General features: G+C 33.5%; 2 protein-coding genes, 1 long non-coding RNA gene and 1 pseudogene across 3 annotated transcripts; 3 read left to right on the top strand and 1 right to left on the bottom strand.

Moving 5' to 3' along the window:
* Positions 1-17,830: 17,830 nt before the first annotated feature.
* Positions 17,831-19,139, top strand: LOC139849915 (uncharacterized). The gene is made up of 4 exons (XM_071839527.1): positions 17,831-18,076; positions 18,347-18,577; positions 18,728-18,955; positions 19,086-19,139. The coding sequence occupies exons 1-4, from the start codon at positions 17,831-17,833 to the stop codon at positions 19,137-19,139; spliced, it is 759 nt and encodes a 252-aa protein (XP_071695628.1).
* A 325-nt stretch (positions 19,140-19,464) lies between these two features.
* On the top strand, positions 19,465-21,947 carry LOC139850396 (11-beta-hydroxysteroid dehydrogenase-like 4A). Its single transcript, XM_071839975.1, has 6 exons — positions 19,465-19,789; positions 19,922-20,120; positions 20,571-20,650; positions 20,748-20,879; positions 21,280-21,432; positions 21,504-21,947. The coding sequence occupies exons 1-6, from the start codon at positions 19,508-19,510 to the stop codon at positions 21,717-21,719; spliced, it is 1,062 nt and encodes a 353-aa protein (XP_071696076.1). The 5' UTR covers positions 19,465-19,507; the 3' UTR covers positions 21,720-21,947.
* A 2,769-nt stretch (positions 21,948-24,716) lies between these two features.
* LOC139849914 (11-beta-hydroxysteroid dehydrogenase-like 4A) lies at positions 24,717-69,227 on the top strand (annotated as a pseudogene).
* Positions 57,599-59,505, bottom strand: LOC139848127 (uncharacterized). The gene is made up of 3 exons (XR_011759842.1): positions 59,222-59,505; positions 58,487-58,560; positions 57,599-57,982 (listed from the first exon to the last, which is right to left on the bottom strand). It is a non-coding gene; the product is annotated as an uncharacterized lncRNA (long non-coding RNA).
* Positions 69,228-72,089: the final 2,862 nt, after the last annotated feature.

Here is a 72,089-nt window from a genome sequence, read left to right as displayed (position 1 = left end):
GATTATGAAATGTGTCACTACGGCTTCTTTTTCGATAAATGTTAATGGTGAGCTTCATGGGTACTTCAAAGGTAAACGTGGGCTTCACCAAGGTGATCCGATGTCCCTTTATCTTTTTACTCTCGTAATGGAGGTTCTTACTCTGATTCTTAAACGTAATGCCAATGAAGGAGATTTTCGCTATCATCCTAAATGTGAAGAACAAGAGATAATTAATCTTTGTTTTGCAGATGATCTTTTTATTTTTTCTCATGTAGATAGTCAATCGGCCCAATTAATTAACTCAGCGCTGAATGAGTTTAAACTGTGGTCAAGCCTCGTGCCTAGTATGACGAAGAGTTCGGGGTTTTTTGCTAGTGTGAACCATCTTGTTAAACAGCAGATTCATGATTTGTTACCATTTGAGGAGGGTTCATTGCCTATTTACTACTTGGGTGTGTGATAATGCCAAAAATGAACACATATTTTATAGCATTATTCCCCAAGAAAGACAAGATTTTAGTTGGTATTGTTCGATTTACAAGCAATATTCGTTTAAATATTAAAAAGTGAAGACAAAAGGCAGATTCGACAAATTGAAGACAAAAAGGTCCAAAGAGCTAAAAAGTACAAGATACAACTAAAAAGGTTCAAAATATTGATGAGGAACGTCTCAAAATGACAAGAGTACAAGTTACAAGACGCAAAGTACGCGATTTAAAATAATACGCGAAGACGTCCGAAAATCCGAAACCGGGACCTGAGCCTAGAAGAAACGCCCGACGTAACGGACCAAAAATATCTACTCAACTATGCATATAAATATAATATAATATATAAATAATTATTAAAATTATTTATATATTTATATTATTTATTTATTATGTCGGCAAGCTAGAAAACAAATGATCCTGAGCTGGAAATCACGGCCATGCGAGTCGCATGGCCTAATGCCCAAACTCATGCGACTCGCATGAGTACCTTTTCCAGGCCACCTTCTATTTAAAGCGACTTCGTGATCCGTTTTTACTTACACAAAAATATATCCATCAATCTCTCTTCTCTCATATATACGTAAAATATATATATATAATTTATATTTTAATTTTAATTTTAATTATAATTCTAATAATAAGGGTATGTTAGCGAATGTTGTAAGGGTGTAAGTCGAAATTCTGTCCGTGTAACGCTACGCTATTTTTAATCATTGTAAGTTATGTTCAACCTTTTTACATTAATGTCTCGTAGCTAAGTTATTATTATGCTTATTTAAAACGAAGTAATCATGATGTTGGGCTAATTACTAAAATTGGGTAATTGGGCTTTGTACCATAATTGGGGTTTGGACAAAAGAACGACACTTGTGGAAATTAGACTATGGGCTATTAATGGGCTTTATATTTGTTTAACTAAATGAAAGTTTGTTAATGTTAATATAAAGATTTACAATTGGGCGTCCCTATAAATTACCATATACACTCGATCGGACACGATGGGCGGGGTATTTATATGTACGAATAATCGTTCATTTAACCGGACACGGGAATGGATTAATAGCCACTAGAATAATTAAAACAGGGGTGAAATTACATTCAAGGGTAATTGGTGTAATTGTTAACAAAGTAGTAAAACCTTAGTTTACACGCAGTCGATAACCTGGTGTATTCATTAAACAAAGTATTAAAACCTTGTTACAATTCGAATCCCCAATTAGTTGGAATATTTAACTTCGGGTATAATAATAATTTAATGAGGACACTCGCACTTTATATTTATGACTGATGGACTGTTATGGACAAAAACCAGACGGACATATTAAATAATCCAGGACAAAGGACAATTAACCCATGGGCATAAAACTAAAATCAACACGTCAAACATCATGATTACGGAAGTTTAAATAAGCATAATTCTTTTATTTCATATTTAATTCCCTTTATTTTATATTTAATTGCACTTCTAATTATCGCATTTTTTATTGTTATTATATTTAATTGCACTTTTAATTATCGTACTTTTTAATTATCGCAATTTTATTTTATCGCACTTTTATTATTCGCAATTTCATTATCGTTATTTACTTTACGCTTTAATTTAAGTCTTGTATTTATTTTATATTTTACATTAGGTTTTAACTGCGACTAAAGTCTTAAAATCGACAAACCGGTCATTAAACGGTAAAAACCCCCCTTTATAATAATAATATTACTTATATATATGTTTGTATTTTTATAAAAGTAAACTAATATAGCGTTGAGCTTTGTTTAAAGATTTCCCTGTGGAACGAACCGGACTTACTAAAAACTACACTACTGTACGATTAGGTACACTGCCTATAAGTGTTGTAGCAAGCTTTAAGTATATCCATTCTATAAATAAATAAATATCTTGTGTAAAATTGTATCGTATTTAATAGTGTTTTCTGCTAAAATTAATAACTATTTTATATACACCTCGCAAAAACATCAAGTATTTTTGGCGCCGCTGCCGGGGATCACCGAAGCGAAACGTCAATATAAAAAAAATATTTTTAAGTTTTAATTAGTTTTTGTTATATATTTTTGTTTAAAAATTATAAAAATTTAAAAAGATATAAAAAAATTAAAAAATCTTTTAAAACCGAAAAAAAAAAGTATTTTAAATATATTTTTAAGTTTTTCTTTTATTTTTACAAAATTATAAAGTATTTTAAGTTTATTTTTAGTTTTTAAAATTAAGTTTTATTTTAATTATATATATATTTATCTTTTAAATATAAAACAGAAAAATATAAATAAATAATAAATATTACGTTTGAACCTGTCATTGAACCCCCTGGTTTGAACCTGCAAGGCAGGTCATTCGAGTCGCATGACCCGTACCTTTGAACCATGCGAGTCGCATGGTGAGGTTTGACCAGGCCACATCCAAACCCTAATCACGCATTAATTACGGATTTTATTTTATTATTATTATCTAACCCTAATCTATTATCTATTATTATTATATTTAAGTTTTTAGTTTATTTTAATTAACTTAAAAACTAGTTTTATTATATATAATATTTAATACAAAAATATATAAAATATAAAAATAATATTTTTATAAAATCTAATATTTTTATAACTTTTTATTTACTTTTATATTTTGTATCTTTTTGTTGTTTTAGCGTAATTTTTTTTTTTTTTTTTTTTTTGTATTTTCTTCGTTCGTACTTAGTTTTTAGTCTAGTTTCTTGCCGTAGTTTTTATTTTTACTTCTAGAATTTTTAGGATTGCCGTAAAATCCCTTAAGTGCTTATTCCTTTGACTAAGTTTTAGGTGTTTTAGAATTTTGCGACGCCATTTTTCGTGCTATTTTCTTATTTTTCGACGCCGTTTACCTATGTATCAATTACAATTCCAAGTAGTGATCTCCATTTGCAATTTTAATTTTAAGATACTAATCGTTATAAGGATCGATTAGTTGTGTGTCTTAAGCCGCTCTTCGCCTTTTTATTTTTCGACACTTTTCGACGCGCAATCTATTTCTTCCTTATTTCTCGTCACTCTAGTTATAGGACATAGTATTTTATCTACTTCTTATCTAATATTTCTTAAACGGAAAGAAAAATTATCTAAGTGGTTAAATTAATAGACGTTGACATTTTTCTGGTTCGTAGTAATAGTTGGATTTGTACGTGGACCGGGTTATTGGAGCCAAACAGTCCTCAATTATATTGAGACCAAACGAATCCTGCCCCTCTGCTGCATCTTTTGGCTATTCGAAACGTGGGCAAAAATCAGAAAAGTCTATTAATTGGATAGCTTATATAAGTTTTTCTTATTATTTTTAAAACTAATAGGATATTCAGTGAATGCACCGAGCAAGACGTTCATCACCTTTTGTACGTTCACCACCTGTAACTAGATCAAGACATTTAGCAAATATAACCGCCGTTGATTTTTCTTTAGAATCGTCATCCAGTCGACCAAGAACTTCAGTTCAAATCTCCGATAATTCATTTTTTGAACCCAACCTCACAATTGAGAATCCAGAGAATATTCAGGAACGGTTCGTAGATCCTGAACCATTAAACTTTCCTCCGGAGCCACCAATCATTCAAACAGAGATTGTTGAGGAACGAACCATTAAATCAGAATCATCTAGTGATACCGATTCAACAAATTCAATTATGGAGAATCTGGAACCTTTAAGTATGGAAGACCGAATGAGAGCTAAACGCACTGGCCAAGGTCACGCAATTACTCATCCAGACATTAATGCGCCAGATTATGAAATCAAAGGACAAATTCTACACATGGTGACTAATCAATGCCAATTTAGTGGTGCGCCGAAGGAAGATCCAAATGAACATCTACGTACCTTTAATAGGATCTGCACACTATTTAAAATCCGAGAAGTGGAGGATGAACAGATATATCTCATGTTATTTCCCTGGACTTTAAAGGGAGAAGCCAAAGATTGGTTGGAATCGTTACCTGAAGGGGCGATCGATACATGGGATGTTTTAGTTGACAAATTTCTTAAACAATTCTTTCCTGCATCTAAAGCCGTAAGACTTCAAGCAGAAATTGTTACGTTTACACAGAAACCAAATGAAACTCTATATGAGGCGTGGACAAGATATGGAAAGTTATTAAGAGGATGTCCGCAACATGGTTTAGACACCTGTCAAATAGTACAAATATTCTACCAAGGATGCGACATCACTACAAGAAAAGACATAGATATAGCAGCTGGTGGTTCTATTATGAAGAAAACCGAAACTGATGCTTACAAAATTATTGATAACACTGCTTCCCACTCACATGAGTGGCACCAAGAAAAAGATATCATTAGATCATCTAAAGCAGCTAGAGCCGATTCTAGCCATGACTTAGATTCCATTTCCGCAAAGATAGATGCTGTGGAGAGACGAATGGAAAAGATGACTAAAGATATTCACTCAATACGAATTAGTTGTGAGCAGTGTGGAGGACCACATTTGACAAAAGATTGTCTCAGTATTGAATTAACAATGGAACAAAGAGAGAATATTTCATACATAAACCAAAGGCCTGGAAATAATTATCAGAATAATTATCAACCGCCAAGACCGATTTACAATCAAAACCAGAATTATAACCGAAATATTCCATACAACAACCAACAAGGTCCTAGCAATCAACAAGTATCCAATAATACTTACAATCAGCAAAGACCTAATTTTCAAAACAAACCACCACAACAAACCGATGATAAAAAGCCAAATTTAGAAGATATGATGACGAAGCTAGTTGAAACTCAAACGCAGTTTTTCACATCTCAAAAACAAACTAATGAACAAAATGCTCAAGCATTTAGAAATCAACAAGCTTCTATTCAAAATCTGGAACAAGAAGTGAGTAACCTAGCAAGGTTAATAGGTGAAAGAAAACCGGGAAGTCTACCTAGTGATACAAATGCTAACCCCAGGAATGAAACAGCTAAAGCTATTACCACAAGAAGTGGTACAACACTTAAACCACCTGAAATACCTGTAACTTCTGATGAAACCATTCCTACTCCACAAGAACCACAACCTGATAAAGATAAGGAAAAAGAACCGGTAATTGAAAAGGTTAATGAAGATAACACAGTTAAGGATAAACCTTATGTTAAACCATACCAACCACCACTTCCTTACCCGAGTAAAATGAAGAAAGAAAAACTTGAAGCCGAGCAATCCAAATTCTTGGATATGTTTAAACAGATAAATGTAAATCTTCCTTTCATTGATGTGATTTCAGGAATGCCAAGATATGCTAAATTCTTGAAAGATCTAATCTCAAATAGAAAGAAAATGGAAGAACTCTCGGCTGTTACTATGAATGCTAATTGTTCAGCAGTGCTGTTAAATAAGATACCAGAAAAACTATCTGATCCAGGAAGTTTCACAATTCCATGTTTTCTGGGTAGTCTTAGTTCAATAGAAGCATTGGCAGACTTAGGTGCTAGTATAAATCTAATGCCGTATTCACTATACGCTAAACTAGACCTTGGAGAATTGAAACCAACCAGAATAAGCATACAACTAGCCGATAGATCAATAAAATATCCTAGAGGGATAATGGAGAACATGCTAGTTAAAGTTGGTAATTTAGTATTTCCAGTAGATTTTGTTGTTTTGGACATGGAAGAAGATTCTCAAGTTCCTCTCATATTAGGAAGACCATTCTTAAACACGGCTAAAGCAATGATAGACGTGTTCGGTAAGAAACTGACCCTAAGTATAGAGGATGAGAGTGTTACCTTTTCAGTTGATAGAGCAATGCAACAACCACAATCTGCAGATGATACATGTTATTATATTCAAACTATAGATGCACATGCAGAATTATTAGAAGAATTTCCAGAATTACAAGGAACAGGAGAATGTTCTTTAGGAGAAGGTAATGAACCAATTGATGAAGCTGAAATGTTAGCTACACTTATAGCTAATGGATATGAACCAACAACAGAAGAAATTCAAATGCTAAAAGAAGAAGACAGATATCGATATAAATCATCGATAGAAGAACCTCCGAAATTAGAGTTAAAACCACTTCCAAACCATTTGGAATACGCTTATTTACATGGTGAATCTGAATTACCTGTAATAATATCGTCTTCTCTTACTGAAAATGAGAAATCACAACTCATTTCTGTGTTGAAAGCTCATAAACCAGCCATTGCATGGAAGATTCATGATATTAAAGGAATAAGTCCTTCGTATTGCACACATAAAATCCTTATGGAAGAAGGTCATAAAACGTATGTGCAACGCCAACGAAGACTAAATCCTAATATGCAAGATGTAGTTAAGAAAGAGATTATTAAACTGCTAGATGCAGGTTTGATATATCCAATTTCTGATAGTCCATGGGTAAGCCCAGTTCAATGCGTACCTAAGAAGGGTGGCATGACTGTCATTACAAATGAGAAAAATGAGCTTATTCCTACTAGGACTGTAACAGGATGGCGTGTATGTATTGATTATAGAAAATTAAATGACGCCACCAGAAAAGATCACTTTCCCTTACCTTTTATAGATCAAATGTTGGAAAGATTAGCCGGAAATAGTTACTATTGTTTTCTAGATGGATTTTCCGGATATTTTCAAATTCCAATAGCACCCGAAGATCAAGAGAAAACCACATTCACGTGCCCTTATGGTACTTTTGCTTACAAACGCATGCCATTTGGACTTTGTAACGCCCCTACAACCTTTCAAAGGTGTATGATGGCGATTTTTCACGACATGATAGAAGAATGCATGGAAGTATTCATGGATGACTTTTCAGTCTTCGGTGATACATTTAAATCATGTCTAGTTAATCTGGAATGAATGCTAATTAGATGCGAAAAATCAAATCTAGTACTTAATTGGGAGAAATGTCATTTCATGGTTAAAGAAGGCATCGTTCTTGGACATAAAATTTCAAAAGAAGGAATCGAAGTGGATAGAGCTAAAGTAGATGTAATTGCTAAACTTCCACATCCCACCAATGTTAGAGGAGTTAGGAGTTTTCTAGGGCATGCCGGTTTTTACCGACGTTTCATAAAAGATTTTTCTAAAATTGCCACTCCTATGAATAAACTTCTAGAAAAGGATGCGCCATTCATCTTTTCAGATGAATGTATCAAATCTTTTAATATTCTTAAAGAAAAACTCACTAATGCGCCGATCATGATAACACCAAATTGGAATCTACCATTTGAACTAATGTGCGATGCAAGTGATTTTGCAATGGGAGCCGTTTTAGGACAAAGGATTGAAAAACGATTTCAACCTATATATTATGCTAGTAAGACATTACAAGGAGCACAAACAAACTATACAACTACTGAAAAAGAACTCCTTGCTATTGTCTTTGCTTTTGACAAATTCTGAGCATATCTCGTTCTAGCAAAAACGGTGGTCTATACCGACCATTCTGCTCTTAGATACCTATTTTCAAAACAAGATGCTAAACCAAGATTAATCCGTTGGATCTTACTCTTACAAGAGTTTGATATTGAAATCCGAGATAAAAGAGGAGCAGAAAATCTCGCCGCTGATCATCTTTCTCGTCTTGAAAATCCTGAATTAGAAGTTCTAAATGAATCAGCCATACAAGACAACTTTCCTGATGAATATCTATTGAAGATAGATTATAATGAAATCCCATGGTTTGCAGACTATGCAAACTACTTAGTTTGTGGATTCCTTGAAAAAGGATTATCGTACCAAAGACGAAAGAAATTCTTCAGTGATATAAAACACTATTTCTGGGAAGATCCACATCTGTTTAAAAGTTGTCCCGATGGAATAATACGCCGATGTGTATTTGGAGATGAAGCTAGTAAAATTTTAAACCATTGTCACACAGGACCAACAGGAGGGCATTATGGGCCTCAACTAACAGCAAGAAAAGTTTATGAAGCTGGATTCTATTGGCCTACAATTTACAAAGACGCACACCTTCTTTGCAAATCCTGTGATGCATGTCAAAGGGCCGGAAAAATAAGTCAACGTGATGAAATGCCACAAAATGTCATCCAAGTATGTGAAGTATTTGACATTTGGGGTATTGACTTTATGGGTCCATTTCCAAAATCTAATAATAATCTATATATACTCGTAGCCATTGATTATGTATCTAAATGGGCGGAAGCACAAGCTCTCCCAACTAACGATGCACGAGTCGTAGTCAACTTTTTAAAACGTCTTTTTGCAAGGTTTGGAACACCGAAAGCTTTAATAAGTGATCGGGGTACTCATTTCTGTAATAATCAACTTGAGAAAGTTCTTAAAAGATATGGAGTAACTCATAAAATCTCCACCGCATATCATCCACAAACAAGTGGACAAGTTGAAAATACAAACCGAGCTTTAAAACGTATTCTAGAGAAAACCGTAGGATCAAATCCTAAGGAATGGTTCATTAAATTGGAGGATGCACTCTGGGCTTTTAGAACAGCCTACAAAACTCCAATTGGAACCACACCTTTTAGACTTGTTTATGGAAAAGCATGTCATCTTCCAGTAGAAATTGAACACAAAGCATTTTGGGCTTTGAAGACATGTAATCTTGATTTACATGAAGCCGGACGTCTACGATTTAGTCAACTAAATGAATTAGAAGAATTAAGACATGAAGCATACGAAAATTCGTTAATCTATAAAGAAAGAACGAAGAAATGGCATGATAAAAGAATCAGAAGTTCAAAAGAACTTAAAGAAGGAGACAGAGTTCTTCTTTTCAATTCACGATTCAAGCTATTTCCTGGAAAATTGAAATCAAGATGGTCTGGACCATTCATAGTCAAAAGAGTTTTCCTATACGGAACGATAGAATTAATAAATTCAAATGGGATTGAATTTAAAGTTAATGGTCACAGAGTTAAACATTACATACATGGTCCGATGGAAGTCGACAACGAAGTTAATCACAATTTCGACACCACAGCTAACTAAGTGTGGGGAGAATCAAGTCTTTAAAGGATAATATGTATTTCTGTTAGAGTTAGATTGTCTGTTTTCGTGTAGTTCTCGAAAATGGAACCCGAATGGTCTTTCCCTAGCAGACCCTAAAGAACTAGTCTTCTCCCCCCATTCTGAATTTTTATTTTTTTTAGGTTTTTACGAAATGAAGACTGCCTGTGAACTAAACCATGGTCTAATGCTACACGCTTTGATCACTAAACGTAATAATGACATACTACCGAGTGAAATAGTATCAGTAATCAGAGAAAGAATGGACGGAGTTAGAAAAGAATCCAGATGCGAAGATAATAAGTTAAAATTTGGTAAAGGAAAATCAAAATCCGCAGCGAAAAGAAGAGCACGACACTTAGAACGATGTCACAAATGCGGAAAATGGTCACATGGAGGTAAATGTTCAAATAATCAAACCTATTCAAATACCGAATTTGTTACTTTATGCAGAGACGGACCGTTCATATGTTTAGAAGAAAAGACACTGAATGCTCGAGGTTACGCCTATGTAGCCATGGAAAATCAATTAAACCGACTATCTTATGAATGGGATAGATCATATAACTAAGAAATCTATTTCACAGGTATGTCTGTACAGTTTTTATTTTTATTTTTATTTTTAACCTTTTGAAGCTAAAACGCTAAATCGTTCGCTATAGAGTATTAAATTGGTATTCAATAAAATTAGGCATAAGCCGAAATTATTGATATCGTACAAAAATTTATTACATCACTGCGAAGCTTACCGTTTATTCATAAGGTATAAATATCTTTAATCAATCAAACCAAAATATTTCAAAAATACGTCATGAGTAAAATTAGGCTAGAAAACTAAATTACTTTACCCAAAAAGAGGGGCGTATATTTTTGATAATATTTGATTGATTAAAGTGGGATAAAAGACCAAAAAGATTTTTAATTTTATTTTTACTTTGTTTTAAAACTAATATATATATATATCTTATGATATAATATCTTTAAGTTTTTAAATATTTTAAATCAATATTCAATATAAGTTTATAAAAATTAATATAAGTTTAAAAATATCAACAATATATTGAATTTTTAATTTTTAATATGAATTTTTAATTTTATGCATTTCAAATTAAGTTGTGTGAATTTTTAAAAAAAAAAAAAAAAATTTACTTTATCTCATTAAGTTAAAAATATGATTTTTAAAATTCGTCGTGAGTTGAAAACTAGACCGTTGAGTTGAAATTGCTTTACCCGAGGGCGGGACGAGAATTTTTATTATCATTATTTTTAAGCTTCTTGATTTAAAGTATGCCAAAAAAATTGAAAAATCCAAAAATCTAAGCTTTTAAAACAATCGCTTGAAAATGACAAAATTTTAAAATTTTGTCGAGGGACAGACTAGGGCATCGTCCCGAAACAACCTCGTCTTAAAAAGAAACAAAATTTTTAAAATTTTATTAATTTTATGTTTTAAAAGTATAAGGTTTTTATAAAAAAAAAAAAAAAAAAAAAAATTACCTGGATTTGGCCCCCATGCGACTCGCATGGGGGAAAGGCAATTATCATGCGACTCGCATGATTAAAAAATACGGGCCAGATACAAAATGCAATCCAGTCGCTGTGTTCTTCACAAATACACACACATACACGAACTCAACCTCAAACTCTCTCAAAAATCCGCCATTTTTCATCAAATTTCTTGCAAAACTTCACAACGATCATGCCTAGATTCAGTAGTCTCAACCCCTTCAGGCACATGGTAAAGATTTCACCCCTAATCTCTTTAAATTCAAATTTTTGTGTTCTTGAGCTTTAAATTTTATAATTTGATTTTGTTAATTTCTAGTGCAATTAGAGCTAAATTGTTGTTATATTATGCATGTATATCCTAGATTGAAGCCATTTAACATGAATTGAAGCTAAAAACTTCAAATTTTTAGGAATCTAGGGTTTGTGTTCTTGAGCAATTTGGGGCTTTTTGATATAAACAGGTTATGGCCGATTTTTGTCATGAATTGTTGCTAAATTAAGTAGTGTAACATGTTTAGGTAGTTAATTGATCCAAACTTTGAGCCTAAACATGTTTTTGAGAATTAAAGTGGACTTTTTAAGTGTAAAAATTCATGAACTAGGTTAAATTGATATAAAGGCCATTTTAAACTTGTTTAATTGCTAGTAGTGATTAGTTTGGCATGTTATTTAAGATGAATGTTTAAAAACTTGATGAATATTTTCATATGTACTTATTTGAAAAAATGTAGGATTGACAAAAATATGAAAATGAGCACTAGTTTGATATGAATGCCATGTAACAAGTGTTTAATTGTTATAATAATTATTGTTGACATGTTTAAGAGTTTAAATGTGATAAAACATTGTACACATTTTCGTATGTAAAAGTATAGAATTGTTATTTTTAGGAAAATATGTATAAAATGTGTTATGAATTGAACATGTCATCATAATTGTTTCAAGTTATTATTTTGCTAACACTAATGCATATTTGGATGCACAATTTTTGTGTTTAATGTGTTTTGCAGAGAAATACAGATACGGACGGTGCATCATCGTCCAGACAACCAGAGCCCGAACCGGAAATGTTTAATGAACAAGAACAACAAGTGCAAGAAGAAGAAGAACAACATGAGGATCAACATATTCCATATCACGATCAAGATCAATTATTCATGAATCAGTTTCGTCAATTCGCTCCACATCAAATGATTCTGAGCTTAGACATTAATGAAGATCAGTTACACCCAAATCTGAGATTTGATCGATGTTGGATAGAGTATCCAGATTATCAAAAGAACATGCACATTCTCTACTTTAAGGTTGTTGAAATGCCAAGGGCAATTGACTGGGTACCTTTGGAAACAGTTGACCTTGCCAAACCGATTCGGGAATTATTGGTGCAAAGGTATGGTAATTCTCAGTTTAATGATTGGATGCGCCTATTTTCCATTCGTAGAACCATATATAGGGAATGGTGTATAGAATTACTTAGTACTATTAAGTTAAACAGCGATGTTAGGAGGATAGATGATAGAAGCTTTATTAGATTTCTGTTAGGTGGACGCATGTACAGAATGTCCATGATAGATTTAGCCAGGGCCTTACAGATTTACACCCCTGCTGAACTTTTGAGCCCCGACTGTAATAGCCTGATTGCCCAAGGAGAAAGGGTAGATAGGGAATTTAATGTTAACGCCGTCTGGAGGCGTATGTCCCATTTTAATGAGTTTCAAGCTGGTGGGGGGCATACATACTTAGATATTGATAGAGCTGAACTCCGGGTGATACATCGATTCTTAGCAAACACAATTACACAAAGGGGTAAAAATAAGGAGAAATTGACTTTAAATGATTTATTCTACCTTAAGTGTATTAGAGACCCGAGGAGTTTCGTTAACATTCCCTATTGTGTAGGTTATTATCTATCTAATGTAGTTGGGGGGATGAAATCGGGGAGTATTATAGGTGGTGGTATTTTCATTACTCTCATTGGAGAGTATTTAGGTGTTGACAAGAACCGAGGGGGTCCAATGGTAGAAATAGAGGACGAAGGTGAAACTATAAGTTCACACGTCTATCAGGGTGCAAAGGTTTTATTGATGAGACGTAATCGGGTATATCGATACGAGGGACCTCAGCGACAGGTAGAAAGAGGTTCGGATGACGAAATGGAGGAGGCGAACAACATTATGGAAGTTGTTCGGGAGACTGCTCTTGATTTAGGCGTTCGTATGGAGGAAGAATACATGACGAACGATGATAGGCATATGCAGTACGAGGCGTGGCAACGCCGGAATGATTACGAGCATTCCCGGCAACGAGAGCATCACCGATGGGATTATCATCAGCGCCAAATCATAAGCCGGCTGCAGCCTAATGAGATTTATTATCCGACCCGACCCGCATTCTATCCTGCACACCAGCCAGAAATGAGACCGCCCTATGACATATATGATTATGACGCAACATACCAGTTCACCTATCAACAGCCATGGAACCCTGATCCGAACATGAATTGGGATCCCTATCCTAATTATCCTCCTAACCCACCTCCTGATCAGTAGAGATAAGTTGGTAATTTATATTTTTATTATTTTAAACACTTAACATTTTAATTACATTTATGTAATGTTTGATATTTCTATTATTATTATGTACTAATATTTTTCTTATAATTTGAAAGTGGGATGTCAAAGTTCCATTTCAAATTGCATGTATGATTATATTTGTATTGTATGTATTTTATGTTATGCACAAAACAGGATAAAACAACGCGTTTTCAAAGACTGGCATTAAGTTCAGCAAAAGCAAGTAATTTTGACGACAAGATGCAAAATATATGTGAAATAACAACAAGACGGAATGAACAAATGACGTGCACCATTTATCATTCAACAATCAAACGACAATATGTTTGAAACTTTGGTAAAATTTAATCATTTTTCTACGCTAATAACCCTCAATAATTTAAATTGTTTCTGATTTCTTGCAAATGAGGGCATTGCAAGATCTTAAGTGTGGGAAGGGGTTAAATTCTTTCGGATTTTTAAAAAAAAATTTTTTGATTTAAACACTTGGTTACCATTAAAAATGCTAGTAACGCAGTAGTTGTGTTAGAATCTAGTGCTCTCCGATAACAAGGAACAGCCCTAGTCTTATATACTAACTACCCAATTCTAGTAAAATTTTTCAAAATTTTCAATTAAATGAATTCAAATCATGTTTATACATATTTATGAACGATAAAACTAGGTTTTAACACCGAAATTATTGTTACCTCGGAAAGGACATAAATTGAGAAACAAACTAAAATGTTAAAATTCATTTAAAATGGAATAGAGGACGATAAAAAGGAAAATAAAAGCCAAGTGTGGGAAAATTTACCAAGTTATTTTAAACATATGTCACATATATCTGTAACAAATAACTGAAAATACTTTTGCTTTGGACTAAACTAAACTGTTTTACCCGCTAAAAGAAAAGAAGAGATGGATCTACACGATGAATCAATTCCATCATTAAAAGGAAGTAAAGTCTTCCGAAAAAGACACGCGCTTCTTGATTTAGGTCATGAAGTTGTCGTCCAGACCAGCTGTAGGTTGACGAAAAATCTAGAAAAGTCATCACTAAAATCGGCTGGAAATCCACGGACCTCAGCATCAAACAGGGTCGCCAAGTGGTCAGATTTATCCTAACCATGAGAAGGATTTATCTCGTACAATGGGGAGGCACCGTGCAAATTAGCTTGATAAGACTAATGAATCAGATCCCCAGAAAGGATAATCTCCTTAAAAGATTAAAAATCAGCTTTTAAGACTGATATTACTCAATCCTTGAGATTGACCTTAAAGATTGAGAATTCAAACTCATGGAATTCAATGATATCTAAACTCGAGCTTGAACGAGAAAATATTTTGATAAAAAAATTACAAACCAATTTGTTTTCTGAAAATCCATTTTCAATGCGTTCATTACCATTGAACGTAAAATCCTAGGAATTCACCTAGAATTCATTAGGTCACCTGAACCAAATCGGGTGTCAACCGTAAGAACGGTGGTTGCATAGCATGGTCGGAGACAGGACCTTGTGCCAGACCGAAAAATTAAAGGATGATCTTTACTATTGCTCCTACCAAGGATAGTTCTAGCATCTGACACGTTAAAAAGACCATAATCATCTGCATGTCACTGGACATTGCCTTAACAGTTTCTTGTTCATCGCTTTCCTTTACAACCGGACGGTAGTTTACTGAAAGGTAATATACGAAACAAGTAAACTGGATGTGTGCTTTCCGATACCGGGATAGCAGTGGATTACACGAACCTAAAAAGTTTTAGCCAAAATATTGATCCACAAACATATTTTTCAACACCGATGATGGATCAAATCAGAAAACTTGTCTAGGGTAAAATCTAGCTTGAATTTTCAAAAGATCAAATGTTTTCATAAAGATCCAATTTCCTAAAGGATCTAAATTTTTATAGTCATGTGGGACTGTAAACCGCCTTTCAAATGTGCACTTTGCTTTGGAAACCGAAAGTAAATCGGCTATTTGATTGCCAGTGTCGTTGACCTAAACCCGAGGCAACCATAAAAAGACACACCCACCTTTAACCACATCGTTACTACCATTGTTTATACCGCTGTATTGAAGTCACTGATGTACAAAGTGTGAAGAATAAAGAAGTGATTCAAGTGTTTCAAGACTATATTGCTTGAGGACAAGCAACGCTTAAGTGTGGGAATATTGATAATGCCAAAAATGAACACATATTTTATAGCATTATTCCCCAAGAAAGACAAGATTTTAGTTGGTATTGTTCGATTTACAAGCAATATTCGTTTAAATATTAAAAAGTGAAGACAAAAGGCAGATTCGACAAATTGAAGACAAAAAGGTCCAAAGAGCTAAAAAGTACAAGATACAACTAAAAAGGTTCAAAATATTGATGAGGAACGTCTCAAAATGACAAGAGTACAAGTTACAAGACGCAAAGTACGCGATTTAAAATAATACGCGAAGACGTCCGAAAATCCGGAACCGGGACCTGAGCCTAGAAGAAACGCCCGACGTAACGGACCAAAAATATCTACTCAACTATGCATATAAATATAATATAATATATAAATAATTATTAAAATTATTTATATATTTATATTATTTATTTATTATATCGGCAAGCTAGAAAACAAATGATCCTGAGCTGGAAATCACGGCCATGCGAGTCGCATGGCCTAATGCCCAAACTCATGCGACTCGCATGAGTACCTTTTCCAGGCCACCTTCTATTTAAAGCGACTTCGTGATCCGTTTTTACTTACACAAAAATATATCCATCAATCTCTCTTCTCTCATATATACGTAAAATATATATATATAATTTGTATTTTAATTTTAATTTTAATTATAATTCTAATAATAAGGGTATGTTAGCGAATGTTGTAAGGGTGTAAGTCGAAATTCTGTCCGTGTAACGCTACGCTATTTTTAATCATTGTAAGTTATGTTCAACCTTTTTACATTAATGTCTCGTAGCTAAGTTATTATTATGCTTATTTAAAACGAAGTAATCATGATGTTGGGCTAATTACTAAAATTGGGTAATTGGGCTTTGTACCATAATTGGGGTTTGGACAAAAGAACGACACTTGTGGAAATTAGACTATGGGCTATTAATGGGCTTTATATTTGTTTAACTAAATGAAAGTTTGTTAATGTTAATATAAAGATTTACAATTGGGCGTCCCTATAAATTACCATATACACTCGATCGGACACGATGGGCGGGGTATTTATATGTACGAATAATCGTTCATTTAACCGGACACGGGAATGGATTAATAGCCACTAGAATAATTAAAACAGGGGTGAAATTACATTCAAGGGTAATTGGTGTAATTGTTAACAAAGTAGTAAAACCTTGGTTTACACGCAGTCGATAACCTGGTGTATTCATTAAACAAAGTATTAAAACCTTGTTACAATTCGAATCCCCAATTAGTTGGAATATTTAACTTCGGGTATAATAATAATTTGATGAGGACACTCGCACTTTATATTTATGACTGATGGACTGTTATGGACAAAAACCAGACGGACATATTAAATAATCCAGGACAAAGGACAATTAACCCATGGGCATAAAACTAAAATCAACACGTCAAACATCATGATTACGGAAGTTTAAATAAGCATAATTCTTTTATTTCATATTTAATTCCCTTTATTTTATATTTAATTGCACTTCTAATTATCGCATTTTTTATTGTTATTATATTTAATTGCACTTTTAATTATCGTACTTTTTAATTATCGCAATTTTATTTTATCGCACTTTTATTATTCGCAATTTCATTATCGTTATTTACTTTACGCTTTAATTTAAGTCTTGTATTTATTTTATATTTTACATTAGGTTTTAACTGCGACTAAAGTCTTAAAATCGACAAACCGGTCATTAAACGGTAAAAACCCCCCTTTATAATAATAATATTACTTATATATATGTTTGTATTTTTATAAAAGTAAACTAATATAGCGTTGAGCTTTGTTTAAAGATTTCCCTGTGGAACGAACCGGACTTACTAAAAACTACACTACTGTACGATTAGGTACACTGCCTATAAGTGTTGTAGCAAGGTTTAAGTATATCCATTCTATAAATAAATAAATATCTTGTGTAAAATTGTATCGTATTTAATAGTGTTTTCTGCTAAAATTAATAACTATTTTATATACACCTCGCAAAAACATCAGTGTGCCTTTATTTGCGTCGCGCTTATTCTATAGTGACTGTAAAGTCCTTGTTGAAAGGGTTAAGACGAAAATTAATAATTAGCAAAATAAATTTCTATCGTTTTCAGGTCGAGTTCAGTTGATTAATTCTGTCCTTTCGTCAATGCAAATCTATTGGCAATCTGTGTTCCTTTGGCCAAGTGCTATCATCAAAGAAATTGAAGTTTTGATGCGGAGGTTCCTTTGGTGTCAAGGTAGTATGAAAAAAGGTAAAGCCAGAGTTAAATGGGATGACGTGTGTCTTCAGAAAGAGGAGGGTGGCTTAGGCATTCGTCGATTAAAGTATTGGAATATTGCTCTTATAACGACTCATATTTGGAGAATTCTTGCACATAAAAAGTCTATTTGGGTTAGTTGGGTCTACTCCTATTAGTTAAAAGATCGAAACTTCTGGGATGTTTCGGTTCCGTTAAATGCTAGTTGGGGTTGGCGTAAGCTGTTGGGTATGCGTGACGTTTTGCGTGGTAGATTCATACATGATATTGGGGATGGTACCATTACATCAGCTTGGTTTGATGAATGGAACGAGGTTGGTCCTCTCATTAATATAGTCAGATGACGTGATATTGTTAATGGAGGTATGTTGTTAACTGATCAAGTGTGCGACATCATTGATCAGGCTATGTGGAGATGGCTTCCGGACTGGGTGGATCGTTATGCTATATTGAATAATTTGGCGCCTCCTGTTCTTTCAGTTAATAGTGATATGGTTTTGTGGAAAGATATCGCTAGTAACAAATGTGTTTTTTCTATCAGTCATGTTTGGGAATTCCTACGCCCTCATGCTCCAACAGTGCAATGGTACTCAATGGTTTGGTTCTCTCAATGTATTCCCCGTCACGCGTTTGTGGTATGGCTTCTAATGGGTGAACGTTTAAAGATGCAAGATAGACTAAAGGCGTGGTAGATTCATCATGGGTCATCGTTATTATGTCCGCTATGTAATATGGTGCAAGATTCTCATGATCACTTATTTTTCTCATGCATATTTTCGTCATAGGTGTGGTCATTAGTTCTGAATCATATTGACTTTCCGATGGTCACGCATGGTTGGAAGGATTTTGTGTTGTTGGTGAGCCCGTTTGCTGTTAGAAATGTGGCTAGAATAGTCGTTATAAAGCTTCTCTTCGCGGCTTCAATTTACTATGTTTGGCAAGAGAGGAACCGATGTCTATTCAAAAAGGGTAATCGTTCTGCGGTGCAGCTTTATGAGACCATTTATTCTACGGTTCGCTTAAAGCTTATGAGTTTTAGATGAAAATCTACTCCGAGTGCGCTTAGGCTTAAATCGGATTGGAAAATATCTTGATTATGTTTTTTTTTTTTTTTTTTTTTTTTTTTTTTTTTTTTTTTTGTAGAGCTTCGGCTCATGTTGCTTTTATTTTAAAGTTTGGTTGTTTGTGAGGTTATAGGGCATGTCCTATAACTCACTTCTTTTTTGTATCGTTGTTTATATCAATATATTCGCCGGGTAATACCCTTTTACCCGGAAAAAAAAATATAGAACATGAATACATAAACCTAATGGACTAGACATAATGGACCCTTATAGATTAGGCTAACTAATATAGGCTAACATCGACATCATGGAAGCTGCACTTTATAGGTACATAAGTTATTATTAGTTATATAAATCGTGTGATCTCTTACCACTAATGGTCAATATTGTATCACCAATATCACTACACTATATATCGATTATAGTACTGAAGTGTCATAAACAACATAAATATGGTGGGATCGGAAATTTAGTGGTAGGTCTATGATTGGATAGAAACTTATGAGAGTACTAAATGCTACAAAAACCCGTTCAAAAGAAACCAGTTGTGACTTGTGGTGCGTTTATAGGCATAACGTATACCCAACCATGTATGAAGCCTACTTCAATAACAAGCTCACAAATGAACTTGTATTCTACCTTTTCCTCTTATTTTTGTTTCTCGTTTCGCCCTTCCTTTTCATTTGGGAACTAATCCACACCGTCCGATCATGTTTCCGAGGTAGCGAAAACATGTCTGGAAAGGTTGTTATGATCACTGGTGCTTCCTCCGGACTCGGAGAGGTATGTAATTAACCATATGCTTAACTGATCAATTACACATATCATTAAATTATTAAATTTTTTAAAGAAATTAAAGAAGCCAAGCTATCATTAATTGAGTATTGTGTATTAAATTATTAAATTTAATATCAGCTCATGGCATACGAATATGCAAAACGAGGTGCATCTCTAGCGATTATTGCGATAAAAGAATCAGAGAGTCGGCTTGAGAAAGTAGCTGAAAGAGCTCGTGAAGTCGGCTCTCCTGATGTTCTTTTCGTGTTTGCTGACGTGTCAAATGTTGAAGAGTGTAGGACATTCGTGAATGAAACCATTCAACATTTTGGTCGATGTAAGTAATCTGTAGAAATAGAGTGATGGGCCTAATTATATTAAGTAGTAATGGTATACGTTAAAAACAGATTGGGTCACAACCAGTACTTGACCCAACCCATTTCACCTACTCTAAAAACTGATTGGGTCACAATCCGTACTTGACTCAACCCATTTCACCTACTAAGTACTCAAGTAGTTATTGTCACCCAATCTGTTTTTAACGTATACGAGTACTACTTAATATTGTATATATATATACATAGCACAAATCTCACATTTCAATAATTTGACCCATTTTATGTGTGTAGTTTGGCTATAATTGTACAATTTTACTCTTCAATAAAACAGTCAAGATAAAACTTAAACTAATTAGTTACAGTAATATATTTGTTACAAATATATCAATCACTTTTTTCCAGCCCAAATTAGTTTGCATTAACATGCTACTCATTTCCTTTGTATGCAGTGGATCATCTTGTTTGTAATGCAGGAATTGGACCTCTTTATTCGACGAACATTGATGTCACAAAATTCGTACCTGTTATGGTATGATCCTGGAAATTATAATTTTTGCAAAACGCTTTCCTTCATAGCAGATAACTAGAATCCCAACTGACATACATATATGAATATGTGCGCGCAGGACATAAACTTTTGGGGATCAATATATCCCACTCATTTAGCGATCCCGCACCTCATGAAAACTAAAGGAAAGATCATTGTTAATGCCTCATCTGCCGGAATTTTGAATCCACCCAGAGGCGGCTTCTACAATGTAAATAAAAAAATAAACAGATCCACACAACCATTAAAATTTTTGATTGCGGTCTTTCTTATTTAACTACTTCCTCTGTCCCAAACTAAATATATCAGTTTGATTTTTGAAGTCTTTTTTATGAGTTTGAGTTTAAATATTTTTATTTGTGTTATATAATATTTTATGAAAATTATATCCACGTTAAAATGTGGTTCATTTATATAAATTTCATCAAATACTGTACATCACAAACAAAATATAAAGTTAAAGTTGTAAAAGAGACTTTTAAAAGTAAAATAGAACAGCACGATTTATATATATATATATATATATATATATATATATATATATATATAACGATACACATACATAAATAAGTGTTCAAAATAATGATATATGAGTGTTACAAAATTTGCAGGCAAGTAAAGCAGCATTGATTAGCTTCTACGAGTCCCTTCGATTTGAAGTGTCTCCAACAATAGCCATAACAATCTTGACACTCGGATTCATAAGAACAGACTTCATAACCGCCAAGTATTCCACCACTGGTGTGGGTGTTCGTCTGAGAAAAGTGAGTAATTTATAGTATTTTTCTCGATCTTATCATAAGTCTACCACTCTAAATCAAAATTTATTTGGCAGGATCTTTCAAGTTTTTCCCCATCAATGGAGGCCGAACCATGTGCAAAAGCCATTGTTGATGGAGTATGCAAAGGTGCAACATCAATTACACAACCAAGGTTTATGAAGGCTCTCTTCTTGATCAAGTTCTTATTCCCACATTTTCATCATTTCTACTTGCGTCTTTATTTCCCTCAAAGAAATCGAAAGTTTGAAAAGGTAAAGATAAACCTTTGAGAGGGGGGGTGTTATCATTGCATACGATGTTTTAATCGATTTTTTAACTTGATTATGATTCTGGATTCTACTTAATTAAGATCCGGTGGTTATTGTTATCCATGATTACTCAATGTTTGTCCTACTGCCATTATTGTTTTCCTTTTAATTGGAAAATCCATATCCATATACATATCATCTTTCTTTAAAGAGAAAGGACAACACAAACTCATAGGAGTAAAATTTATGAGGAAACAGGACAAGTATAAGTTGGTAGTTGTGGTAGTAAGTAGTTGTTGGTAACATGGTATCTTAAATTTGTACCACAAAAAATTTTCAATCACAGTATACGCATTAAATGACCAACTTTTTTTTGGTAAAGGTTATCCCGATGAAAAAAAATATATATATATTATTCAAGCGATTGTACCGATGAGAATCATCACAAAAACACAAACAACATTTTCTTGTCGTAAAGAAAATCCCACGTCATCAAACCAGTTCTCTCTCTAGGGCGATTTGGGCAGGAAAGTTAGTTACAAACTTTTCTGCCATTTTCGCTTGAATCAAGCTTATCTGTAGCTATTTGAGAGATGTTTTCATCTCCTATTTGAAGGATTTTCGTGTGTACTTTTAATAATTCAGATTAACGCAGCGGATAGTTAAAATAATAATCTTTTATTATTTTATGAAGAAAATTTTACAAGATTAAATTTTCACTTATTTAATGAAACATGCATATGATTAATCTATCCCAATGATCCAATTACACCATAATAATTGTCATGAAAATAAATCACAAGATGAGTTAACGATATACCTTTCTTGAAGAAACTGATGAACGGAGAGAAACCTACGATCAATTGGTATGACCGACTCTTTGAAAAGTCCACTACACTTTCAGACAACGCCAATGGATGCTAGTGCAAACCTAATTAACTTATTAATATAATCAAGTTATATTAATAAATAATAAATATAATACTCCGTATGTACTCTTGTTAGCAAGAACAAATCAAGAGATATTGCTCTCTGCTTTTGTGCAACTATATGACACTTTTCATTTGTTGACAAAGATGTAAGATGCAAGTGTGTGTTTTCGTTCCTTTTATTTTTGTATGACCCACTCACCAAAAATCAATCAATGGTATATATTTATAATATATGTGTAAAGGTAAAACTTTGAATTGTGAAGTAACGCGTACAAAATTATTTTGTTTCTATTACACCATATATTGATTCTCAAAATCCCTTTTTAGATTTTGTGAAGATCTTTACAAGATCTTTTCATATTTTATTAATTGAATTTAAAAATTCATTTAAACATAATTAATTAATTCAAAATTAATCAATTAATTCACAACGTAGTATTTTAACTTATTTCGTCACTTGAATACTATATATACATCTCTCACACACACACACACACACATATATACATATATATATATATATATATATATATATATATATATATATATATATATATATATATATATATATATATATATATGTGTGTGTGTGTGTGTGTGTATATATATATATATATATATATATATATATATATATATATATATATATATATGTGTGTGTGTGTGTATATATAATTTGACGTCTAGGTGTATATATGTGTGACCCTAAAGGGTCAAATAAATTTAGCCATATAGTTATATGTTTATCTTACACATAAATCCTACAGACTCCCACTTGTGCATGGTACAACAACAAGTAACTGTACAAACAATGGATACCGTGTAGCAACATGCCATTGTCCCCAAATTCACGCGAGGGTAGTTTCTTAAAACTACTTATAGTAAGTGTTTAAATGTCATTCGTCCTTTTGTTTCAGATACTTTAGTTAAACTTGAGGTATTGGATGTGATATGTCATACTCTGAGCTGAACCAAAACCTTAAAAGAATGTGGAACAAGTTTGGGCTTAAGGATATTCTGATGGATAGAAAGAAAAATTTGCTACTTCAATTTCCATAATGAGCAGGGAATAAGTAAGGTAATAGAAAGTAGCCCATGGATGGTCAATGGTAAGCCCTTACTAGTGCAGAAATGGAGTACTGATATTAATATAGAGAAAACTGACCCTGAGAAGGTACCAATTTGGATTAAATTGAAATAAGTCCCCTTTGAAGCCTCGAATGTGAAAGGCATTAGCACTTTGCAAAGTAGGATTGGAAAACCATTGGTGATGGACAATACAACTGCTCATAAAGGTCGTAAAACTCCTTCTTTGGCCAAATAGCTTGCTTCGGTTTTGTTTGGTTGTTTAGTTGTTTGTTTATTTCGTTTGGGGTCGGAATTATCTTGTTTTGTTTGCTTGTTTTTGTTACTTGCTTATGTTAGCTTGCAGCTATGTAGTTTGGGGTAGGCTTGCTTGTATGGGTCCCTTGGGGTCGTAATTATCTTGTTTTGTTTTCTTGCTTATGTTAGCTTGCGACTTTGTAGTTTGGGGTAGGCTTGCTTGTATGGGTCCCGGTTAGGTTTTTTGTTGTTTGTGGTGGCTCTTCGTTTCTAGGTTTGTTTTATTGTCTCGAGCTTGTCGTTGTGGTTGGTTGTATGTGTTTAGTTTTCTTTTATCTTTTGATGAAAGTGTCGTTACTATTATATTGTTTTCGTTATCTTTGCCTAAAAATCAAACTTATATATTTCCTTGAATTCTTTCCAATCAACGTGAGATTAGCTTTACACTCAACACGTTTGCTATTGATTGATATGTCAGAGTTATAGTTATCAATTATTAGTTATGTATCATCGAGTGATCTCTTACCGCAAATGGTCAATATGGTATCATTTTTTATGGTGATGATTGATTCAACAGTACCATACCACTATTGATTCTACTGAAAAGATAGATAAACAACTGCCCAAACGTAAATATGGGGGGACCGGCCATTTAGTGGTTGGATATATACTTACGAGAGTTGTAAATGCACTCTTCCGATTATTTGCTAGAAAAACCATTCAAAAGATATCAGTTGTGGTGTGTTTGTAGGCACATCCAACCATGTATGAAGCCTACTTCAATAACAAGCTCACAAATGAACTTGTATTCTACCTTTTACTGTTACTTTTGTTTCTCATGTCGCCGTTCCTTTTCATTTGGGAACTAATTCACATTGTTGGGCTATGTTTCCGACTGTTGGATATAGTTTTGGTCAGAAGAATTGGATATGGTTGCATAGTATTTGTGAAGGATGTTATCCCACATAGGTGGGAGAAAAAAGTTGGAGGTATGTGATTGGTTATAAAAGGAGGGCTAAGTCTTTATTCCAATTTGCACCAATCAATACACTTTAAGTATTTGATTATTTCTTTCTTTCTTACCCATGTTTAAGAGTTGTATTAGTTAAATATTTTGGAGAGTGTAGTTGGCTTAAGAGAGTCGTCTATATCATTGTAACAATTTGTGATATAGTGTATTTCTCTCTTTGGGGGCGGTGATTTTTCTCCTGTTTTGGAGTTTTCACGTTAAATCTTGTGTTGTGTATTGTTCTTATTTCCTTACTATTATTGTTGGGCTGGGTGGTGGGAATTAGTGAGACCGTAATTTCCCAACAACTGGTATCAGAGCGTCAGGTTTGACGGGGGTCTTGGTTATAGGAGTCGGAGTATGCTCTGTGGTTGCCACGGGAGTGGATCGTCCACATCAGAAACGAGTTCTATTGATCGTATAGGGTATCTGGTTAGACAATATTTTTTCTTATTCGAAGTAAGTGGTGTCTAGAATTAGTAGTGGACCGGGTGTTGGATTTTTCAATTTAACGGATCCTGTGTGAAATGCCCCGTTCTTATTGATTAAAAACGTTCCATATTAATTGATTTCGTTGCGAGATTTTGACCTCTATATGAGACGTTTTTCAAAGACTGCATTCATTTTAAAACAAACCATAACCTTTATTTCATCAATAAAGGTTTAAAAAGCTTTACGTAGATTATCAAATAATGATAATCTAAAATATCCTGTTTACACACGACCATTACATAATGGTTTACAATACAAATATGTTACAACAAAATAAGTTTCTTGAATGCAGTTTTTACACAATATCATACAAGCATGGACTCCAAATCTCGTCCTTATTTAAGTATGCGACAGCGGAAGCTCTTAATAATCACCTGAGAATAAACATGCTTAAAACGTCAACAAAAATGTTGGTGAGTTATAGGTTTAACCTATATATATCAAATCATAATAATAGACCACAAGATTTCATATTTCAATACACATCCCATACATAGAGATATAAATCATTCATATGGTGAACACCTGGTAACCGACATTAACAAGATGCATATATAAGAATATCCCCATCATTCCGGGACACCCTTCGGATATGATATAAATTTCGAAGTACTAAAGCATCCGGTACTTTGGATGGGGCTTGTTGGGCCCGATAGATCTATCTTTAGGATTCGCGTCAATTAGGGTGTCTGTTCCCTAATTCTTAGATTACCAGACTTAATAAAAAGGGGCATATTCGATTTCGATAATTCAACCATAGAATGTAGTTTCACGTACTTGTGTCTATTTTGTAAATCATTTATAAAACTTGCATGTATTCTCATCCCAAAAATATTAGATTTTAAAAGTGGGACTATAACTCACTTTCACAGATTTTTACTTCGTCGGGAAGTAAGACTTGGCCACTGGTTGATTCACGAACCTATAACAATATATACATATATATCAAAGTATGTTCAAAATATATTTACAACACTTTTAATATATTTTGATGTTTTAAGTTTATTAAGTCAGCTGTCCTCGTTAGTAACCTACAACTAGTTGTCCACAGTTAGATGTACAGAAATAAATCAATAAATATTATCTTGAATCAATCCACGACCCAGTGTATACGTATCTCAGTATTGATCACAACTCAAACTATATATATTTTGGAATCAACCTCAACCCTGTATAGCTAACTCCAACATTCACATATAGAGTGTCTATGGTTGTTCCGAAATATATATAGATGTGTCGACATGATAGGTCGAAACATTGTATACGTGTCTATGGTATCTCAAGATTACATAATATACAATACAAGTTGATTAAGTTATGGTTGGAATAGATTTGTTACCAATTTTCACGTAGCTAAAATGAGAAAAATTATCCAATCTTGTGTTACCCATAACTTCTTCATTTTAAATCCGTTTTGAGTGAATCAAATTGATATGATTTCATATTGAACTCTATTTTATGAATCTAAACAGAAAAGTATAGGTTTATAGTCGGAAAAATAAGTTACAAGTCATTTTTGTAAAGGTAGTCATTTCAGTCGAAAGAACGACGTCTAGATGACCATTTTAGAAAACATACTTCCACTTTGAGTTTAACCATAATTTTTGGATATAGTTTCATGTTCATAATAAAAATCATTTTCTCAGAATAACAACTTTTAAATCAAAGTTTATCATAGTTTTTAATTAACTAACCCAAAACAGCCCGCGGTGTTACTACGACGGCGTAAATCCGGTTTTACGGTGTTTTTCGTATTTCCAGGTTTTAAATCATTAAGTTAGCATATCAATAGATATAGAACATGTGTTTAGTTGATTTTAAAAGTCAAGTTAGAAGGATTAACTTTTGTTTGCGAACAAGTTTAGAATTAACTAAACTATGTTCTAGTGATTACAAGTTTAAACCTTCGAATAAGATAGCTTTATATGTATGAATCGAATGATGTTATGAACATCATTACTACCTTAAGTTCCTTGGATAAACCTACTGTAAAAGAGAAAAATGGATCTAGCTTCAATGGATCCTTGGATGGCTCGAAGTTCTTGAAGCAAAATCATGACACGAAAACAAGTTCAAGTAAGATCATCACTTGAAATAAGATTGTTATAGTTATAGAAATTGAACCAAAGTTTGAATATGATTATTACCTTGTATTAGAATGATAACCTACTATAAGAAACAAAGATTTCTTGAGGTTGGATGATCACCTTACAAGATTGGAAGTGAGCTAGCAAACTTGAAAGTATTCTTGATTTTATGAAACTAGAACTTTTGGAATTTATGAAGAACACTTAGAACTTGAAGATAGAACTTGAGAGAGATCAATTAGATGAAGAAAATTGAAGAATGAAAGTGTTTGTAGGTGTTTTTGGTCGTTGGTGTATGGATTAGATATAAAGGATATGTAATTTTGTTTTCATGTAAATAAGTCATGAATGATTACTCATATTTTTGTAATTTTATGAGATATTTCATGCTAGTTGCCAAATGATGGTTCCCACATGTGTTAGGTGACTCACATGGGCTGCTAAGAGCTGATCATTGGAGTGTATATACCAATAGTACATACATCTAAAAGCTGTGTATTGTACGAGTACGAATACGGGTGCATACGAGTAGAATTGTTGATGAAACTGAACGAGGATGTAATTGTAAGCATTTTTGTTAAGTAGAAGTATTTTGATAAGTGTCTTGAATTCTTTCAAAAGTGTATGAATACATATTAAAACACTACATGTATATACATTTTAACTGAGTCGTTAAGTCATCGTTAGTCGTTACATGTAAATGTTGTTTTGAAACCTTTAGGTTAACGATCTTGTTAAATGTTGTTAACCCAATGTTTATAATATCAAAAGAGATTTTAAATTATTATATTATCATGATATTATGATGTACTAATATCTCTTAATATGATATATATACATTAAATGTCGTTACAACGATAATCGTTACATATATGTCTCGTTTCAAAATCATTAAGTTAGTAGTCTTGTTTTTACATATGTAGTTCATTGTTAATATACTTAATGATATGTTTACTTATCATAATATCATGTTAACTATATATATAACCATATATATTTCATCATATAGTTTTTACAAGTTTTAACGTTCGTGAATCACCGGTCAACTGGGGTGGTCAATTGTCAATATGAAACCTATTTCAATTAATCAAGTCTTAACAAGTTTGATTGCTTAACATGTTGGAAACATTTAATCATGTAAATATCAATCTCAATTAATATATATAAACATGGAAAAGTTCGGGTCACTACAGTACCTACCCGTTAAATAAATTTCGTCCCGAAATTTTAAGCTGTTGAAGGTGTTGACGAATCTTCTGGAAATAGATGCGGGTATTTCTTCTTCATCTGATCTTCACGCTCCTAGGTGAACTCGGGTCCTCTACGAGCATTCCATCGAACCTTAACAATTGGTATCTTATTTTGCTTAAGTCTTTTAACCTCACGATCTATTATTTCGACGGGTTCTTCGATGAATTGAAGTTTTTCGTTGATTTGGATTTCATCTAACGGAATAGTGAGATCTTCTTTAGCAAAACATTTCTTCAAATTCGAGACGTGGAAAGTGTTATGTACAGCCGCGAGTTGTTGAGGTAACTCAAGTCGGTAAGCTACTGGTCCGACAAGATCAATAATCTTGAATGGTCCAATATACCTTGGATTTAATTTCCCTCGTTTACCAAATCGAACAACGCCTTTCCAAGGTGCAACTTTAAGCATGACCATCTCTCCAATTTCAATTTCTATATCTTTTCTTTTAATGTCAGCGTAGCTCTTTTGTCGACTTTGGGCGGTTTTCAACCGTTGTTGAATTTGGATGATCTTCTCGGTAGTTTCTTGTATAATCTCCGGACCCGTAATCTGTCTATCCCCCACTTCACTCCAACAAATCGGAGACCTGCACTTTCTACCATAAAGTGCTTCAAACGGCGCCATCTCAATGCTTGAATGGTAGCTGTTGTTGTAGGAAAATTCTGCTAATGGTAGATGTCGATCCCAACTGTTTCCGTCTTCCTGAATATTAAGATGCTTCTCCGATCCTTTGGGTATTTCATCCTTTAAATTTCCCTCTTTTAAAACTCCTTGTTGCGCCTCCTTTATTTGAGTAGTAAGGTTATTATGAATCATTATATTCATAGATTTTACTCGAATAGGTTCTCTGTCCTTCCTGCTCAAGGCATCGGCTACCACATTTGCCTTCCCCGGGTGGTAACGAATCTCAAAGTCGTAATCATTCAATAATTCAATCCACCTACGCTGCCTCATATTCAGTTGTTTCTGATTAAATATGTGTTGAAGACTTTTGTGGTCGGTATATATAATACTTTTGACCCCATATAAGTAGTGCCTCCAAGTCTTTAATGTAAAAACAACCGCGCCTAATTCCAAATCATGCGTCGTATAATTTTGTTCGTAAATCTTCAATTGTCTAGACGCATAAGCAATCACCTTCATTCGTTGCATTAATACACAACCGAGACCTTGCTTTGATGCGTCACAATAAATCACAAAATCATCATTCCCTTCAGGCAATGACAATATAGGTGCCGTAGTTAGCTTTTTCTTCAATAACTGAAACGCTTTCTCTTGTTCATCATTCCATTCAAATTTCTTCCCTTTATGCGTTAATGCAGTCAAGGGTTTTGCTATTCTGGAAAAGTCTTGGATGAACCTTCTGTAGTAACCAGCTAGTCTTAAAAACTGGCGTATGTGTTTCGGAGTTTTCGGGGTTTCCCACTTTTCAACAGTTTCTATCTTTGCCGGATCCACCTTAATACCTTCTTTGTTCACTATGTGACCGAGAAATTGAACTTCTTCCAACCAAAATGCACACTTTGAAAACTTAGCGTACAATTCTTCCTTCCTCAATACTTCTACCACCTTTCTCAAATGTTCACCGTGTTCTTGGTCATTCTTTGAGTAAATAAGTATGTCATCAATGAAAACAATGACAAACTTGTCAAGGTATGGTCCACACACTCGGTTCATAAGGTCCATGAACACAGCTGGTGCATTAGTTAAACCAAATGGCATGACCATAAACTCGTAATGACCGTAACGTGTTCTGAAAGCAGTCTTTGGAATATCATCTTCTTTCACCCGCATTTGATGATACCCGGAACGTAAGTCAATCTTTGAATAAACAGACGAACCTTGTAGTTGATCAAATAAGTCGTCGATTCTCGGTAGTGGGTAGCGGTTCTTGATGGTAAGTTTGTTCAACTCTCGGTAGTCGATACACAACCTGAATGTACCATCTTTCTTCTTGACAAACAAAACAGGAGCTCCCCATGGTGATGTGCTTAGTCGAATGAAACCACGCTCTAAAAGTTCTTGTAATTGGCTTTGCAGTTCTTTCATCTCGCTGGGTGCGAGTCTGTAAGGAGCACGAGCTATTGGTGCAGCTCCTGGTACAAGATCTATTTGAAATTCAACGGATCGATGTGGGGGTAATCCCGGTAATTCTTTCGGAAATACATCGGGAAATTCTTTTGCAATGGGAACATCATTGATGCTCTTTTCTTCAGTTTGTACTTTCTCGACGTGTGCTAGAACAGCATAGCAACCTTTTCTTATTAGTTTTTGTGCCTTCAAATTACTAATAAGATGTAGCTTCGTGTTGCCCTTTTCTCCGTACACCATTAAGGGTTTTCCTTTTTCTCGTATAATGCGAATTGCATTTTTGTAATAAACGATCTCTGCTTTCACTTCTTTCAACCAGTCCATACCGATTATGACATCAAAACTCCCTAACTCTACTGGTATCAAATCAATCTTAAATGTTTTGCTAACCAGTTTAATTTCTCGATTCCGACATATATTATCTGCTGAAATTAATTTACCATTTGCTAATTCGAGTAAAAATTTACTATCCAAAGGCGTCAATGGACAACTTAATTTAGCACAAAAATCTCTACTCATATAGCTTCTATCCGCACCCGAATCAAATAAAACGTAAGCAGATTTATTGTCAATAAGAAACGTACCCGTAACAAGCTCCGGGTCTTCCTGTGCCTCTGCCGCATTAATATTGAAAACTCTTCCGTGGCCTTATCCATTCGTGTTCTCCTGGTTCGGACAATTTTCAATAATGTGGCCCGGTTTTCCACATTTATAACAAACTACATTGGCATAACTTGCTCCGACACTACTTGCTCCGCCATTACTCGTTCCGACACCATTTGTTCCTTTCGTTCTATTAACCCCTGGTCCGTAGGCCTCACACTTCGCCGCGCTATGACCATTTCTTTTACACTTGTTGCAAAATTTGGTGCAGAACCCCGAGTGATACTTTTCACACCTTTGGCATAGCTGCTTCTGATTGTTATTGTTGTTGCGGTTATTATTGTTGTTGGGATGATTCTTGTAGTTGCTGTTGTTGTTGTTGTTGTTGTTGTTGTTGTTGGGCCGTTTGTTGTAGTTGCGATTGATGTTGCGATTGTTGGGATAATTGTTGCGATTATTGTTGTAATTGTTGTTGTTGTTGTATTGGTGATTCTTATCACCGTTTTCCTCCCACTTTCTTTTGACTTGCTTCACATTGGCCTCTTCAGCAGTCTGTTCTTTAATTCTTTCTTCAATCTGGTTCACTAGTTTGTGAGCCATTCTACATGCATGATGTATGGAGGCGGGCTCGTGTGAACTTATATCTTCTTGGATTCTTTCCGGTAATCCTTTCACAAACGCGTCGATCTTCTCTTCCTCATCTTCGAATGCTCCCGGACACAATAGGCACAATTCTGTGAATCGTCTTTCGTACGTGGTAATATCAAATCCTTGGGTTCGTAACCCTCTAAGTTCTGTCTTGAGCTTATTGACCTCGGTTCTGGGACGGTACTTCTCGTTCATCAAGTGCTTGAATGCTGACCACGGTAGTGCGTAAGCATCATCTTGTCCCACTTGCTCTAGATAGGTATTCCACCATGTTAACGCAGAACCTGTGAAGGTATGCGTAGCGTACTTCACTTTGTCCTCTTCAGTACACTTACTTATAGCAAACACCGATTCGACCTTCTCGGTCCACCGTTTCAATCCGATCGGTCCTTCGGTTCCATCAAATTCCAAAGGTTTGCCGGCAGTGAATTCTTTATAGGTGCATCCTACACGATTTCCTGTACTGCCAGATCCAAGGTTATTGTTGGTATGTAGCGCAGCCTGTACTGCGGCTATGTTTGAAGCTAGAAAAGTACGGAATTCCTCTTCATTCATATTCACGGTGTGTCGAGTAGTCGGTGCCATTTCCTTCAAAATAGTCAAATGGAACAAGTTAATCATAGAGAATATTAAGAGTAGTTAATAATATTTCGTAGCATAATATGAACTCATTTATAAAAGCTTTTTCTTCATATTAGCGTTTTATAAGTTTAAATTCGGGTAGTACCTACCCGTTAAGTTCATACTTAGTAGCTAATATACAATTCAACTACTACAATTCTATATGAAAAACTGATTATAATAATATTTCGCGTTCAAACTTTTACACAATATTTTACAAACTTACAATACCGCTTATTTTACATATAGCATGAAATATAGCACACAATAAATTTGATACAAGATGGTTGTGAAGATAATTATAGCTAGTACACAAGTCGTTCAGCAAAGGCAATAAAGACAGGTAATTCATACGTCCAGAAACAAGTCATGCATTCTGGTTTTACTAGGATTACTTCCCATCCTTGGTCTTGTGGAACATAACCGTTATGGCCGTTGATAAGATAGCGTGTTGTAACGTCGTCAAAGGGACGAGGGTTACGTAATTTCCAACAGTCCCGTAACAATCTAAAAACCTCATTTCTTACCCCAATTACCGACTCCGTCACTTGTGGGAACGTTTTGTTTAATAGTTGTAGCCCGATGTTCTTGTTCTCACTTTGGTGAGAAGCGAACATTACTAATCCGTAAGCATAACATGCTTCTTTATGTTGCATGTTAGCCGCTTTTTCTAAATCACGAAGTCCAATATTCGGATATATTGAGTCAAAATAATTTCTTAACCCATTGCGTAAAATAGCATTTGGGTTCCCCGCAATATATGCGTCAAAGTAAACACATCGTAACTTATGGATTTCCCAATGTGATATCCCCCATCTTTCGAACGAAAGCCTTTTATAAACCAAGGCATTCTTGGAACGTTCTTCGAATGTCTTACAAACTGATCTCGCCTTAAATAGTTGTGCTTAAGAATTCTGACCGACTCTAGACAAGATTTCATCAATCATGTCTCCGGGTAGGTCTCTTAAAATATTGGGTTGTCTATCCATTTTGTGTTTTTATACTGTAAAATAGACAAGAGTTAGATTCATAAAAAAAAATACTTATTAATACAAGCAATTTTTACATATATCATAAAGCATAAGCACACTATATTACATATATTACACCACACGAATACAACTATCTTATTCCGACTCGCTTGTTTCTTCTTCGGTTTTGGTTCGTTTTGCCAAGTTTCTAGGGATATATGATGTTCCCCTAATACGAGCCGTCGTTTTCCACATAGGTTTAGAAAAACCTGATGGTATAGAGGTTCCCGGGTCATTGTTACAACTTAAGGACTTCGGGGGTTGACGATACATATAAAGTTCATCGGGGTTGGAATTAGATTTCTCTATTTTTATGCCCTTTCCCTTATTATTTTCTTTTGCCTTTTTAAATTCAGTTGAGGTAATTTCTATAACATCATCGGAATTCTCGTCGGAATTCGATTCATCGGAGAATTGGTAATCCTCCCAATATTTTGCTTCCTTGGCGGAAACACCATTGACCATAATTAAGCTTGGTCGGTTGGTTGAGGATTTTCTTTTACTTAACCGTTTTATTATTTCCCCCACCGGTTCTATTTCTTCATCCGGTTCCGATTCTTCTTCCGGTTCCGATTCTTCTTCCGGTTCCGACTCTTCTTCCGGTTCCTCTTCGGGAACTTGTGAATCAGTCCACGAATCATTCCAATTTACATTTGACTCTTCATTATTATTAGGTGAGTCAATGGGACTTGTTCTAGAGGTAGACATCTATCACATAATATCAAACGCGTTAAGAGATTAATATATCACATAATATTCACATGTTAAAAATATATAGTTTCCAACAAAATTTGTTAAGCAATCATTTTTCAAGTAAACACGGTCGAAGTCCAGACTCACTAATGCATCCTAACAAACTCGATAAGACACACTAATGCAAAATTCTGGTTCTCTAAGACCAACGCTCGGATACCAACTGAAATGTCCCGTTCTTATTGATTAAAAACGTTCCATATTAATTGATTTCGTTGCGAGGTTTTGACCTCTATATGAGACGTTTTTCAAAGACTGCATTCATTTTAAAACAAACCATAACCTTTATTTCATCAATAAAGGTTTAAAAAGCTTTACGTAGATTATCAAATATGATAATCTAAAATATCCTGTTTACACACGACCATTACATAATGGTTTACAATACAAATATGTTACAACAAAATAAGTTTCTTGAATGCAGTTTTTACACAATATCATACAAGCATGGACTCCAAATCTCGTCCTTATTTAAGTATGCGACAGCGGAAGCTCTTAATAATCACCTGAGAATAAACATGCTTAAAACGTCAACAAAAATGTTGGTGAGTTATAGGTTTAACCTATATATATCAAATCATAATAATAGACCACAAGATTTCATATTTCAATACACATCCCATACATAGAGATAAAAATCATTCATATGGTGAACACCTGGTAACCGACATTAACAAGATGCATATATAAGAATATCCCCATCATTCCGGGACACCCTTCAGATATGATATAAATTTTGAAGTACTAAAGCATCCGGTACTTTGGATGGGGCTTGTTAGGCCCGATAGATCTATCTTTAGGATTCGCGTCAATTAGGGTGTCTGTTCCCTAATTCTTAGATTACCAGACTTAATAAAAAGGGGCATATTCGATTTCGATAATTCAACCATAGAATGTAGTTTCACGTACTTGTGTCTATTTTGTAAATCATTTATAAAACCTGCATGTATTCTCATCCCAAAAATATTAGATTTTAAAAGTGGGACTATAACTCACTTTCACAAATTTTTACTTCGTCGGGAAGTAAGACTTGGCCACTGGTTGATTCACGAACCTATAACAATATATACATATATATCAAAGTATGTTCAAAATATATTTACAACACTTTTAATATATTTTGATGTTTTAAGTTTATTAAGTCAGCTGTCCTCGTTAGTAACCTACAACTAGTTGTCCACAGTTAGATGTACAGAAATAAATCGATAAATATTATCTTGAGTCAATCCATGACCCAGTGTATACGTATCTCAGTATTGATCACAACTCAAACTATATATAATTTGGAATCAACATCAACCCTGTATAGCTAACTCCAACATTCACATATAGAGTGTCTATGGTTGTTCCGAAATATATATAGATGTGTCGACATGATAGGTCGAAACATTGGATACGTGTCTATGGTATCTCAAGATTACATAATATACAATACAAGTTGATTAAGTTATGGTTGGAATAGATTTGTTACCAATTTTCACGTAGCTAAAATGAGAAAAATTATCCAATCTTGTTTTACCCATAACTTCTTCATTTTAAATCCGTTTTGAGTGAATCAAATTGCTATGGTTTCATATTGAACTCTATTTTATGAATCTAAACAGAAAAGTATAGGTTTATAGTCGGAAAAATAAGTTACAAGTCATTTTTGTAAAGGTAGTCATTTCAGTCGAAAGAACGACGTCTAGATGACCATTTTAGAAAACATACTTCCACTTTGAGTTTAACCATAATTTTTGGATATAGTTTCATGTTCATAATAAAAATCATTTTCTCAGAATAACAACTTTTAAATCAAAGTTTATCATAGTTTTTAATTAACTAACCCAAAACAGCCCGCGGTGTTACTACGACGGCGTAAATCCGGTTTTACGGTGTTTTTCGTGTTTCCAGGTTTTAAATCATTAAGTTAGCATATCATATAGATATAGAACATGTGTTTAGTTGATTTTAAAAGTCAAGTTAGAAGGATTAACTTTTGTTTGCGAACAAGTTTAGAATTAACTAAACTATGTTCTAGTGATTACAAGTTTAAACCTTCGAATAAGATAGCTTTATATGTATGAATCGAATGATGTTATGAACATCATTACTACCTTAAGTTCCTTGGATAAACCTACTGGAAAAGAGAAAAATGGATCTAGCTTCAATGGATCCTTGGATGGCTCGAAGTTCTTGAAGCAAAATCATGACACGAAAACAAGTTCAAGTAAGATCATCACTTGAAATAAGATTGTTATAGTTATAGAAATTGAACCAAAGTTTGAATATGATTATTACCTTGTATTAGAATGATAACCTACTGTAAGAAACAAAGATTTCTTGAGGTTGGATGATCACCTTACAAGATTGGAAGTGAGCTAGCAAACTTGAAAGTATTCTTGATTTTATGAAACTAGAACTTTTGGAATTTATGAAGAACACTTAGAACTTGAAGATAGAACTTGAGAGAGATCAATTAGATGAAGAAAATTGAAGAATGAAAGTGTTTGTAGGTGTTTTTGGTCGTTGGTGTATGGATTAGATATAAAGGATATGTAATTTTGTTTTCATGTAAATAAGTCATGAATGATTACTCATATTTTTGTAATTTTATGAGATATTTCATGCTAGTTGCCAAATGATGGTTCCCACATGTGTTAGGTGACTCACATGGGCTGCTAAGAGCTGATCATTGGAGTGTATATACCAATAGTACATACATCTAAAAGCTGTGTATTGTACGAGTACGAATACCGGTGCATACGAGTAGAATTGTTGATGAAACTGAACGAGGATGTAATTGTAAGCATTTTTGTTAAGTAGAAGTATTTTGATAAGTGTCTTGAAGTCTTTCAAAAGTGTATGAATACATATTAAAACACTACATGTATATACATTTTAACTAAGTCGTTAAGTCATCGTTAGTCGTTACATGTAAATGTTGTTTTGAAACCTTTAGGTTAACGATCTTGTTAAATGTTGTTAACCCAATGTTTATAATATCAAAAGAGATTTTAAATTATTATATTATCATGATATTATGATGTACTAATATCTCTTAATATGATATATATACATTAAATGTCGTTACAACGATAATCGTTACATATATGTCTCGTTTCAAAATCATTAAGTTAGTAGTCTTGTTTTTACATATGTAGTTCATTGTTAATATACTTAATGATATGTTTACTTATCATAATATCATGTTAACTATATATATAACCATATATATGTCATCATATAGTTTTTACAAGTTTTAACGTTCGTGAATCACCGGTCAACTGGGGTGGTCAATTGTCTATATGAAACCTATTTCAATTAATCAAGTCTTAACAAGTTTGATTGCTTAACATGTTGGAAACATTTAATCATGTAAATATCAATCTCAATTAATATATATAAACATGGAAAAGTTCGGGTCACTACACTGTGCGCCACTCCACTACATCTGTCGGCCAGTCGAAACGTGAGCAAAATCAGAGAAAGTGTTGTTTATAGGATACGGATACGATGTCGAAGTTCAGTCCAATGAGGTTTGATGTAGAGAAATTTGATGGGAGGGTCAATTTTGTCTTATGGCAGTTTCAAGTCAAGGATGTATTGATTCAGTCTGAGTTATACAAGGCATTGAAAGGTAAACCCACCTTTGTTCCCGGCAGTGATTCTAGCAGTAAGTTCGATGAAGAAGAATGGGATGATATGGATTTGAGGGCAGCAAGTGCGATTCGTTTGTGTCTTGCAAAGAACGTGCTTGCAAATGTGCACGGGTTATCAACGACAAAGGAGCTTTGGGTTAAACTAGAGCAGTTGTACTAGGGTAAGGGCATCTCAAATCGGTTGTGTCTTAAAGAACAATTTCATACTTTTCGTATGGATGGGGGTTCAAAGATTTCAGATCATCTGAGCATTTTGAATGGTATTGTTTCGGAACTTGAAGCTATTAGAGTTAAAGTGGATGATGAAGATAAACCTTTGAGGTTGATATTATTTTTGTCATCGTCTTATGAACACATGAAACCTATTTTGATGTATGGGAAGAAAACTCTGAAGTTTGAAGACGTTACTAGCAAGATCCTATCCGAGGAGAAAAGACTGGAAGGTAACGGGGTCTCGTCGTCAGGAGATACGATAGTGTTGTGTTCGGATAGGCGAAAGAGAAACTCTGGGAAGAATCTGGTATGCTGGAGGTGCGGGAAGACTGGGCATGTAAGGGTTAATTGTCCAGGTGGAGCTAATTCGGTAAATGGCTCTAAAGGCGCTAATGATGTCTCCGTTGTTACGGAGAGTGACGAATTCCTCTAAAGTCACACCATCCTCATGGTGTGTTCGCGCCACCGTGGAAAGTGATGTTCGTTAGCGGTTCCACAATTACACATGGGCAATGGTTTGGCGTTGATGCAGGTTGTGTGGTGGAAACTGATGTTATAGCTGATGGGACTTTCGGGAAAGCCAAACAGGGAAGTTGCACCATAAAGTTTCAGCTGGTTGTTCAATAACATGTGCCGACGTGAAATGCTTGGAATGTGATATTCTAAGTGTTATACTCTTAATGGTGGAGTATGATAATTCTTGTTAAGAGTTATGACTGTCTGTGATGACAATGATTGTCGGTTTAGACAATTTTCGATGAAGATGCAAGTTTTGTCTCTTGGGAGATAATGTCAACGGCATGAAGGTGAGGATCTTGAAGTTGTCATCGAGGAAGCGTCTACATCGGTTATCCTTGCAATATGGAAGCATGGTTATCTTCTTCTATCCAAAAGGTGAAGATTTGTTGGATATAGTTTTGGTTAGAAGAATTGGATATGGTTGCATAGTATTTGTGAAGGATGTTATCCTACATAGGTGGGAGGAAAAAGTTGAAGGTAGGTGACTTGATTATAAAAGGAGAGCCAAGTCTTTATTCCAATTTGCATCAATCAATACACTTTAAGTATTTGATTATTTCTTTCTTTCTTACCCTTGTTTAAGAGTTGTATTAGTTAAATATTTTGGAGAGTGTAGTTGGCTTAAGAGAGTCGTCTATATCATTGTAACAATTTGTGATATAGTGTATTTCTCTATTTGGGAGCCGGTGGTTTTTCTCCTGTTTTGGAGTTTTCACGTTAAATCTTGTGTTGTGTAGTGTTCTTATTTCTTTACTATTATTGTTGGGCTGGGTGGTGAGAATTATTGAGACCGTAATTTCCCAACACCGACCTAGCGAAAACATGTCTGGAAAAGTTGTTTTGATCACTGGTGCTTCATCTGGACTCGGAGAGGTATGTAACCCCTAAACAATACTCGTGTCCCACAATTATTGTCTCATTTTGACCTTTTGAGTATTTGCTCTAGAACTTTGACTTTAAATGTTTTGTTTTTGTTATATAATATTTGTTAAAAGTTATTTCAATGAAAATGCATTCTAAAACCGAATCCATTCATATAAATTTCATCAAATATTATATAGCATCACCCAAGATATTTAAAATCAAAATTCACCAAAAAAACTTTGACAAGTCAAATGAAACAGTTATTTTGAGATGGGTAGAGTATTATATTATTAATTATTATATCGAATTTATTAAATAGAAGAATCAAAGCTATCAATATTAATATGGTGTATATAATAATCAGCTCATGGCTTACGAGTATGCAAAACGAGGTGCATCTCTAGCGGTTATTGCGATAAAAGAATCAGAGAGTCGGCTTGAGAAAGTAGCTGAAAGAGCTCGTGAAATCGGATCTCCTGATGTTCTTTTCGTGTTTGCTGATGTGTCAAATGTTGAAGAGTGTAGGACCTTCATGAATGAAACCATTCAACATTTTGGTCGATGTAAGTATTATTATGTATTTTCTAAACCAGAGGTAACAGAAATAGATTGATGGGCCAATCGGCCAATTATATTTAGTACTCGTATACGTTAAAAAACAGATTGGGTCACAATAAATACTTTTTGGGTGGGTGAAATGGGTAGGGTCAAGTTGGATTGACTTGAAATGGGTAAATAGTTCTGATGGAAAATCGTGTGTACTTTTAACAATCCCGATTAACGCAGCGGATAATAAAAATAATAATCTTTTACTATTTTATGAACAAAAATTACAAGTTTAAATAACCACTTATTTAGTAAAACATACACACGATAAATCTATCCCTAGGATCCAGTTACACCATAATAATTGTCATGAATATAAAAATAAAAGTGGAGTTAACGATATACCTTTCTTGAAGAAACTGATGAATGGAGAGAAACCTACGATCAAAGAGTATGATCGTCTCTTTGGATAGTCCACTACACTTTCAAGCAACGCCAATGGATGCCAGTCCAAACCCAAGTATATATTATTAATATAACCTAGTTATACTAATAATAAATATAATATACTCCGTATGAATATTATGCGTGGAAACTAAAAGAATGATGCTTTCGATATACGTGCGGCCAAAAATAACGTAAATAGCAATTAGCAATTTTATGAGTTAGGTTTCTTTTGTTTCGTATGTCTATCCATAAAAGACGAAAATCAATATTTATATTAGTGACTAAAACGTTAACCGACCTTTTGGTTTGATAAAAAAAACGCGTATATGAATTTGTTTCCAAAACTAAGTCTTTTGTACTTAGCCAACAAGTAAACAAACATTTACGTTTAATTAATTAATTATACAAATAATTAATTAATTAATTATATACCTATATCTAAAAGGTAAAGTGGAAATGAATAGTACTATTCATCTTTCCACTTTTTCCAAACTTAACCCCTTAACTTTCAATAACATACAAATCGAACCCCCCACTTTATACGTATATTTTTTCTAAAATTTCACAAGCTTAACCCCCTAACTTTTATTAAAATACAAATCGAACCCCCACTTTACTAACTTTTTTTTTTTACCAATATTCAATTTTCACAAACTTAACCCCCTAACTTTTATTAAAATACAAATCGAACCCCCACTTTATACGTAAAGTTTTTTCAAATTTCACAAACTTAACCCACTAACTTTTATTAAAATACAAATCGAACCCCCACTTTACTAACTTTTTTTTTTTAAATAGGTGTATATATGTGTGACCCCGAAGGCTCAAATGAATTTAGCCATATAGTTATATGTTGTACCTTGCACATTAATCCTACAGACTCCCACTTGTGCATGGTACAACACCATGCAACTATACAAACAATGGATACCGTCTAGCAACAGGCCACTGTCCCTAAATTCACGTGAGGGTAGTTTCTCGAAACTGCTTATAGTAACTGTTAAATGTCATTCATCACTTTGTTTCAGATACCTTAGTTAAACTTGAGATATGGATCATCAGTCGTTCTCATTTGTTTAACAAAATTATTTCTCGATCTTAGAACTGAATTAGATCACCAAATTAATTAAGTATCATCTTAATTACATCTGAGTGCGGCCACACAAATATCTTATTCATTCATCGAGGAGCTCAAAATTATCTAACTCCAAACATTTTGGAGGAACAAATCCTATTTTGCATACACGTGTCTCTCACGAGTTTTACATTATACCCAATAATGACCTTTATTACAGCCTTATTCAGAACAGCGTTTAACCATATCAAAGTACAATGCTCCACACATCGAAACCAACGTGCATCTCAAGTCCAAGGACATAAAGACATAATCACAAAAAGATTCACTACTGACAACGATTCATGTAGTGACATCTCGGATGAGTCATTCCATTATTCATCATTAATGAATATATATGAATTTTGGTCTCTACAAGTTAACTATTTATCATCAATAAATATAACCAAAACTTCATATTAATCTTAATTCATGTTATTCCCATAACATGACCGATTATGGAGATTTTGAATAATCAACAACTATTCATGGATTAAACATGCTAATATAGAACACAGTGATATAAATGAAAACGATCATACCATCAATATATCAATTCATTAGAATAAAACTGCTTAACGTTCAAAAATATCCAAATACTAAATTACAAATTAAAAAGATCAGCAGCATAACGAAGTCCAATACTACTAGCATGATCATCATGCTTGTTATGTGTCATGGGCTTCGTGAACAGGTCAGCCACATTATCATCTGTATGAACCTTAAGAATACTAATATCATTCCTCTCAACGACTTCTTGAATGTAGTCAAACTTTCAAAGAATGTGTCTGCTACCCTTACGTACACGTGATTCTTTCGCAAGTATAATAGCACTTGAATTATTACAGTACATTTCCATAGGGGATTCAATGCTGGGAACTACTCCGAGTTCATCAATAAACTTTCGAATCCAAACATCTTGCTGTGCAGCTTCTGAGGCAGCAATGTATTCTGCTTCCGTTGTAGGCTGTGCAACTGTGCTCTGCTTCGAGCTCTTCCAATCAACTGTCCCGCCATTCATGACAAAGACATATCCTGACTGGTATCGAGAATCATCTCGATCAGTTTGAAAACTAGCATCTGTATAGCACTTAATACTCAGCTCTTCTTCCAAACCACCGTAAACCAAGAACATATCTTTAGTTCTCCGCAAATACTTAAGAATGTTCTTAACAGCCATCCAATGTTCTTCACCTGTATTCTGTTGATAACGACTCGTCAAACTCAAAGCTAACGAGACATCAGGTCTAGTACATAACATGACATACATGATGGATCCTATAGCCGAAGCATATGGGATACCTTTCATTCATCTTATCTCATCAGGTGTGATAGGACTTTGAGTCTTGCTCAAGATTACACCCTTTTGCACGGGCAAAGCTCCGCGCTTAGAGTTCTGCATACTAAATCTTCTCAAGATTTTATCAATGTATGTACTTTGACTCAAACCAATAAGCCTTTTTGATCTATTTCTATAGATCCCGATTCCAAGAATATATTTAGCTTCCCCAAGATCCTTCATGGAAAAACATTTTCCAAGCCAAGACTTAACATCTCGCAAAATTGGAATGTCATTTCCAATAAGTAGTATGTCATCAACATACAAGATCAAGAAGACTACTTTACTCCCACTAGCTCTAATATAAACACAGGGCTCATCTCCGTTTTGAGAAAAACCAAACTCTTTAATTTTCTCATCAAACTTGAGATTCCAGCTCCTAGATGCTTGCTTCAATCCATAAATGGATTTTAGAAGCTTGCATACTTTATTAGGATGCTTAGAATTCACAAACCCTTCCGGCTGAACCATATATACGTCCTCGCTTAGGTCGCCATTTAAGAAAGCGGTTTTGACATCCATTTGCCATATTTCATAATCATGAAAAGTAGCTATGGCTATAAGTATCCTAATTGATTTAATGCTCGCAACTGGTGAAAAAGTTTCCTCATAATCAATTCCTTGAGTTTGAGTATAACCTTTTGCTACCAACCGAGCCTTAAAAGTGTTTACATTACCGTCCATGTCAGCCTTCTTCTTGAAGACCCATTTACACCCCACTGTCTTGCAATTGGGTGGAAGATCAATCAAGTCCCATACTTGATTATCTTTCATGGACTGCATCTATGCATTCATAGCATCTCGCCATTTGTCAAATTCTGGATCTGATATGGCCTCACCATAGCTAGAGGGTTCATCATAATCCCCTAGATGAGGTTCATCTGAATTAATCAGAAGATTTAGCCTCTCTGGTCGATGAGGAGTTCTACTAGATCTACGAATTACAGGTGCAACACGTTCTGGCTCACCAACAGTGTGTTCAGCTTCAACGTACGGTTGGCTAGTGCCTTCAGAAGGTATGTCATTTTGTGATTCTTGAATTTCTTCAAAATCTACTTTACTCCCACTGACTTCATGTAAGAGAAGATCTCTTTCAAAGAATTCAGCAAATCGAGCAGTAAACACTTTGTTTTCAGCTTGGTAGTAAAAGTAGTAACCCATTGTTTCCTTTGGGTATCCCACAAAGTGACATTTGATACCTCTTGGTTCTAACTTGTTTGAAGTGTCACGTTTCACATACGCTTCACAGCCCCAGACTTTCAAATAAGACAACTTATGACTCTTTCCATGCCATAACTCATATGGTGTCTTTTCTACCTTCTTGGTTGGAACCATATTGAGTATGCGTGCAGCAGACTCTAATGCAGAACCCTAAAAAGACATTGGTAGAGTAGTTAGACTCATCATAGATCGAACCATATCAAGTAAAGTTCGATTCCTAAGCTCAGATACACCATTGTGTTGTGGTGTGTAAGTTGGAGTGAACTGTGAGATGATCCCACAATTCTTCAGGTGGTCCAAAAACTCTTGACTCATGTATTCCCCTCCTCGATCAGAGCGAAGGTCTTTAATGGTCTTTTCAAGTTGATTCTCTACTTCATTTTGGAAGATTTTAAACGTTTCAAAAACTTCATGTTTATGTTTCAGCAAGTAAACATAACCGTATCTACTGTAATCATCAATAAATGTAACAAAGTATGATTCACCATGTCTAGACATAGTTCTAAAAGGGCCACATACATCAGTATGTATTAGTCCTAAAAGATCTTTAGCTCTTTCACCTAAACCGGAGAAAGGAGCCTTTGTCATCTTTCCACATAAACATGACTTGCACACATCAAATGACTCAGATCCAGTTGATTCCAAAAGCCCATCATATTGGAGTTTTGAAATGCGTTGTTTGTTTATATGATCAAGACGACAATGCCATAGATAGGTATTATTCAAGTCTTGCTTGATTCGTTTGGCAGTACAGGTATATACAGAATTATTATTTGAAATCACACCATGCATATCAATTTCAAAAATACCATCACGTGGATAAGCATTAAAATAAAAGATATTATCATTAGAAACTGAAATACCAAAGTGCGTAAATGTAAGTTCAAAACCAACATCTTTCAAAAGAGAAACTAAAACTACGTTGCTCGTAATACTAGGAGCATAATGACATTGTTCTAACAAAACAATAATACCACTAGGTAGAGTAAGCTCATAAGTTCCAATAGCTTCAGCAGCTGCTCGATCCCCATTGCCTACTCTTAAGTCCAGTGTGCCTTTCTTCAGTCTCTTACTTCTTCTCATTCCCTGCATGTTGTTACAGATGTGAGTACCACAACCAGTATAAAAAATCCAGGAATTACTAGAAAAAGTATATAACTGTATATGAAATATACCTGATTTGTTGGTTTCGCCAGCTTTGCCTTTTCTCAACTCAGATAGGTAGGAAGGACAGTTCCTCCTCCAGTGGCCAACTTTTCCACAATGGAAATATTCGGCGTCTTTCGCTGGGTTTTCTTTCTTGGGAGGTGGTGGAATCTTCTTCTTAGCAATTGACTTGCCTTTCCCTTTTCCCCAAGTTTTCGGCTTATTCTTTTTCACCTTACCATCCCTAATCATCAGGACACCCGGATTGGAAACCTTAGATGGAATATTCTGTTCAGCAGTTTTGAGCATCGAATGCACCTCCGCCAGAGACTTCTCCCAACCTTGCATATTGTAATTCATCACAAATTGGTGATACGATTTTGGTAGTGAAGCCAAAACCGTGTTCACGGCCAAGTTAGGCAGCAAGGTAGTTCCAAGTTTTTCCAATCGGTCAATGTAGCTTTTCATTTTCAAGACATGAGAGCTCACTGACTGACCCTCCTCCATTTTGCATGTTTGAAGAAGCTTATAAGTTTCATATAACTCTTGACTAGCCTATTTCTGAAACATATTTTTCAGCTCAGTCATCATATCATATGCTGTACGATCTTCCATTTCCTTTTGGAGGTCAGAAGTCATACTAGCAAGCATGATTAAAGCTATCTTCTCTTGCTCATCAAACAACTTCTGATAAGCATTCTTTTGAGCAGCAGTAGCTGTCTCAGCAGGAGAATCAGGTAAGGGTTCTTCAATTTTTTTCAACTTCCCTTCATATTTGAGAACGATTCTCAATTAGTTGCGGTACCAGTCTAGGAAGTTTGAACCACTGAGTTTCTCCTTCTCCAATAAAGAACGGAGATTGTTTTGGTTTACGTTTTGATTGTTTGACATCTACAAAAGAACAAGATTCAATTTAGTATTTTCGATATAAAACTTTAATAAATTAACTACCCAAGTTTTTATATATTTAAAAACAATTAATTTATGAAAGCCTAAAATCCACATAGAGGTTCCATAGCCACATCTGTTGATCAGCTAGCAGTTATGGAGTCTATTGGTAGGTAGCGGGTACCAATTGCATTACAAGTGCAACTCTTAGATCTTTATGGGACCTTGAGATATGTGTAGTCCAACAAACCACTATTATCTACTGGCATGTTTGTCCCATCCTTGCCTCGAACTCAGGTCTCACCGTGAATACGATTAAGTCGTCCAATTTGGAAACAGTAGAAATTCAGCCTAGTCTCACTCGTAACTGAAAATCCACCTCGTGGCTATAATTCGATTAGGTCTCACCATAATCAAAAAAATAACGAGGAGTGTTTGCAAGCTCATTGGATGGCAAGATTTAAATTTGACGGGTATATTGAAAAAGTTTGTGTTAATGAATAATGCATGCACACAAGATTCGTTACACTAAATTGTTAAAACATTTTAACCAATTATATATGTCGATCGTGTTTGTGTGTCTAGTTTGTTATTTTATAAAAATTAACAAATACACAAACGTGTATCGTTTTAAAACAATTTTAAAAGATGTCACCCATATATATTATTTGAGTTTCAAAAACATTTAACTTTAAACTCGTTAGAGTTTAACATTTTTTGAAATCATCAATTGTAATCTTTGAAACTCGTTACCAATTTTATTTGATGTTTTCATCAAAAACAAATTGCATATATTATAATCAGCAATTAAATATAAAATGCAATAAATAAAACACAACCATGCATCACACACATACATAGCCTAGCCCAAAATATCCTATGCTTGATCCCATGAGCCCTCATGGGATCAAGAGGTCAAACTAAGGACAAACCATAGCTCCCACTTGATTCAAGATTCAAGTGAAAACTTGCCGAACGCTATCGTTGTTAACTTGACCTTTTCGCCATCTTCTAAGTCAAGCTCCAAGTTGCATCTTTATCTTCAATCTTCATCTTATTACATTTATTCAAAATTGAAAATACGACTAGTCTAGTACATTTACAAATTGAAATAAACCTAAATAGAATACTATGAAATTGAAAATAAACAAAATACAACTTTGGCATCTATGGCCTCCAATTAAATCAAAAACAACATGGCATAAAATTGCCGTAACCAACAATCACACCAATCACACATTGGTCGGGGTATTATGGGCTATGTATGCAATCACAATTTAATAACAACATTATTAAACCTATGTATGGCTTGTCCATGGTTACAATGCATTTGTATAACCATGGAATAAAATAAAAATTAACCAACAATTATGCAAGCCATAACTTTCTAAATTCAAAATTTAAATAGTGAATTTCTTCAGATCTTATTTGTGCGTCATGAGGTAATCAACAAAGTTGACTTTGAAAACCATAAAGATTTTGACTTTTACCAATTCACCACAAAGCTAGATCTAAGGAAATCACGCGACAATTAAGACGGTGTAAAAGCGGCTCTGATACCACTGATGGAAAATCGTGTGTACTTTTAACAATCCAGATTAACGCAACGGATAATAAAAATAGTAATCTTTTACTATTTTATGAACAAAAATTACAAGTTTAAATAACCACTTATTTAGTAAAACATACACACGATAAATTATCCCTAGGATCCAGTTACACCATAATAATTGTCATGAATATAAAAATAAAAGTGGAGTTAACGATATACCTCTCTTGAAGAAACTGATGAATGGAGAGAAACCTACGATCAAAGAGTATGATCGTCTCTTTGGATAGTCCACTACACTTTCAAGCAACGCCAATGGATGCCAGTCCAAACCCAAGTATATATTATGAATATAACCTAGTTATATTAATAATAAATATAATATACTCCGTATGAATATTATGCGTGGAAACTAAAAGAATGATGCTTTCGATATACGTGCGGCCAAAAATAACGTAAATAGCAATTAGCAATTTTATGAGTTAGGTTTCTTTTGTTTCGTATGTCTATCCATAAAAGACGAAAATCAATATTTATATTAGTAACTAAAACGTTAACCGACCTTTTGGTTTGATAAAAAAAACGAGTATATGAATTTGTTTCCAAAACTAAGTCTTTTGTACTTAGCCAACAAGTAAACAAACATTTACGTTTAATTAATTAATTATACAAATAATTAATTAATTAATTAAATCTAATTCATTTAAATATTCAATTAATTCATAACGGAGTATTTTAATATGTTTCGTCACTTGAGTAATATATATACATCATATATATATTTTATTTGACGTCTAGGTGTATATATGTGTGACCCCGAAGGCTCAAAAGAATTTAGCCATATAGTTATATGTTATACCTTGCACATTAATCCTACAACTTCTTCGACGGCTTTTTGTCATTCACTTCTATAAATAGTTATACTTGATGTATACAATTTGATTTATTGAATAGATCGATTTTAACATATATATACAGCACAAACTGTTGGATATAGGGTTGAAAATTGATAATCCTGGATTGATTCTTGAATCGTGAAACACTTTTCTAAATAAGTATTTCGACCTTACTTGCCTCATGTTTCTGTATATATTCTTATGAAAGCAAAACTCATATCCCATATATATAAGAAATGAAAGGGTACGATGAAAGGTCGCAACCTTTCAACAAAAAGAGGCAACCTTTCAACGAAAAGACGCAACTTTTCGTTAACAACTAATGGAAAATGGTGGAATTTTGAGCCTTTTCAATACCACAATTTCCATGCCAGTATCAAGTTAACTCTTACGGGCGTGTACTCCACACACTCCAAACCCGTTACTAAGTATAATTTGATTACCTTTGATTTTAAGTAAATCCCAATTAACTAAAATGTTTGTTGATAACACTAAAATCACCAACAATTTCCCCCCATTTTAGTGTAATCCTTGATTTACTAAAACTTGAACAAACAGAACAAACCAATGCATAAATTAAAATGTTTCAGAAATTAAATTTTCATCTTAGTATATTACATCATCCAGAATTCGAGAATCGGGGTGTTTCAGAAATTAAACCCTTCAACCCATATGAAAACGAGAGAGTAATACACACATCAGTTTCTTACATTCGTCTAATACTAACTCGACACTATTATAAGCCATGTGTCCCAATCCTTCAGTGAACATATTGGCAGCCTAAGTCCAAAGCTCCTTGAAGCGGCAAAACTTCATGCTCACATAGGTAGTTCTTTTACATCTTGCACCCGCATTTACAATTTTTCAAAAGAACTATTAAGAAGTTAAACTTCAACCTACCTCAACTTACGGGTCTAAACACATACTTTGGGATCAGAATATTTATATGTTTCAATCTTCAGAAAGTAAGCTTTCCACATTGAAATTCAGCTTCTGGCGTTTTACTAGAAGAGAATTGAGTGTCTCACTTTGGAAGATTTCGGTGGACTTCAATCCCACTCTAATAGCCGACTTGTGCACTAAGTCTCAGGCTAACCATTTTGTCAAGTGATTCGTAAAATTTTGTTGTAACCCAACAAATCCATAGATATCATTTCATTCATGATCAACTTATGAAACATAGTCCGTCTAAGGCAATAGTGTCTAGACTTTTCCATATATATTTAACTATATGCTTTAGCCATTGTGTATCCCATAATTTGAAATCTAAATGAACATTTCTTTCGACTTCAATTAATTTTACTTTAATAGTAAATCTTTTATCAAAAGATTTACTTTACTCTTATCCTATCATAAGAACCGCACGCGTACTCAAGGTTAATTGATTGATCAGTCATTGCACATGTCCACTTTCCACAACTCACCAATGTAAACTTATAATTTGTACATACTTGATAATGAATCCCCATTATTATTAAGCACACAATTATTACCATTACATTGGATACGGAGATTATAACTATAAACATACCTTAGTCAATCCATTTTAGAATCAAGAAGAAGTGACAACATGCTAATTTATAGTGTCAATAATCTCAACATTGCTTTCTTGATCCAAGATATTTCATCTATACCAAGTATAATATACCAACAACTTGTAGATGCGTCACCTTGCATCTATACCTAATATTCTAACAACTTGTAGATGAACTTATCTTCTTGATCAATAGTTTAATCAATATATCCTTAAATACTTTAAGGATTCTCATTGTGAATTAAACAATCACAATGTGTACTTTCAGAATCATACAAGATATGTTTAATTACATGGAAACCAAATTCCATATTAAAATCATACATATTGAAACCATGTTAAAACATACACGAAGTTTTCCAAAAATTCATCATCATTAATGTACTCGTATATATTTATATCCATATATTTAAAATATATACAAAGTTATTAATGATTTTCAAATTGATCTTCATTCAATTTCAGAGTTCAAGTAGTTCTCACACATCTAATGAGCGTCTTTTGTGTTCGATGACCCGTCCTAATCCATCCGGACGAAGTCCATATCGATTATAAATGATTCAAAACAGTTGATTACATCGCGAGGTACTTGACCTCTATATGATACATTTTACAAACATTGCATTCGTTTTTGAAAATATAATCTTTCATTACATCGAAAGTTGACGGCATGCATAAAATTTCATAATATATCTAACTATAATTGACTTAATAATAATTCTGATGAACTTGACGACTCGAATGCAACGTCTTTTGAAATATGACATAAATGACTCCAAGTAATATCTCTAAAATGAGCAAATGCACAGCGAAAGATTTCTTTCGTACCTGAGAATAAACATGCTTTCAAGTATCAACCAAAAGGTTGGTGAGTTCATTAGTTTATCATAAATAATCATTTCATAACTTTAATAGACCACAAGATTTCATATTTTCATTTCTCATAAACATACGTCCCATGCATAGAGACAAAAATCATTCATATAGATTGACCACCTGGTAACCGACCTTAACAAGATGCATATAGAATATCCCCATCATTCCGGGATCCTCCATCGGACATGATATAAATTTCGAAGTGCTAAAGCATCCGGTACTTTGGATGGGGTTTGTTAGGCCCAATAGATCTATCTTTAGGATTCGCGTCAGTTAGGGTTTCTGTTCCCTAATTCTTAGATTACCAGACTATAAGGGGCATATTCGGTTTAATAATTCAGCCATAGAATGTAGTTTTGATTACTTGTGTCTATTTCATAAAACAGTTATAAAAGTTGCGCATGTATTCTCAGCCCAAAAATATAAAGGGTAAAAAGGCAAATGAAACTCACCGTACTGTATTTTGTAGTAAAAAGACATATGTCGACATTTAACAAGTGTAGGGTTGGCCTCGAATTCACGAACCTATATCATTTGTATATATATTAAAATGTATAATAGTAATCGAACAAGTTTATATATTATAACTTGAATTATATACTATACTTATTTAGTTTGTGTATATATTTAAAATGTTTAATATCTATATTTTTGGTTATATTAATATATCTCTATATATTTATGGTTAGTATTATATGAAAATATTCTTAATTCGTTATATATAAGTATTTATATAAATAATGTTATTATATTTGATATGTGATATATAAACTATTAATATAATTATATTATATGTATTAAGTATATTTTAGGTACAAAATATTTATTTCTAACGAAAATGATAGTTTTGATAATAATAATTTACTAATAATAATAACTTTCTTAATATTGATAATATTAATATTAATAACGATATTGTTAAAATTGATACTTATGTTTATAATAATAATAGTAAAACTAATAATTACGAAAATGATATTTATACTAATATTAGTGAGAGTAATAATAACTTGTATTGTTTTATAATAATAATAATAATAATAATCCTAAACATATTCATAGTAATAATAATAGTACTAAGAATGGTACAATTACTAATATTTACAAAAATAATAATAAGTTGCATTATTTTGTCACTAATTATAATGTTATAATGATAATTTTATTATGTTCCTAATAATGATAATAATAATAATAATAATAATAATAATCCTAATACTTAATAATAATAATAATAATAATACTAAGTAATTATAATAACTTTAATAATAATAACAATTATAACAATAATAGTTAGTACTAACAATAACAATAACAATAACAATAATAACAACAATAACAAATCAACAATAACAACAACAATAATAATAATAATAATAATAATAATAATAATAATAATAATAATAATAATAATAATAATAATAATAATAATAATAATAATAATAAATGAACTACCTTTTAAATGCTAAAAAAATAGCAAACTGCCCTAGCCGGGACTCGAACACACGACCTCCCGCTCACCCGCATCGCCCTTAACTGTTGTGCCATTAACCATTTTTTGATTTAAAATCCATTCTATTTATTTTTATCCTGTATTAATTGTTTCCTATTTTCTTCTTCATCGTAACCACGGTTTAAAACAATTCAGCAATCAAATTGAGTTACCAGATAATCTTGATTTTAAAATAGCAACAGAAAGATTTAAAACACGTTTAAATAAATTAACAAACGAAAAAAAAATTAACACAGCCTCCTGCTGCTGTATCAGTTCGCGAAAAAAAAATATATAAATTTTGATTTTGATTTTTAAAACATTTTGGGCAAGAATTATAACTTGAATTATATTTCAAATCATCATTAGAAACTTTCTAATTACTCAATTGAAACAAATACATAAGCCTAACTTCGAATTTCTTCAAGAACACGATGATTTGACTTTTTACATTTAAACTTTGACTTCAAAATTCATACTCGATAAAACGAATTGGAATCCAAGGTTTTGCAGATAGTTTAAGTGAAGGTTTCCTAAGAAGACTGCATTTATAGTTTTTTTAAAATGTTTCAAAATCGAGCTTTTGGCAAAAAGGGACTCGTACAGAGTAATGTGAGTTCTTATTTATGTTTCTTTTTAATTCAACTGCTACATGTTGTTATGATTCATTTTTATAGTGAAAAGAGGTTCGTATATCAGTATTATAATTTGAATTGATCGATTATGTAAGGAACGTGGGTAATTATTTTCTTAATCAGACAAAGGCAAGGACAGAAACTTTAAATAAAGAAAAATAAAAATCGAATAAGGTCAATTAATTGTTACGATTGATTCAGTGATGTAATAATTTAGGAGATAGCAACAAAATGTAACACTGTATGACAGATACTTGAAACAGATTTAGATTCCTAATTTGTATGAATGTGTATGTATTTAATTATAAATTAATAAATATAGTATTAATAATATTAATAATATAAATACTACTAATAATAAAGAAAAATAATAATAATAATAATAATAATAATAATAATAATAATAATAATAATAATAATAATAATATTACTCATTCAAATAATAATAATAATTATATTAATAATAATAATATTAATATTAATAATTAATGACCATTATACTAATAAGTATGATAATGATAATATTATTAATAATTTTATTGATAAATGAATTAGTAATGATAACTAATATTATGATAATGGAAATTTTAATAGTTTAGTTGGAAATAACGATAATGATAATAATAATCTTTTTAATGATACTAACAATATACTAGTAACAAAACAATTGTATCAACTTTCATATTTATGTATTTTACATAATAATAACATTGATATTTATGTTTAATTTCTATTAATAATAGTAATGAGAGTAGTAATATTATTAGTAAGGATAACAAATTAGATGCATTAAATTTTTATGTCTATATATTATTTATAATGATATAACTAATACTGATATTAATGAAAGAGATAATAATATTACTATAACAATTATATTTTAACTTGTTAATAATCTATTATTAATTATGTAATATTTAATAATCATATAATAATCTACAATAACTTTTATTGTTTAATTATTATTTACAAATTATATTCCTACATATAAGAATTGTACATGAAATCATATATGTATATATTCATTTTAAATTACACTTACTTATTTTGTATCTTATTTTACATATTTGATTTTTATTATATTATATTACTTTCAATGATTATTTATATATGTACATTTATTTATATATATATAATTATTTTTATTTACAACAACAGTTAGTGAATCGTCGGGTATAGTCGAAGGTCAATTGAATATACGAAACAGTTCCAACTTTTTGAGACTCAACATTACAAACTTTGCTTATCGTGTCGGAAACATATAAAGATTAAAGTTTAAATTTGGTCGGAAATTCCCGGGTCGTCACAGATTTGTTGACTCGTTGGAGATAAATATCACCCAAAACGACCGATTCATAAGTCAATGGGTCACAATTCCTACTTACTATAAATATATAAAATTGTGTGAGAACTATTTTATTTGTTACTTACGATGTACAATACGGACTGGAACTAAGTGGATAGTATCTTGAGTAGCTATTATTCATGTTATTCTTTCTAGTTGTTGTCCATTATTAGCATGCAAAATATGCTAGAAACAACACACATCGATGCTAGCGATGAAAATTTCAAAGATTTGTTTATGAAAGTCAATTCGAGTCGAATTAATTTCCTCTAACATGACAACAAATTATTGAAACATTAAACACCTACCTTTTGCGATTCCTCCACTTTCGCGCACTTCGAAAGCTCTTTTAAAAAGAACATCAAGGAATTAAGTTAAGAAGAATTGTGCCAACCGTTTCCAATACATCACTCACATCCATTGATGCAAACTCGCATGATAAAAATGTAAAACTGCACGAAAATCTTCATTAAATCTCAGTCAAAAAAGTAAATAAAGTTGAGTATAAGGTTATGATCTTTTAAACTTCAAAATCATCAGTGTCGGTACAATAATCGGTCAACCCTAAGTCAATGGAGATCAGTCAGGATTAGAAAGGATTAATCAGGAAACATCTGATTAGTCATGGGTGACAATATAACCGATTATATATATGATTTATTCGAATATTCACTCACCATTGGAAAATAGAATCCACATCATAGTTCCAACAAAATATAGCCTGACTGCCACATCGAAGAAATAACACACCTCAAAGAGTAGCATCAACTTAATAAATTGTCATAGTTATATACCTGCACAAGATTAGAAAAAAAGAAAACGCAATAGCAACAAATCATTACAATGTAATGATGAAACATACATTTTTTAAACATTTTATAAACTATTTCTTTACATTACAATTCCTATACAATGAATTAAAAAAAAAACCCTCTCATCACTAAGTACTTCGTACATTATAAAGTGGTCATCTTGACATATGCCCCATTTCAATTATAAAGTGGCCATCTTGACCCAGTTCATTAACATAGATGTACTTTCAACCTAAAAGAGTCTCATGGCAGTAATGTTGACTCAAGTATAATCTAACTAAATACATTTAACACATATCACAGAGCAAGAAGTAAAATTGACCCACAAAAGTTGCACAATAGTAAAGTTGACCCAAACCTTGTGTAGTGGCAATTTCAACCCAAACCATCTCTGTAGTGGTAATTTTCTCAGATTGGGACAATGCAAAAATTTCAAACCATATCACTACTATAGTGGCAATTCCAACCCATATTAACATTCAGACCCGAACTGAAGCACCACAGTCACCACATATACAATTTGTAATTCCATAGTAACAATGATAGCAGACATAGATAAACTCTAACCCTAAAGACACGGGGTAGCCAAACTGGAAAAAATATTGTTTTATGATATTGAGAATAAAGATGACTTATTATCCTACTGTCAAACTTGGTTTCAATAGAACATACCCATTTGACTTTTTATCAATAGAACATACCCATTTGACCCATTTGACCGATTTATAATAAAACATACCCATTTGGACCCATTCGACTTTTTTTATTATTATTTTAATTAATGATTTGACTCATTTATAAAAACATGTTGCATATTAAAAGAAGAAAATGTTCCAACCCAATACCGTAATGTCTCGGTGTATCAAACCCATATTATGCAAGTATTCAAGAGCATCCACAACTTCAGTTGCGTAAAAGCGAGCTTCATACTCAGTTAAACGACCTTTCTGTAATAAGCAACTCAATAGATAAATTAGATATCATATAACAAAATTGGTACAAACTTAAAGAACATAAAGATGGCAAAAAACTAAGGTTTAAATTTAACACTTTCTTTAAAAGAGGAAAAGAGTTAACAATTTTGTTGAGTTTATATCTTGACCGAACATAATTACACAAATAAAATGCAGAATATGTAAACGCTCATTTTAGTTGAAGCCAACACTTCAAGGAAGAAAATGCAGTGATATCGTTCAGCAACACAACAGTGGCAACAACTTCTTGCAGCAACTAATGTATAGTTTTGTTAGCACATGTTGCTAGAGCAAAACTTTCAATGAAACCGCCATAAAAATTAAGTAGACTATCGAAACCAAAGATGTAGTTGAAAATATTTACATAAAATGTTTTTTTGTAATTGAAAATGAAAAATGCTTGCCGGGAAATAATATTATTTCACCTTAAAGCCAACATCAGAGAAGTCTTGCGTACGATGTACCAAATTCATATTTATGTGTGCATTACCTAATTCAAATAAACAACAGTATAATGAAACATAAACACATTAAAACATGTTATCATATGAACATAATGAGCAACCGGCTAGTGCAGCGCGGGTCTATAGCAACGAATGCTAAATCGCAGAGGTATACATCGATTTTCCGGAAAAACCACCTAATGTATAGTAAGTCACTAAGCGTATCAAAACCAAAAAAGGCATATTAGCATATAACAAACTGCATTATGCAATCTACGACTGTAAGAAAAATTATCTAACACAATAAAAATTAAGAAAGAAAAAACAAAATAAATGAGGCTCAGATTTATATATAAAATCAAGCAACAGATTTATGTATAATTTCAACTGTTCTTTTTCGTTTCATCGTAGCAGCTTCTGACACCTATATTTTAATAACTTAAAATATAAGAAAGATACATAGTATATTTGATAGCTATCATCTTACGTGATATGACGTTGGACATTTGCAAATAGCAAACTGCAAATATATGAACAAATGCAAAACAAAGTTATTTATATTGCATTTAAAATAAAAATTCTTTAACGACATGATCAATACAAAAGCCACAAAAGGATCAAATTATTTATATTGCAGTTCGATGAAAAATATGAATATGAATAAATTAATATTAACGATTCAAATATATGAACAAATGCATAAAATTAATCAACCTTTGTTGGTGCAAACGGTGGTTGTTCAAGTGGGCGTTGTGTTAATGGTTTACCATCAAAGAACATCTCTATTGAGGACACTTGAGATGGGTTGTTGACCCAGAATTTCTTCCAGATATAATGCACCTTGACTCTCACCTTCTGGTCATCTCTCCCTTTGGTGGTTTGATTTAGAGGAGTGAAGGCTTCTAATCCAGACATTCTTGTGATATTACTTGTTGTTGTAGTTCTGCCTCTGAGTTTTGATTGAATGTGAGATGAATTGTGAAAGGGTAACAGTTTAAATAGTGAAAACAGAGGAACAAAATCGCAAATAAATATGGATAATTGATTTGTCATTAACATATACAACCCTTAATTGGTTTGACCAATTTAAAATCCCTTAATTTAGGGGAATTTGTTTGAGGTTATTTTAAGATAACATTTTAGATTATAATCATATTTAAATGATGATTATGAATTATGATTATAACCGTGTGAATAATTTCCTTAAATAAGATATCAAACATATCGTTTCTTTATTTAGCTATCCTAAAACAGGGAATTAAAAAAATCAAAAAATATCAAATATAAAGATTATCATACATTTTAGAGAATATTATGCATTAGTTAAAAAGTTATTTAATTATATGAAACAAAAGATCAAATATCGAATGTAGGAATTGGAATGAAGATTATGCGTGATGTGCATATATTATGCAATAAGAACAGAGGAAAAATATTAAATCAATAGAATAACCTGTCGTTGACGATTTTCATAATTCATGTTGACAATCATCGTAATTGAACTTGACTGGATTTCGTTCTTCAAATCTGTTGATCAATATCAAAATCCATTGAATAATTGTAATAGTATAGTAATGTAGCTTGAGACACTCAGAGCAGCATATGAAAATCTATATCTACTTGACTAATTCAAGTACATAAACTCATGATTATACATCAAAGATAATCATTATGGAAGATTCGTTGTTGGACAACAGAAAAATATGAAAGTCAAATCGAATCACTTGATACACTAACATAGAAAATGCTAGCAGCATACCTAATATAATATTTCGCAGACCAAATTGAGTAACGATATGAACCATCAAATCTGCATTAATCATTCATATAATTTAATGAATTTGTATCCTCATTAATCACTCAAATCAACACCCTAATTGATTTTTCGTGAGACACTAATCAAATATACAAACCCTGATGAAATAAGAACCCTAGAATTGAACCCTAGCGAAATACAATCACAAGATTAAACCCTAATTTCGTATTTCTACTATCAAATCTTTTGTAGGATATTAATCAAAAGAAAGAACTAATTAAATTGAATCTTCACGGAAGAATTTAATTCACGCAAGCAGATAGAGTTTTAAAGCTGAATACAGACTAATTTAGTTCTAGCAAACACATCGGATGTTCATTAACAAAACCCTAATAAAATTACAGATTGCACAAAACACTAAGTGAAACTTACAAATTACGAAGATGGTTTAATTTCGATCCAATTGAAGGCCTCCTGTAATGGTGTTTCTTCTTTAATAGATATCCGTTCGAAATTAAGATTAGGAAGAGAGAAACCATTCGTTCGAATTTGAAGGCCTCTTGTAATCTTCGTTCTTTAGCAATTTGAAGAGAGAAACCATTAAGATTAGGAAACGATTAATTTATGTTCTTGAAGAGAGAAATCATTTATATTCATGTATGTTCTTGAAGAGAGAAAGCAATTTGTTTCAGGAGTAGATTAGGGTTGATGATGTAAAGGGCGTAAATGGATGAGAACACTTGACCCCTATTCAGATGCATTACTCCGTAATTTTATTCTATCAAGGGTATTATGGGAAGTCTTGTGTGAATGCAATTAGTTATAAGGGGTATACGTTGATCCAATGGTTATCAAGCAAGGGTAATGGAGGTCATTTTTTTGATCTAAGAGTCCAAATTCAATAATGTTAAAAAAGTATATCTCAAATTTTCTTTTCTTTTAATGTATAGTATAGATAGATATAGATATAGATAGATAGATGTAAAAGGTATAGAAAACAAAGTTTCAAAAACATGAAACTAAAACCATGTAATGATTATGTGCCCAACAATCAAAACACTTTTAACCGGAGTTTAAAACCATAAAATCATTCCTTCTAAAAACAAATCCAGTTAATGGATCCATTTATATAGGATATGATACATCATAATCACGTATTCATGTACTATCATCGATTATCATCGATTCAACATATACGTAACAGTTCACTTTGACAAAAAAAGAACTATTCATAGTTCATGTACATTCATGACAGTAACATGGCGGTTATTGTCATCATCAAATTCTATGATTCCACATCTTTTGTTAGATTAATATAGTGAACCAATGTAACCGACGTATACAACTGATGTAATCACCAAATACATGGTATGAAACACCAAAATTGTACCACGTGTAATACTCCGTTTCTTAGTAGACACAATAAAATTCTTAATACAAATGATCGTTTAATTCATGTCATCAACCAATCATTATTGAATCCACATCCACTATAACTTCCACTTTGTTCAACAAACAAGTATAATTATAACAAATATTGAATTGATAGCATGAACGTCTATGAATTATATTTTTAACAAAATTAACCAAGCCATGCTTTTAATGTTACAATTGAGAATTGAAAGCTGTAATTGTTGTAAACTATTGATCAGTGTTTTGTTATTGAACTGAATTGATTTTTTTACAAATACAGAATGTTAATTTATATACATGAGCTCCTAACAGCTATTAATCAATATATCTAAATGGCCTAGGTCAAATGAATAGTGACATTTATAAGTTTCACAAACTCACACCAAACTTTTTATTTTTTTACAATTCAACCACACACTTTATAATAATTAACTTTATAGCTTTTATAAACTTACCACAAAGTTTTCACATTTTATAATTTAATCATTAAACTTCTCATTCATTATAGATCTACCACATAATTTTTACTATCTAATAACTATGTATTATTATTATTATATTATTATATATATATATATATACACACACACATATATATTATATAAATACTTTTCCCTATTTTATTAAATAGTTTGTACCAATCGTTGTTGTACGTCTCACTTTATTGATTGAGTATTTGGGTATTTTCTCTCGACAAGACGAAAAGTAAAACAAAAAATGATAAATAATTACTTTCACGCTTATTACAAATCAATCACATAACTATTTTTGGTTCTTCCTCGACAAAACGATAAATAAAAAAAATGATAAATAATTATTTTCTCAATAATTATCTATGTAATTAATCTTAATCAAGGATGAAGATTCAGCGCAAAGCCAGGTCGCCCAACTAGTTATATACCTATATCTAAAAGGTAAAGTTGAAATGAATAGTACTATTCATTTCTCACTTTTCGCAAACTTAGCCCCCTAACTTTCATTAAAATACAAATCGAACCCCCCACTTTATACGTATATTTTTCCCCAAATTTCACAAGCTTAACCCCCTAACTTTTATTAAAATACAAATCGAACCCCCACTTTACTACCTTTTTTTTTTACTAATATTCAATTTTCACAAACTTAACCCCCTAACTTTTATTAAAATACAAATCGAACCCTCACTTTATACGTAAAGTTTTTTCAAATTTCACAAACTTAACCCACTAACTTTTATTAAAATACAAATCGAACCCCCACTTTACTAACTTTTTTTTTAAAATAAAACCCGAACGCTAAAAGAAGCAACTTTCACAAAAGGAACAATCCTTCAATATTATGTCGAAAAAAATTCTTTTTTACAAAATAGATAAAGACTTTTTTTTTTAACTCGCATTCAAAACGGAGCTCCCGGCGTGAAGCGAGGGCTCCACAACTAGTATGTTGTAATTTAGACACAACTCCAAAGTTTTATCTCTACGGTCCTATATGTAACTTCAACCCGCTGTGATAAAACAAAAAGAAATTAAAAAAGGGCTGTTGAGCCATAAATCATCACCGGAGATAGGCCAAAATCGAGATTCTTCTACAACAAAATCACCGACTGTAACCGTCATCCGATCGTTTCGCTTCCGTTCCGATTCTATCTATACATTTTAATCGATCAACTATCAACAACTGAATCTATTGATTCTTGAACTCTCGAAATTGCGAAAATTAGGGTTCTTGTTTCTACTAAAGGAATGGATCCAATTGACTTTTGGAACCCCTTTAACATTTAAGGAAATATGGTTGTTGGTGAAGTCTGTTACTATCCGTTGAACTTGGCAGGGATTTGTTGTCTTGCGATCTTTTATTTGTGGAAATGATGAAGATTCTATCTTCTGATCCCAAAGTTAACTTACTATAAAAGGTAAGTTGACCATTTGGTTGTATCTGTATTCTAACACTCCCCCTCAAGTTGAACAGTGGGGTTTCCAATATTCAACTTGCCAAGAACTTCAGTAAAGAGTCTTCCGTTGACAGATTTCGTGAGGATGTCGGCAAGCTGATCTTCTGATCTGATTGATGGTAGTGAGATAACTTCGCCATCTAACTTCTCTCTGATAAAATGTCTATCAATCTCAATATGTTTAGTGCGGTCATGTTGAACAGAATTTTCGGAGATAGCGATTGCTGCTTCATTGTCGCACATGATTTGAATAGCTTCTTGTGGAGGAAAACCAATTTCTGTTAGTAACTTCTTGATCCATAAGGCTTCGACAACTCCTTTGGCTATTCCTCTAAATTCTGATTCGGCACTTGAAAGTGAGACAACTTTTTGTTTCTTACTTTTCCATGCCACAAGATTGTCCCCGACTAATGAGAAGAATCAAGATGTAGATTTTCTATCTCCTTTCTCACCAGCCCAACTTGCATCCGTGTATACTTGAGTTCTTAGATGTCCATTTCTTTTGAAAACAACTCCATGATCCGCTGTTTTCTTCAAATATCTGATGATTCTCATTACAGCTTCCATATGGTGAACCTGTGGTTGATGCATGAATTGACTCACAACTCCAACTGCATGTGCTATATCAGGTCGAGTATGAGCAAGATAGATGAGTTTTCCCACCATCCTTTGGCATTGCCCTTTATCAGCAAGATCAGCTTCATCTTCCATATATAGCTTCTGGTTTGGAATCATTGGAGTATCAGCTGGTTTGCAATCAATCATACATGTTTCTGCAAGAAAATCAAGAACATACTTCTTTTGACAGATAAATATTCCCTGTTGGGATCGTAATACCTCAATCCCCCAAAAATATTTAAGTCTGCCCAAGTTTTTCATTTCAAATTCTCCAAATAAGTTCATTTTTAAATTAGAAATTTCCTCTTTATCATTTCCTGTTATTATCATATCATCAACATAAATGATTAAACATGTAATCAAATTTCCTTTTCGTTTAAAAAAGAGAGTATGATCCGAGTTACTTTGTTTGAAATCATATTTTTTCATAAATAAAGTAAATCTCCCAAACCAAGCCCGTGGGGATTGTTTTAACCCATATAAAGCCTTTTTAAGTCGACAAACTTCCCTGTTTTTGAAGTTGTCAGTGAATCCTGGTGGTGCTTCCATATAGACTTCTTCCTTTAATTCGCCATGTAGAAAAGCATTCTTCACATCAAATTGGTGAAGTGGCCAATCTTCATTTGCAGCGATAGAAAAGAGAACTATAATGGTATCAATCTTTGCAACTGGAGAGAAGGTTTCGGAGTAATCGATCCCATATGTCTGAGTGTATTCTTTCGCAACCAGTCGAGCTTTATATCTTTCAATAGTTCCATCTGGTTTATATTTTATCGTAAATACCCATCGACATCCCACTGGTTTCTTTCCTTGAGGCATGACACATTTTTCCCACGTGTTATTTTCATTCAAGGCTTTCATTTCAACTTCCATTGCTTCTTTCCAGTTTTTTGATTTTAGAGCTTGTTCAACGGAAGTTGGAATATTTTCAGAGTAAATTGCGGAATTAAACTAATGAGCTTCTTTTGACAGATTTCTCTGTGCTATATTAGCCATAGGATATCTGGATCTTTGCGCTTCTTTTTCAGGTGAGTATCATTTAGGTGGGACACCTCTATTGACTCTTTGAGGTAGGACATATCGTTGGGTGGTTTCATCGGGATTTGTGTCATTTTGTTCCTCATGGGTTTGATGTTCATTGTTCGACGAGGTTTCAGTAGTCTCATGGTTTGGTGGGATAGTTTCCGTGGATTTATGGTCTTTTGTTGGTTGTGTTGGCTCGGGATTTAGTGTTGGAGTTTGTATAGGTTCGGGGTTTTGTGTTGGCTCGGGCTCTCGTGTTTGAGGTGGTTCAGGGTTTTGTGTTTGAGGTATTTGATGTAGAACCCATGTCATCCAACTGAGAGTTTCATTACTTTTATTCTCCCCCTCACTCGTGAGTTGGGTGTTATTGTAAAAATATTCAGTTTCAACAAAATCACAGTTCATTGTGGTAAAAACATGACGCCTTTTTAGGCTTTAACATCGATATCCTTTTTAGTTTAATCCATAGCCAACCATGACACATTTTTCCGCACATGGATCTAGTTTAGTGCGCTCATGTTTTGGAATGTGAACAAAGACCGAGCACCCAAATATTCGAGGTTCGATGCTAAATGACGTCGGAAGGGTATGAAATTTGGAAAGGGTATCTTTAGGGGTTTTTGTGCCCAAAAATTTGGTAGATAAACGATTGATAAGATAAGTAGCGGAAGCAAGAGCTTCGGGCCACAAACTTTTTGGAACTTTGGATTCGATTAATAATGCTCTTGTAATTTCTAAAAGTAGTCGATTTTTTCGTCCGGCTACGCCATTTTGCTCGGGAGTATGAGCACACGAGGTTTGATGAATAATCCCATTATTTTCTCAAAAGGATTTCATTGATGAGTTTACAAACTCACCCCCATTATCGGATCTTAACATTTGTATGCTTTTATTAAACTGGGTTAGTACCATTTTATAAAAGTGAGAAAATTTTTCAAACACTTCCGATTTGTGATTTAAAAAATAAATCCAGGTCATGCGTGAATGGTCATCAAAAAATAGGACAAAATATCGGAAGCTTTTTTTCCCTCCAGTGACCGGTGCAGGACCCCAAACATCTGAATGGATTAAAGCAAAAGGAACATCTTTTCTTGTATAACTAGGTTTAAAAGTACTTCGGTGGCTTTTAGCCAAAATACAGGTTTCGCAATTTAAAGTAACGTTTGATGGAAAAAGACTCGGAAATAAAGCATGTAAGTATCCGACAGATGGGTGACCCAATCTCCTATGCCATAACCAAGCTTCCCTCGTAGGTGTTCCGTGAGCAAGCATCACGGTACCTTGTTGGGTTACTTCGTTTACATAGTACAACCCGCCCCGTTCGGTACCACGCCCAATAATTACCCCAGTTCGGATATCTTTAAGGATACAAAAAGTGAGGTGTAATAAAACAGAACAATTTAATTCTTTTGTGACGTGACTAACGGATAAAAGTTTATGGGACAGAGTTGGAATATATAAACAATTAGATAAGTTTAGAGTTGAAGTAATTTCAATGTTTCCACCTCCTTCAACTTGTACAACACCTCCGTTAGCCGTTTGAATTTTATTAACCCGGGGTTGTGATTTGGAATAAAAGTCAGATTTTTCAAAAGTCATGGTGTGAGTAGTACCACAGTCAAAAATCCATTCGTTATTTTTGGTGTTATTTGAAACATTATTAGCTTTTCTGGTAAAAGAGTTATTTTAGTTTTCAAAAGTTGTAGAGTTTTGAACCTTTTCAAAATGTTTTAACTTTTGGGTCTAATTAAAGCTATTAATCATATTATTTTGGGTCTGGGCTGAATCATAACACCCTTTTCTGGTAAGCCCACTTTGCCTATTAGACCCAATTTTATTTCTAACATTTTGGGCCAGATAGTTCTTTAAAGAAGATTGGGCTATTGTAAAGCCCACTTGTTCTTTATTCACAACCCTTTTCTTTTTATTCCCAACCGTTCCTTTATCCCATGAAACCCCCTATTTATATTTATTTTTATAATTCGTATTATTATTATCCCTAATCTCATCTGTATCGATGAGACCCAATCTAGGGTTCATCTCATCTTTTTTCTTTCTTAAGCCTTTTGAGATTAAATTGTGTTCTAATTCTCCTTCTTCTCTAATCGGTTCTTGTAGGCACAGAGAACGATTATCATCAGTAATTCTATCATCGATCAATTTATAGTGATTAGGGTTTACCATACTCACTTTGATCGATGGTTGAGAATTATTAGGGTTTGAAGGTTTAACCTTCACCCATTTGGCAGAATTTTGAGGTAAATTAGAATTTGAGTTACCTCTTGTCGAATTCTGAGTTGGTTTTGAGACGCCGTTGTCGGTAACCGGATGGTGGCCGTCGACAGCCTCTTCTATCATCTTCAATTTTCTGCCACGTTTCTCTTTGTTCCACCATTTGGGATATCCTATGAGCTTGAAACATTGTATTACTGTATGTCGTGACATACCACAGTAGATACAGCTTAGCTGTTGTGGTGGTGGATGGTGGTTTGCAATGGTGGTTATGGTTCCTGTTTTGGTAGCAGCTATTTTTGTGTTCAAAGGGTAACAGAGAACATCCAGTTAAGTTTTTCTATTTTGTGGGCTATTAAACTCGCTACCGTCACAAAATGACATGGCAGCTTTGTTCAATTCTAAGCTACCGTCGAGTTTGGACATGGCAGCCTGGTTCGTGGTAAATGATGGAGACATAAAAGTGTTGCTATGATCCAGGATCAGCACACACGCTCTGATACCATGTTACAATTGAGAATTGAAAGCTGTAATTGTTGTAAACTATTGATCAGTGTTTTGTTATTGAACTGAATTGATTTTTTTTACAAATACAGAATGTTAATTTATATACATGAGCTCCTAACAGCTATTTCTACTAAAGGAATGGATCCAATTGACTTTTGGAACCCCTTTAACATTTAAGGAAATATGGATGTTGGTGAAGCCTGTTACTATCCGTTGAACTTGACAGGGATTTGTTGTCTTGAGATCTTCTATTTGTGAAAATGATGAAGATTCTATCTTCTAATTCCAAAGTCAACTTACTATAAAAGGTAAGTTGACCATTTGGTTGTACGTGTATTCTAACATTTAACAACATTTAACAGAAACACAAGAAACCGTTATGACATGTGATTTTCCCTTTGACTTTAAGTTGGTGCTTTTCCCGAAACATGCATGTATCCTTTAATAATTTCATTATCTTGCTTTCTGTTTCTGTTTTATAATATCCGGAATCTTTATGCAAGAATTTCCTTGAAATCAAATATTTACTTTAACATGATCATGAGAATTAATTTCAACCACTATGTTATCGCATGTTAAAATTAACACATCAAAATTTATATATGATCTATCTCATGAAATAAATCACAATATAATATTAAAGAGAACTTACTTGGTAGGAAGAAAGTGCATATTTTTATGCCATCTTCAAAATCTATACGTTTCCAAACTTTGACCAAGCAATCATGAAATTGGATTCTAAATCGTCAAAGTGAGAACTCCTGTTGTGATAACTACGGACACAAATTTATTTCCCAACCGACCACAATTTACCATATCAGAAACTCTCTGAAAGCCTTTGTCTTTTCAAGATTCAACCAAGGTTTATCAACACGATAATACTTAATTAGTTTGTTAGATATAGGGTTTAAAATTGATAATCCTAGATTGATTCTTGAATCGTGAAACACTTTCCTAATTAAGTATTTCGACCATACTTGCCTCGGGTTACACGAAATCTTAATTGGGATAAGAAAAGAACACAATTTGACTCTAGGCAAGAAGAGATCGAATTATAGTATTATAGAGAATGTGAATGTTTCTGTATATATTCTTATGAAAGTAAAACTCATATCCCATATATATAAGAAATGAAAGGGTGCGATGAAAGGTCGCAACATTTCAACAAAAAGAGACAACCTTTCAACGAAAAGAAGCAACTTTTCGTTAACACCTAATGGAAAATGGTGGAATTTCGAGCCTTTTCAATACCACAATTTTCATGCCAGTATCAAGTTAACTCTTACGGGCGTGTACTCCACACACTCCAAACCCGTTACTAAGTATAACTTGATTACCATTGCTTTCAAGTAAATCCCAATTAACTAAAATGTTTGTTGATAACACTAAAATCACCAACACAAACCTCACATTTCATTAAGTTGATCCATTTCATGTGTGTAGTTTGGCTATATTTGTACGATTTTATTGATTAATAAATCATTTAAAAATAAAACTTAAAACTAACATTAACTAGTTAAATTTACTGCTGAGTCTACTTCAAATCAATCACATTTTCCACATCCAATTAGCTTATTTTAACTTGTTACTTGATTCCTTCTTGTGCAGTGGATCATCTTGTTTGTAACGCAGGAATAGGACCTCTTTATTCGACGAACATTGATGTCACAAAATTTGTACCTGTTATGGTATGATCCTGGATTATAATATCTTTACATAACGCTTTCCTTCATAGCAGATAACTAGAATCCCAACTCCAACTAATAAATGGATATATGAATATGTGCGCGCAGGACATAAATTTTTGGGGATCGATATATCCAACTCTTTTCGCGATCCCACACCTCATGAAAACCAAAGGAAAGATCATTGTTAATGCCTCATCTGCTGGTGTGATGCACCCACCCAAAGGCGGTTTCTACAAAGTTAAAAACCAAATCCACACAACTATTAAAAATTTTGGTTGACATCTTTCTTTTTTAGCTACTCCATCCGTCCCCAAATAAATGTCTCATATTGACTTTTGAAGTTTTGTTTTAATAAGTTTGACTTTAAATATTTTTATTTGTGTTATATATTAATATTTAATGAAAACTATACCTACCTTAAAAAATTGGTCCTTTTATATAAATTTTATCAAATACTATATATCACCAAAAAAAAAAAAATGAACTATAAAATGTAAAAGAAAAACTTTTAAAAGTCAAATAAGATAGTTATGTTTGTTTGTCATCTTTCTTTCACAATTTATATATGTAAAACGATATACTTACACAGATAACTGTTCAAAATAGTGATATGTGAGTGTTACAAAATTTGCAGGCAAGTAAAGCAGCATTGATTAGCTTCTACGAGTCCCTTAGATTTGAAGTGTCCCCAACAATAGCCATAACAATCTTGACGCTAGGATTCATAAAAACGGACATCATAAACGCCTAATATTCCTTGTTCGTCTGAAAAAAGTGAGAAATTTATAGTATTTTTCTCTTATCATAAGTCTACGGCTGTAAGTCAAATTTTATTTGGAAGGATCTTTCAAGTTTTTCCCTATCAATGGAAGCCGAACCATGTGCAAAAGCCATTGTTGATGGAGTATGCAAAGGTGCAACATCAATTACACAACCAAGGTTTATGAAGGCTCTCTTCTTGATCAAGTTCTTGTTCCCACATTTTCATCATTTCTACTTGCGTCTTTATTTCCCTCAAAGAATCTAAAGTTTGAAAAGGTAAAGATAAACCTTTGAGAGGGGGAGTGTTTGTTAGGATATTAGGACCCAAACAACGCTAGTAATTCTACAAGATTACTAGCCGAGTAGTGATTCTATCAAGATCACTCAAACCCACTTAATGAACGAAAGATATAAATGCGAAATGTAAGAACGACACAAGATATAACGTGGTTATATGCGATCGTTGTGATTGCTTTAGTCCACGAACCAACTAGAGATAGTTTTATTACTGAGAATTTGTGTGTGGTGTGTTACAATAACTATGAATGAGCTCTATATATAGAGCAAACAAGAAACCAACTAAACTACAACTTGATCTTCAAGTGTGCTAGTAATCATCAACTTAGAACCAATTAGCCATGCTTTACACCCTTGAATTAGCATGATCACAGCCTCAATTCAAGGTGTAAAGTACCCACTTTGCACCTAAAGCAAAAGGTTAGTCAATAAAATACGGAACCCATTTGAGCAACTTGATCAACTTGCTGATTTCCAGGTCGATGTGCCACATCTCATGGGTGATGCGCCGCATCACCTTGCTTTTCCACGACAGATCCAAGTTTGCAACTGCAGGTTCAAGTGCCAGGTCAAGATGCGCCGCATATATCTCACGATGCGCTGCATCTATCTCACGATGCGCCGCATCTCACTAGTTTGATGCGCCATATCAGTTGAAAACCCCGCATCTAAAACCTTCGGCAAAAAACGCTGCATGGATGCGCCTCATCGCTCACTAGAACCACTTTTCTTGTTGTTTAAAGGTCTCTATACTCCAACAAATCTCCCACTTGGAGACTTTGAACAAAACTCCAATCAGATCAATTAATTAACCAAGAACATTAAACCACCTTCGATTACCGCCAAATACCATTTGAGGTAATGCAAAACCTCAATTTCTCCGTCGTAACCACCTTAGTAAACATATCGGCAGGTCTCTTCGTACCAAGGATTTTCTGCAAGAATAAAGTGCCATCATTTATATGTTGTCGAATAAAATGATACCTTATCTTGATGTGTTTCGTTCGACTATGAAACACCAGATTCTTCCCAAGATGAACCGCACTTTGATTATCACAATACAAGATGCAATAGTCTTGTCTTTTACCCAACTCGCCTAAGAAGTTCTTCAACCACACTAGCTCTTTATAAGCTTCTGCAATAGCCATGTATTCGGCTTCGGTGGTTGACAAAGCAACACACTTTTGCAATCGAGATAACCAACTAATCGCCGTCTTCCCCATTGTGAGAACATAACCCGTAGTGCTTTTCCCCGAATCATCACATCCACCTAAATTAGCATCCGCATAACCTCTAAGTATGAGATTATTTTTGGAGAAACACAATGCCATATTAGAAGTACCTTTCAAATAACGAAGCAACCATTTGACTGCTTCCCAATGCTCTTTCCCCGGATTAGAAATATAACGACTAACAACTCCCACTGCTTGAGCAATATCTGGTCTTGTACAAACCATGGCATACATAATACTACCCACGGCCGATGCATATGGAACCTTTTCCATATCCTTCTTGTCTCTTTCCGTCTTTGGTGATTGACTTTTCGATAGTTATAAGGTGCTTCCCAAAGGCATAGAACAAGCCTTTGAATCTTCCATGTTGAATCTCTCTACTACTTTCTCAATATATTTAGATTGAGACAAGTATAGAGTACCCTTCACACGATCACGCACAATACTCATGCCAAGTATTTGCTTAGCACCACCAAGATCCTTCATCTCAAATTCTCGGGAAAGTAATCCCGTCAACTTGTTAATTTCGGACATGTTAGAACCTGCAAGCAACATGTCATCAACATACAACAATAAGATTATGTAAGAAGACTTGAATTTCTTCAAGTAGCAATAGTGATCCGCTTCACATCTTAAGAAACCAATCTTCTTTATAAACTCGTCAAACTTCAAGTACCATTGCCGAGGTGCTTGCTTCAATCCATACAAACTTTTCTTTAGCTTACAAACCCACTTCTCTTTACCCTTTACCTCAAAGCCCTCGGGTTGCCTCATGTAGATCTCTTCAACAAGATCACCATGTAAGAATGCAGTTTTTACATCTAGTTGCTCAAGATGTAAGTCTTCGGATGCAACCATAGAAAGTACCAAACGGATAGTAGTCATTTTAACTACCGGTGAAAATATCTCTTTGTAGTCAACCCCTTCCTTTTGTTGAAAGCCTTTGACTACCAAACGAGCGTTGTACCTTCTCTTGCCATTTAACTCATTCTTGATTCTATACACCAATTTGCTTTGCAATGCCCTTTTATCATGAGATAACTTCACTAGTGACCAAGTCTTGTTCTTCTCAAGTGATCCCATCTCTTTTTTCATGGCAAGCTCCCATTGTATGGATTATTTTGTCTTCCTTGCCTCAAAGTAACTTCGGGTTCACCATTCTCGGTATAGAGCAAGTAGTTTGCTGATGGAGAATACCTAGGATTAGGTTTGGGCACTCTAGTCGAGCGTATTGGTATAGGAGTAACCGGAATGGTTGGACCGGTTTCATTTGTGTCCTCCTCATCACTAGAACTCGCACTATGTTCGGAATCATCACCGCTTTCCCAATCATTCCCATCATTAGCATTTTTCGACGCCTTACCGTCATTCGGCAATTCATTATTTCCTAAACTCCCACTAGAACCTGCAAGATCATCAATAGAAACATCGTCAAAAGTAACTTGACTCGGTTTAGGACTCCCCATTTCCGGTTTGCCATAGACCGAATCTTCATCAAAAGTAACATCTCGCGAACGAGTTACTTTTCTAGCTTCGTTGTCCCAACAACGATAACCCATTTCATCCGACCCGTAGCCTATAAAAATACACTTCTTTGA

The sequence above is a fragment of the Rutidosis leptorrhynchoides genome, chromosome 5, assembly GCF_046630445.1.
Source record: "Rutidosis leptorrhynchoides isolate AG116_Rl617_1_P2 chromosome 5, CSIRO_AGI_Rlap_v1, whole genome shotgun sequence".
NCBI classification, from domain to species: Eukaryota; Viridiplantae; Streptophyta; class Magnoliopsida; order Asterales; family Asteraceae; genus Rutidosis; species Rutidosis leptorrhynchoides.
This window is presented reverse-complemented; position numbering and strand designations above follow the sequence as displayed.

Excerpts from the sequence above, each read along its gene's own strand:
- LOC139849915 (XM_071839527.1), top strand. The coding sequence starts at position 17,831 with ATGCAAATCTATTGGCAATCTGTGTTCCTTTGGCCAAGTGCTATCATC. Across the intron at positions 18,578-18,727 it reads TTCCCCGTCACGCGTTTGTG|GTGTGGTCATTAGTTCTGAA; the intron begins GTATGGCTTCTA and ends TTTTCGTCATAG. Across the intron at positions 18,956-19,085 it reads ATGAGACCATTTATTCTACG|AGCTTCGGCTCATGTTGCTT; the intron begins GTTCGCTTAAAG and ends TTTTTTTTGTAG.
- LOC139850396 (XM_071839975.1), top strand. The coding sequence starts at position 19,508 with ATGAGAGTACTAAATGCTACAAAAACCCGTTCAAAAGAAACCAGTTGT. Across the intron at positions 20,121-20,570 it reads CATTCAACATTTTGGTCGAT|TGGATCATCTTGTTTGTAAT; the intron begins GTAAGTAATCTG and ends CTTTGTATGCAG. Across the intron at positions 20,651-20,747 it reads CAAAATTCGTACCTGTTATG|GACATAAACTTTTGGGGATC; the intron begins GTATGATCCTGG and ends ATGTGCGCGCAG.